Below are 72,089 nucleotides of genomic sequence, written 5' to 3'. Positions count from 1 at the left end.
GGTGTTTGTTGTGACTTTAATGCTGTAAAACATTTCAGTGTGTCCCGCGTCTAGAAGGCATTTTAGCAAACAAAAGTGTTTTGCTGCAGTAACTCAATCAGCTGGTTATTCCTGGCACTATTGCAAGTTCAGTCAATGTCAGGGCACTATGGCTGGCATGGGGTGATTATGCAAATAAAATCCAGAATTACCAAATTGTAATCACAGCACAAACACTATAAGCACCTGATTCATCAATCACTACCTTATTAACTGCTCTGATTAGTATGAGCTGCAACAAAACCCTCTGGGTTTCATCTACATCTAAATATAGTCATAATTTTGGTGGTCCAATATTGGAACCATCAGGTTCACACGATTGCTTCATAAATAAAAGGAAAAGGAAGCATGTCATCTCCTGCAGCATTCGCTAGGTTAGAGATATATCACAAAACAAATAGCCTAAGATACCTGGTTTTATCACTGCCGTTGTTTGGAAGCTTTCCTTTACTATTAAATATATCTGCTGCTACTGTAATCTGGGTGATACGTCCCAGAAAGAAGCTGCTTTTTTGTCTTGGGAATCTTTAGTGGTTCCAAAATGTGAGTGGATGCCAGATTTCTGGGCCTCAGTGAATTCCAGTTGCTCTTCTTCTGCTTTTTTTTCCCCCAGTTTCACAAAGAATTATTTTGCTTGATGCAATCTATTGTAAATCATTGCAAAGCAAAAATGTATCTTTAACAAATACATACATAAAAATATATAGGTATGTACATAAATCTTCCTCATATGCTTTTCTGGGATTTTCAACATGGAATAATTCTTATGAAGTAAGTAATAATTCTTAGTGAAAGAACTGTCTGCCAAGTTACTGCGATATTTTCTGGATTCTGGGATTAGAAGTGGATGTACATACACCGTTCTTGACAAACTCGCTGTGAATAGCTCTCACATATTCCAGACACAAAGTTTTTGATGACTGTGGAAAAATATGTACAAAACCAAGACAAAAAATGCATATCAAACATTTTTTAATTGTTTGTGGATTGAAAAAGATTTCAGGTTACTTCATCTCTTTAAAAATCCAGTAATATTTTATTCATTGACATAGCATTCTCTTTTCCCTGCTAGACAGCTGATGTATGTGATTTGTTTATCTGGGGTAAGTTGGTTTAGCTGAGAATTTTAGAGGGAATCAAAGGGCAAAATGTGTTCTGACACTTAATTTTACAAGTACATTGGTTCTGCCAAATAATTAATTCTTTAAATTCTTCCAAAATGGGAAATCATGCTTTCTGGCCCCTAAGCAGGCTTGTTATTGCTACCAATAGAGTAGGAAAAATAACAGCCTTTTTTTGCAGCTTTCAGTCCATGTGACACCTCTAATTTACAGCATTTGTAAATACTAATGGAATTAATGCCAGGTAAGGTTTCCAAAGGGCCTGGGAATTGGATATGCTTTCAAAAGGCTGTTGACCAAGGATCACAGACTAATCTGTTTAAGGGACATGCCTGGCACACTGTCTTGAAAACTTTCTTTCACCGAAGCAGCGGTGTTGAACTCAGCAGTTTAACATATCTGGGTAAGCACTGGCAGGATTCACCCCTCCTTAAGTTTCTACATTTTTACAGAGCTGTCTGGACATTTAGGAACAAGCTCTAACCATAACCGGCTTATTTACATTGTTCACGCCACTAAAAATATTCAAGAACTTGGGACATTAGCACACCGTTATCTCTTTGTCTGTACATATTGCAGTCCACATAAAAGAGGGATTAACTCTTTACCCCTTCCTTCCCACCTTTTTCTTTCTTTGTTTAAATTATTGTACATTTGCAATTCAGTCTTTTCAGCATCTTTAGATATAAGGAAGGAATTCTTTACTGTGAGGATGCTGAGGCACTGGCACAGGTTGTCCAAAGAAGCTGTGGCTGCCCCATCCCTGGCAGTGTTCAAGGCCAGGTTGGACACAGGGGCTTGGAGCAACCTGCTCTAGTAGAAGGTGTCCTTGCCCATGGCAGGGGGTTGGAATTGGTTGAGCTTTAAGCTCCCTTCCAACACAAACCATTCTATGGTTCTATGATTCGATGATCTTTCTGAATCAAAAGAAATTCAGCTCAAGCCACAGACTTTCTGTAGACCAAAGTTACTAGGCTGAAAGTTAACCAAAGTTACTGTGCTGAAATCAGTCTTAGACATGACCATATCATTTAACAACATTCCCATTGTCTCTCATGGGTGCTTTTTCAGTTAGTACCACATTTAAAGCGTAATAAGAGTTAACAAGATTATCCCAAATCCTGCAAAATCATAAAATGGGGAAAAGTTAGATTGATTTCCAATAGATTTATAGCAATATGATTCCACAAGCTTTAAGACTTATATCATATTAGAATGGCTTAAGTGAGATAAAGAGTTCCTATGAACTTGATTGACTTCTACTTACAGCCTGATGGATTCCCATCTCTTCAGGGCAGTTTCCTTTTCCACAGCAATATGAATTCCTGACAAATGTCCATTGTGTGCCTGCCATGGCCACAATTCTACTCCGCTTGCTGCTGCCACTCATCCAGTATTGTACAGCTAATTATTCCTTCTGAGGGCTGGAATTTCACATGCAGCCTTATTGAACTGGAATTTATTTTTTCCAGGCAATTTTTCCAATCTGTCAAGACAATTTTGGACATCAGTCTTGTCTCCTTGCGTGTTCACATGGATTGCAAATGCCATCGGTCTGTAGAATCTCAAAGTCAGTAAGGAAAACATTGACTGGTACCTGCGCTACAGCAGGCTTATGCTTTTATTTCTTAATACATCATTCTGGTCTCATACTTCTCAAAGAATAGTTATTAATGCTTTGCTATTTTCCAGTCAAATGGCAGTATAATAAATAGTAGCATTATCTAATCCAGTTTCCCAGAATTGCTTAGGAGACTATCTAGTGAAATAACGTCCAGACCTGAAGTCACAATATTTGACATTTATGGTTTTTTTCCTCTCCTTCAGGCCTATTGCTTTGTCAAAAAGAATAAGAAATCTAATTTCTTCAACAGAGCTTGTTATTTAAAAAGAAATGAAAGTGTTTTGGCTGTTATTCATCCCTCACTTGTCTTTTTCATGCTTACAGACCAAGTATTTATTTCAACATTATTCTGAAAACTGAAATAACTCACTGCATCACTTCGCCTTCTTTCCAAAGGTTGGCGTTGTATTAGTCTTTTCCCACCTCCCTTCTCACTCAGTGTGCTCAAAGGTCACTACCTGGCTTTTTCCATCTATCTCCCCACTTACACATGGGTGCGCGTTGTCTAGTCCAGATCATTTGAATCACATATCTGCTATATCTTTTTCTCTCCCATTATAGCCTGACTTCTTTTTTATCAGTAATGCCCATTGTAGAAAACACCTAATCACTTTTGAGATAGCTTTATTTTTATGTCTTTGTCTAACATCTTCCTTTCTCTTGAGATGAGGAGCAACTGTGTCATGGACATTTATTTCACTCTTCTTATCAGATGCATTCTATTACTCTTTGCCTAACTGATTTTTGTCCCTATATATTTGTGCTTGTCTAGTAAACTTGTCCATAGTGCTTTGATGAACTTTCTGATTCCCATATGTTTTGTACCTGTCTCTGAGATCCCTAAAGGTCGGTTTGGCCAAATAAGTTTCTTACAACATTCTTAGGCCATTTTTCATGTTGGAATAGTCTGTATGTCTTCCTTTAACAAAAATTTCATAAAGTATTGCCATAATTTTGCCCTTAAAATAGTTCCCTCCTAGCTCTTAACTACTTCAGTTTGAGGAAATGCATTTTTCTGAGGACCATTATCAATACCTTGCCTTCTTCTCCAGACCCATCCATACAGTTTCTGTCTCATTCAAGCTGTCCTCTATCATCGTCTTCTCATCCTGTTCCTACCTATTCTATTAAAAGTCATAACATCTCCTTTTCTCTTTGGTTGGGGTTTTTTTTAGTTGCCCATCAAAAATTTATGCTTATTACAGTCCAGATTTTTCTGGGTTCTTTATATACCCTGCTGTACTTTTCTTCCCAGACATGTCTGAATCAAAGAACTCCTGTCTCCCATCCATTGGGTACTACAAATAGGTATCACTATGATTAATTCTGTTAATTTTCCATAAATGAATTCAAAGCTGTAAAGTGAATCTTTCACACTGAGAGTTGGAAAATGGTTGTGGCACACGCTGAAGATATAATCAGTGTTTAGCAAAAGAGTAAGTTGTTGCTACACAAGAGACGTTTCTACAAGCATATCAGTTCTGACATCCCTCATGAACACTAAACCCAAATCAAACATCAAATAAAGCCAACTGGTACACACAGCAGGAAAGGCTGCTTTCAGCAGAACTGGGCCATTGCTGGAGTGGGTTTTGGAGTCATTCTCATCCTAGCTTTATAGGAAAGCCAAGGCTGTTCCAATTCCAGCATCAACTCTGATTGTGGTTCTTGGGTACACAGTTTTACATAGCCTGTGGCCAAGCTCCACAGAGAAGAGCTTTTCCCTAGTTTATTGGCTGGATTGTTAATATTCCTTGTGGTTTATTTGTCTGCTTAATTAGTGCTTGAATCTCTTTACATTGTATTTCTTCTACAAGCTGATTTTTCGGTGTTTTAATATCCTCTAGGAAATTTCTTGTAATGCCTCAATTAGAAGCTTTCTCACACTTAGCTTATTTTAATGTAGGGCTCTGCGTTCGACTGACAGAGGAACAATAAAAGGAAAATTGGTTGGATCCTGTTATTCTGATAGGCTTAAAAGGTGAACGTTACTGATTGCATGGATTATCTCTTTGGTTTCTTTCCCATTCTGCATGCTCATCTATATTATGCTCATCGCCTTTCTGTCTGAGCAATTCTTGGTAATGCATTAAGCTATGTGACTTACATTATTTACATGTTCATACTGTTCTCATCTTTCCCCTTCTACTGTGTGCATGGAGTCTTTTCCTGTTTTTTAAACTTATTTACTGAAGACACCATCTGTATTAGACACTGATGTTTAAAACATCAGGATCAAGGAAAAGAAAAACAGTGGTCTTTAACTCAAGAGCCTCAATAACAGCTTTTTGCTGTGAACAAAAAGAGATTAATCCAATTCAAGGAAATTTGCACCAGAAGAGTAAAAGTATTAGATGCAATTTGTTTTTGATGGGTATTGTTGATTTCCATATTTCAGCCCAAACTGTTCTTCATCTCAGAATTCAATCACTAATTTTGTATGATATAATTAACCATAAATGTAAACCTTCTTTTGAAGCTTCCAGTTTACTTTCTGTTAGTGCTGCTGCTTATGGATTTTGCTGAAACCTTGCACCTTTATCAGTATGCCATGCTCATCTCTTCTCCTTGATTTCAATGCATCTAAAAAAAGCAGCTTGAGTGAAGCGTCTACGATGATTCATGGTTGTGAGTGCCAAGAGTTAGAGGCAAGCATATAATGCAAATATACAAAATGAATCAAGTATTGGGTTGGTCAACTTGTTCAACATCATTTGGATGACTGTCCCACAAACCTGAACGTATATCACACCCAGCACAGGCCTTGCCTGGCATGTCCTGCTTTGGCTACACATCCCAATTAAACAAGCATCACTGTGATTTGCTGCTGTGGAGCTAACCTGGTTTCTGGAAACAAGCTCCAATTAAGCAAATATCTCAGCAGTGTAGTTTTTCTTACTAGGAACATGTTGCTTTGAGTACAGTTTTGAAGGATATAGTATTGCTTTGGGAAAGTCAGCACTGCAAAGAATCCACTCAAGCTGTCCAGCAGATACTTGGGAATTAAGTGTATCATATGAGAAGGAAACAACACATTTTCTAATCTCTGCCAACCACATGGAGATCTCTCTCTCTTATGTTTCACGTCCTGAGACGATGACCACAATGAGAATTGACTTAAATCCCACAGACGTTGTTTTTGCTTGCAAATTGGCTTAAGCTCATCTCCTAATCAGGTAGTTGAACCATTTATGTTTCTTGGCTGAATTCCAGTTTGGGTTCATCTGTCATGAAATTGCTCCACTTCATTAACCAGGCTAGTGATCCTGAACCAGCCATTATGGGAAAACACAACACTCAGAGCCAGAAAAGGAAAGATGACCAAGACAGATTTCAGATACAACCCTTTGTCTTAGTCTTGTGACAGATCTTGGAGGCTGCTTCCCAGAAGAACGTTCCAGATCTGCCCCACCTTTTTCAGCTTGGCATATAGAGCCAAACACCCACTGAGACAGTCATAGGATTATGAGTGGCATCAGTATGATGGCAGATCCACCTCTCTTCTTGCTGGTTCTGGCACCCACAGCCTCAGAACACTGACCCCATCACTCTTAGAATCATAGAATCAAATAGATTGGAAAAGACCTTTAAGATCATCAAGTCCAACCATCTCTTGCCCAAGACTGTTCCTTGGGGTAGATCAGGGCATGGATTGGGCAGGTTAGTGAGGTACATCAGCCCTAACTGACATCAAAGGTGTGCCTTTTGTTAGTCATAGAATCATAGAATAGTTAGGATTGGAAAGGACCTTAAGATCATCTAGTTCCAATCCCTGCCATGGGCAGGGACACCTTCCACTAGACCATGTCACCTAAGGCTTTGTCCAACCTGGCCTTGAACACTGCCAGGGATGGGGCAGCCACAGCTTCTCTGGGCAACCTGTGCCAGCTCCTCAGCACCCTCACAGGGAAGAACTTCTTCCTTATATCTAATCTAAACTTTCCCCGTTTAAGTTCGAACCCATCATCCCTTGTCCTATCGCTACAGTCCCTGATGAAGAGTCCCTCTCCAGCATCCTTGTAGCCCCCTTCAGACACTGGAAGCTGCTCTGAGGTCTCCATGCAGCTTCTCTTCTCCAGGCTGAACAGCCCCAACTTTCTCAGCCTGTCTTCACATGGAGATGCTCCAGCCCCTGATCATCCTTGTGACCCCCTTCTGGGCTCGCTCCAACAGCTCCGTGTCCTTCTTATGTTGAGGACACCATAACTGCCCCTACTTTTTGCTTTGAAAGAGACCAGGAATAGTTGGTTCTTATTGACTACCTCCATTCCCCTTGATTTTTTATCCTCCTCTTTAAGCATCTTTTTCCCAAACTGAAGTCTTAACTGTTGCTAACAGGTGACGGATTCATTGCCCTCCTCTGTAGTTCTCCTATATCTTCTTTGAGATAAGGGTACCAAACTTACATGTAGTATTAGAGATGTGGGAAAATCCAAATATTAAGGATTTATGCAGTGCTATAACGTTCTGTGTTTTCTTTTTTATTGTTAACTTTTTGGTGCTTTTTGTTTTCGTCTATTGAGTTTTGGGCTTTTTTATAGAAATCCTAGGTATTTATGGAAGTATCTATCATAATTCCAAGAGCTCTCTGCATTTTTAGTGTGAAAGGAGGTAAATTTGGCAGTCCTTGTAACTGATGCCTTAAGGCATTCCTTCAGCTGAATGTTTCACACTGTTCTTACCACATTCAGCTTCACAATTCCAACATGCTGTAAATTAAAAACCAAACCAGGATTAATTTTACTTCCAGGAATCCAAGGAGGTTTTCTTACTCTGAATCCAGCTAGTTATTTTAAAGAATTAGATGATGCCCATGAACATATTCAAGAAACAATTACATGGACTATGAACACAAAGGTATTTTTTACATTAAATTGTGCCATCAGTTCCCTTCTTTACCAGTTTCGTGTGTTTGAAGTTTCGTTGCATCAGTACAATGAAAAGAAGATGAAACCTGTTGGAAACTCAGGAGACCAGACATCTGTTCTAAGTGTTACCAGAGTCCTGCTGCCTGGCCAGTGCTATGTTGTTGTATCTCTGGTTTCTCTCCAATTATTTCTTGATTCTATTTTCATTGGAAATCGTGGGGGAAGAGGTTAGCACATCTTCTCATGCAGTGGCCTCACACCTCTTTTCCCAGTACGAACATGAAGAATGGACTTGCTGGGAGAAGAAAACAGCATAACAGCAGAGCAGGTAGGTAGTAATACACCTACATATTCTGTGAGTATAAACCACCTATACCCTCACCAGAGTATATAGATGTATTACTCCTCCTCCAACCAGAGGGAGAGGTGAAATCTCTGTGTTTGATATCTAACCAGCTCTTTTTTCCTTCTTTTTGTTCATTTCTTGGAAATTTTGGCTGCATTTTGCTTTAACAGCTAATCTGCAGCCAAGAGGATATTCATCCTCAGATACTCATAATCTGGCAGCTGAGCCACAGCCATCACTGTCAAGGTGCACCCATTGTGCAGGAAAATACAGAATTCCTCGCCAGTACAGCACTGCACCCAGCTATTTCATAACACAGGAAGTGATCAGAGGTGGGTGACTGTTATACAGAGGGATTTTCATACATTGTCATGCTGAAAAATACAGGAATGGGTGTTAAGAGTCTCCTAAAGAAATTCTCTTTCTAGCATTCAACAGGTTATTGGGATTCATGTTAATTTTGCTCACCTTCACCCTCTCTCCTGACCCCTCACTGCTGTGCTAAGGTACTCCCATCACATGGAATTATTTGGATTATTACGTGAAATTATTTGTATTTAGGAAAGCACCCTTAGGTGGTGAGGACCTGAGTTCCGATCTTTGTTGGCTCTAGCAATTGGCTGTTATGTCCTTCTTATATTCTAAGGCAAACATTTGCTTCTCACACTTTCTCCAGGAAATATGGCTTTCAACATGGGGTGAGAAAACAAACTCTAAGACCACCCCTCAGCTTTTGATAACTTCTGGGCTCATTTTTCATGTTCTATTTTCCTTCATCCTTGGAAGCAAAGCAGAGCAGTAGAAAGCATTAATCTCTAACCACAGTAATTTCCTGCATGCCAGAGAACTGCTGTCAAAACCGAAGATTCACTCACTGATGAAACATCTGTATTAGATTACTGCACTTCCCTTTTTGCTCCTGCATCATGGTCTGCAATCAGCCACTGCTCCAAACCAGGAGCGGGGAACAGCTGCACACTTCAAAATTGTTCCAGGCTTCCCCTCTCTAATAGTGTTGCAATGTGACTTCTACAGAAAGGATTTTATGGATGCTTCTTTATCCAAACACTGCACAGCAAACAATAAATCCTGTTTCCTTCCTGGAACAGAGCTGGAAAATATCTGCATTGTGTTCCTACTGGTTTTAAGGTGGCCTCACTAACTTCTCTCTGCCTCACTTTCCAGATTGCTGCCTCTGATCTGTACCATCATCTCCAAGTGACTGCCAAGCTGCTTATAACACACACTTTTCTGGAAATGTATCTTTCTTCTTTTCCTCTCTGTATAGTTATATTCTATCCCCTACTAAAAATAATGATGATAATTTTAATAATGACTGATCTCCCTTGCCCTGATTTAGCTCTTTAGCTGGCTGACGCAAGAAGATTATTCTTTGTCTTCTCCAAAGTAATTTCCATGAGTCTTTGGGAGTCATGTCTTCTGTCTGATTGACTCACTAGATTTCAAGCTCCCTAATAGCCAAGGTCAGAAGGATTGATTTGGGTAGTACCTTCTGGGAGTTTGCTCCTGACTTGCATGTCAGACCTGGATTTCTCTTGAGAGTAATAATGCATTCTAACCCTGTGGATTTATCACCAGAAGAATGCATGACCCTACCAAATGCCCTGAGATATTTATTCTTACACCTGGGATATTGCTGGCATGTTGTGTGACAACCACCCTCTGCCAGAGTCCCCACAAGGACTCTCTGACTTCTAAGGAAATGCTCAAACAGGAAAAAAGGGGGGGAAGTATGTGGGATAGCCCCAAGCAAAGATAGTCTCTGTAAAATAGTGGCTGTTTGCACATTGAACCTTGCCAAGATATCCTCAGGCTGAAGTTCAACTCTCTCAGCCCTTGCAACTTGCGGTCTTGTGGGACAAATGAGCCCAGCTCACCAGGGACCATGGTGCTCCAGGAAATCTAACACTGGAGACAGAATATTTGACTTCTTTCCCTGAAGGCTCTTGGTTAATACCTTTGTTTCTTTGTCTTTAACTGGGGGATAATATGTAACATATTTCTGACATTTATCTCTAACCCCTTCCTTCCAGTTGGGATGTGCAATTTGAAAGACATGTTCAGTAAATGAGGCTTCACTAGAGGGAACAGAGATCTGATCCCACATTTGAGGTTTGGATCTCCCACCCTCCTCCTTCTGGGAGATGAGGAAATAGGGTGTATGCTACAATTACCAGATGGTTTCTTGAGAAGTTTCAGCTTCAGAAATATCCTTGTAAAAAGTTCACCTGACAGTTGTCTAAAGCCCCTTGGAGCAGCATAGAAGAAGAGATTAATACCTCCCTTTACAGCAGCAGGTGTCACAGCTACTGGTCAGATTCCTGAACTTCCATGGGGTTTGGGAACCACATGGAAGATTTTCAAACCCCATGGAAGTTCATTTGCAGAAATGGGCTTGTACCAAGGGGCAAAGCCACCAGTGAAGAAATTTGGGAACTGCAGCTCTGTACCACTTCGCATCTGAAGAGACATCCTGATAGTAGACAACTAGAAAGTCTGATCCAAGCCATCTGATTTAAGCCTAGCAATGTCATCAGATGTGATATATACATACAAACGTGCTGGTTTTTAAGGCAGGTTGTTGTGGTCTCTGGCTTCAAGTGTCTCAAAACAGGACTTGTGCTTTGGTCAAGAAGAATGGGGCCTTGAGGTAAGCCCTGATTTCCTTGTAAAACTGGCTTCTCAGTGTGGAATACAGGGGAAACATCAGGGATGGAATTTGCCACCCTCATTTACCAAATGATGTGACCAGTGACCAAAGCAAGCTGGTAGTGACATGGGATAGTGGTGGGCTTGGCAGTGCTGGGGTAATGGTTGGACTCAGTGATCTTGAAGGTCTTTTCAACCCAGTTGATTCTATGATTCTATATGCTCATGGGCTCCCAAAGCAGTTGCTTTTTCAAGCTCTGGAGTCCCAGGCATGCTTTTATCTGTCACTGCTTGTGTTCCGCCCTGGCTCTGCTTGCTAACAGAAAGGCCTGCCCTGGAAGGCCAAGTTCACTGACTGCAATGACAAAACAGCACAGAATCACTTGGGAATAACTAATAAGAAACTGATTCTGCCATCCAAACAGCCTAGTCATTGCAGTAAGGTCATTCTTTAGCAAAACCTATCTTAGTATTGCTTCTCTGACCTAGTTCACCTCCAAACTAGAGAGCTATCATCAGCAATGTTTTCTCACTTTTACTTGCCAAGACGAAGCTGATATTCCCTTCTGGCCTCTAAATCAGAATCAGTCATGCAGCCACTTTAGAGCCGGGGGAAGAGAGCAAGCCTATACTACATGTGTCGTGGTAAAAGCAAACATCTGGCTAATGCTTTTACATGCTCATTGTTACGCCTATTGCTAAATTCCTAATCCCTTTTAACTTTCTAGGTTGCATGAGATTGTAATATTTGGAACAGCAGCTAGAGACAGTATTCTCCTCTTCTAATTACTTTGGGTATTTATACATGTGCAACCTCTTTATTGGAAACAATATTCCCACACTAGGAAACTGTTGGGTTAACATCACTCATGGGGATACTTCTTGTTGGTTTAACGAGGGGGTTTGCAGAAGCCAAAATGAACCACATGAGGGTTCAAGTGAAAAGACCCAGAAACACACTTCTGGCCTTTCAGGGCTAAGGAGATATCCTACTCCTTCTATCAGTGCTGCCATAGGTTCCTCTTTGCAATGGATTACAATTGATTGAAAGGAAAAAGTGAGGCATACAGAGGAGATGTAACTCTCTCAGACCCTACTCAACCATGCTATAGACCCAAAAAAGGTCTTTAAGGTTTTAAAGCAGAGAGGTGGCCAGGCTCAATCCAGCCTTTTCACACTTCCAGGTATCACACCAGTTCCCAAAACAGCCACATCTAGAGCACAAGCAAAGCCCAGGCTGGCTGGTGTTACATCTCAGCACAACTGGCAAGACAAACCTCTGCCAGGAGGGATTTTGTTTCAGCTGGATGAATGAGAAAGCCAGAAGGTCATCATCTTGGTATATTAGACTAAATTCCTCAGAAGATATAAAACAGAATGGTGCTATTATCTCTGTGGGGGAAAAGGTGCCTGGATTTGTTCCCAGATGGCTGGTAAGTGCCCTTATTTTTACTGGGAGGGGCTAAAGGAACAAGCCCATGTTAAGCATTGCCAGTCACTGTTTGCATTAGAAGCAAGATAAAGAAACCTTGTTGTTTTTTTCCCCCACGCTCTCTTCGCTTTACAAAAAAGAAAGACAAGACACTCATGTGCTTTTATCTAAGTACAAGCGCAACTTCCACTGTATAAAATCTGGACTCTGTAATATGCATGGCATTAAATTGAAAAGGAAACTGAAAAAACACCAAATAGGAGACAAACAAAGCTGGTGACTGAAGATATTAATGCAAGAGAGATCTTCTCCCAGATGAATTTCCACAGTGCATCAATCCTCAGCTCATGGCTGTACCTACACCACGTGTCCTTGCCCACAGGTAGCCAGCATCAAGCACATGTTTTATTGACTCCCACTTCGAGTGGACATGAGGAAGCCAGTCAGGGGGTGAACTTGCGTAATGCCACAGAAATAAGTGACCCCCACATTTATTTCTCATCCTTTCATATTTTTAGTGGCTTATGAAAAAAACAAACCCAAACCTCACACACATTGAACCCAGATCCTTTTAATCTGTCATGAGGGAGCTGCTGAAGTAATTCTGGTTATTTCTAACTGAAGGCAAAGCTGAGGAACAACATCCAGTCTGCAGAGTTTAAATTTAGTCTCATTTTCTTGCATGTATTCATATCTGTTTGCATTAATTTATGCTAAATTTGAGGGTGGAAACGTAGGACATCCTTGTGTTCACTTAAGAAAGTGAACAAGGCACTGAGAGAAATCACAGTGTAACTTAAATTTATAGAAGTAGTGTATATTTGATTGCATTTGTAGTCATATTTATACCATTTATATCTATCATATTTATACTTATATCTATACTTATATCTATACTTATATTTATACCTATACATATATTTACATTTATATTCATACTTATATTAATACTTATTTGTATATGTATATTTATATTTGTTCTTGTATTTATATCAATACTTACATTTATATCTACACTTATATCTATATTTATATTTATAGTTTGATTTAGATTTAGATTTTTAATTTGTTTATGTCTTATGCAAACTGAATTACCAAAAGGTTTTAGGCTGTTGGGCTGTATTGGAATCAAGATTATTACCTTGTTTCTAAAGCACATTCCTGGCCTGGACTAACACACATAGGTCAACTCAACTCTGCCAACTGAGCAGCCCAGCAGGCCACCCAGTGTCACCCTCTGCCCTACGTTCTTCTTTCCTTGTGGCCACACCACTTTTCCCCTCCTCTTCCCCTGTCATCCCCTTTGCCATATTCATGCCCTCATGTCCAGGATGCCACATGGACAGGTTTATAGCAGGCCCAGACTTGGAGGTGCCTTCACATACATTCCCCGTGTGGACACTATGTGATCTTCAAGCCCAAAGACCCTCATGCTCTGCATGATTGCCAGACATATATTATTCTCCTCTTCTTCTAATAACTCTGGGTATTTATAATTGGAAATAATATTGGAAGACTAGGAAACTGCTGGGTTAACATCACTCCTGAAGATACTTCTTGTTGGTTTAATGAGGGGATTTGCAGAAGCCAAACTAAACCATATGGGGGTTCAAGCGAAAAGACACAGAAATGCATTGCCAAAGAGAAGTCTTCAAGCCAAGCTCCCAGGATCCTCTTTGAAGAGCCCTCCCTCCTCCTAGTGCTCCTGACATCTCTATCTGTCTACCCAGCTCCTATATCCCTTGTTCATTTAAAGAGCAGCTGTTGGGACTATGACTTCCTCAACTTTTATGGTTATCTTATGATTGCTAGGCTGTAAAGACACATGACAAATTCTTTGTGGGCCAACACCAAGCTTGGTATCCTTTTCCAAAAGCTGCTTACCAGGACTTTTATTTATGAGCAAAAGAGTCAACCATGAGAAGCGGATCTTCCACATCAGAGGGGCTTTGGTTCAGGGCTCAAACCATACCCACCATTGGAGGCAGCTGATGGTTTCAATTTCTAACTGGTAGTTAAAAACACAGTAATGGCAAATAAAGGCTGATGTTAGGGGGAAGTGAAATCTCTCAAAGAAACCAAACTGCCAACAGAATTACTTTTCTGTGATAACAGAGAAACTCTTTGTTGCAATTTTGACCTTTTGTAGCATTTTTATTTACTTAGTTCTGCTGTGATTTATCTTTCCTGCTATTATTTATTCTATTCTACACATCAATGACTGCTCTTTTTACATCGTCATTAGCAATTGTTCTGCTAATTGCTAAATCTGTTACTGATTTCTCAAGTAATCTGCCTTATGCTTTGTTCATTCCCGCCATGCAAGAAAAGTGTTTTGATCTAAAATGTTCTTGGTATTGAAGTATTTTATTATCTGGCTCTTAACAGAGTTAAAGATAAAAAAAGAACATCCCTGAGGAATGCTTCATTTTGAACACATCAGCATTCCCACTGAAATAATAAACATGTCCATCCAGCCCAATAAACCACACTTATTTGTTTGTTCTATCTACCCATCCCACCTGCGCTGGCTGCCCAGATGTCAGCATGGCACTCAGAGCTCTTTTTGCACATGGAAAATATGGCCTCTTTCCTTGGCTCCTGTCCTCTGTATTAGGCTGTGTCTGAGACTGGGGGGGGGTTGGCTCCTCCTGAATTGCCTGTAGCCCATGCACGTTGATAGGCACCGATTGCTGATGGCCTGAAAGATGCTTTGCCACCTTGTTTTGTGCCAGCCATCCATCTTTCCTTTCCTTTCCTTTCCTTTCCTTTCCTTTCCTTTCCTTTCCTTTCCTTTCCTTTCCTTTCCTTTCCTTTCCTTTCCTTTCCTTTCCTTTCCTTTCCTTTCCTTTCCTTTCCTTTCCTTTCCTTTCCTTTCCTTTCCTTTCCTTTCTTTCCCTTCCCCCCTTTATCCATCAGCTAATATAAGTTATTTCCTCTCCTTATCCTTCTCACCTCATTAATTAAGACATAAACATTCAGTTTAGCCTATTTTTTCCTAGACTTCAAATAAAATTGCAACGATACACCACCACCATTAAAACACACATTCATCATTCATCACACAACAAAGCTCATTTACACCAAAGAAATCACCACACCAAAGTCAAAATAGCATCATCACAACACCAGCAAAGGCTGACAACTTACACACACTTCACCCTTCCTCCTGTAACCATGATGACAAACATTGTTCATCAGGTGTCTTTACTTAAAAAGCCCTGTTTCCATTGCTATATAGCACTGTCCAAGTCCTGGGATAACCTCTGCGCCAAAAGAGTAAAAATAGGGAAGAAAGAGATGTAACACATTAAGAGGGGAAAGAGCTGCACATGCCTCCAGCTCAAGCACGCAGGTTGAATAATAGAATCATGGAATCCCAGGTTGGAAGGGACCTCAAGGATCGTCTGGTCCAACCTTTCTAGGCAAAGTATGACCTAGACTAGATGTCCCAGCACCCTGTCCAGCCCAATCTTAACAGCGTCCAACACTGGGGCATCCATCACTTCCCTGGGTAGATTATTCCAATGGCTGGTTCTTATTGTGAAATATTTTCCTACTGTGTCCAGTTGGAATCTCCCCAAGAGTAACTTGTGCCCATCACGCCTCATCTTCTCCATGTGAAAGCATTGCAAAGTCCCTTGGGCTCACAGATCTCCATGTGTGCTTACTTCAAGCTCTTCAATTCCTCACACAGACCTACCCAAACACTTCTATATTTGGGTTTAAGTGCATTAGTATAAACCTGTTCCTCATTAGTTTCAATTAACCATAATAGCACTGGTTTAGACTGAAACAAGGAGACAGATGGAAAGCAATGAGGTAACTGGATCTTAATGAGTTGATGTTCAACCAGCTGAGCTGTATTGGTAAAATGGGACATGTCTCCTGCCCTGGCTGGGAGGGGAAAGGCATCCATGCAACCTCAGAGGTTTTATGCATGGTTGGGGCAGGTCCATCAGTCCTGAGCAGCATTCAAGGTGGCAGCCTTACCCCCACATACATGAGATGTGTGTATGGGATAGATGAGATGATGATGCCATACCTGCATCCTATGCAAACCCTGAAGCCCACACCAGCTCAACCCTCTCAGAAACATGGACAAGTTGTCTTCAAAGACATCATCAGCAGAGAAAAGCTCACCCAAAGAGGGCAAGATGCAGGGCAGATTCAGTCTTCACCCTAATGGCATTTCCTATCATGTCATTTGGGAAAAACCTTTCTTTTCTGACCAAAAAGGTGGTTAAAATCCTGCTGTACGTGAGAAGCTCAGTCCAGCCTTAACTTTGGAGAAAGGCGCATGTTTTCTTTATCTCTGCATGTCACTGGATAGATCAGATAAGATATATTTATCTAGCCAGCAATCTGCATAGCTGCAAAGATACAGCTACAAAATTCCATGGGTTGAGATCATCCCATGCTGAGTTTAGCATCCCAGTAAGAAACAATACTTCATATTGGGGGTTGACATGTTTTCATCAAAACAGAAGGAAAATGACTGATCTGACCTTGAGTGTTGGGTGTTTGGGCTTTAATTCACATTAACAAAAGAAATTAAAGGGTTTTTTTAAGCAAAACCATCCTTTTGAACTATCCCTTGCACAGTATTTGTTCCTTTTTGCTTGTATTTTCCAGTTGCTCTATTATGTCTATTCCCAGCAGGGTCAAAACCCCAGCTCTAGGAAGGAGGGTGAAATGTAAAGTAAGAGAAAATGCATGAAAGAAATAAGGGGGATAAAAAATGTGCCATTTCCTGCAATGATTGTCAAGAAAAATGAGGCAATAAAGATACTATTATATCTTTTTGTCTGCTCTTATAACCCGTAAATCAACAGATCTCTGACAGAGCAGCAGTTAAATCACTTTACTGTCCACTTGGACTTCCCTTTAAAATCATATTTTGAAGAGAGAAAAGTTGAAAAATTGTGGATAAACACACTCCAAGGAAATATTTCCTGTGTACAGTAGAAAGGAGCCGACGGAGAGCCCCTGTTCAACACTGGGGTCAGTGCCCACTGCAACGTATGGAGGCAGGAGAGCAGGGTCAGCGGGAGAAAATCAGTGTAAACAGGATCTGCTTTTATCAGTGGGAAAACAAAACAACCCTGTTTAAATTAGCCAGAAATCTGTGCCTATATATTTCAACCACAAGCTGCCATTTCCAAGTCTTGCAGCAGGATTAAGTCACAGATGCTGAGCTGCTGATCACACGCTGTGCCTGAATGCAGGACGCTGATTGTCCCTTCTGCTTTTGGGGGGAAGTAGTGAGGGGTAGCCTCTGTTTGCAGCCCCAGCAGAGTGCCTGGGCTCAAGCGGCAGGACGGGAGGACAAGAATTAGCATGGGAAAGATGCTTGCTGGAAGCCTTGGATGCAGGGCGAGAAAGGAGACCTGCTAGCGTTGCGGGGCATCCCTCCTAGCGGGATCATAGGGCTAGGGGCACATGCCAGTCTTGCAAAGCATCCTACTGGTGGGGCGCCGTGTCTGGGGGGGACCTTACAAACTTGCAGGACATCCTCCTCCTGGGATGCTGTATCTGGGGGGGACCTTCCAGTCTTTCAGAGCATCCTCCTGGTGGGATGCTGGGGCTGGGGGGCACCTTCCAGCCTTGAAGGACATTCTTCCTAGTGGGATGCTGTGGCCATGGTCCAGGGCACGGGTGGTCTCCAATGTGAAGGTGAACCCCGCTCCAGCGCAGCGCGAGGACCCCCGGGGAGCAGGGATGGACCGGGACCCACCGGGCAAACCCTGCGCTCTGCTGCCCCCTGGCGGCGGCGATTGGCTCCGTAGCGGTACCCCCAACCTTCCTCCGACGTGTCTGCACCCCAGTACTGCCTAACCCACCCCCACAAGTGGGTGCCTGCCCGTCCTGGGGTCCCTTCTCCCCAGAATGGGTGCCTGTCCCTCAAGTGCATCCCGGTCCCACCCCCCCGTGTGTTCCTGCCCCTCTACCGTGTGCTCCTGCTCACACCAAAGTGGTGCCTGCCCCCACAAGTGGTGCCTGGCCCCCAAGTGCTTCCCTGCTCCTCCCACTATCTCGCTTTACATCTCCCCCCCCCCCCCCCCCCCCCCCCCCCGCCGGGTCTGCGCTGCCGCCGGCTTCACGCTGCCCCGGTCTAGCCTCGTCCCGCAGAGCAGCGCTGCCGCCGCCCCCTCTTCTTCCTCCTCCTCCTCTTCTTCCTCCTCCTCCTCCGGCACCTGACGCGGGGCTCCCGTCCCCCCCCGACCCGTCCCCCTCTCCCTCCCCTCACCGCTCCCGGAGCTCTCCCCGTTGAACGGGCAGAGCAGCGGAGCCGCCGGGCGCTGCCCCCCGGAGCATGCGACGGCAGCGGGGGGGCACGGAGCTCACTGCCCCCCCGGGCGGGCCGGCGGCGGGGCTGAGCGGCGGCAGGAGCCGGCGGAGGGGAGCGGGAGCTGGGCAGGGGTGGGAGGCTCGGAGCAGCGCGTCCCGCTTCCCTCCATCCCTCCATCCCGGCTGCGGGGACCGAGCTTTGCCCCTCCGAGGGTGCTGAGCGAGTCTCGGAGGGGGCTGCGGGGATCATGCCGGGGGAGCTGCGCCTCGGCATCGCTTTCTCCTCGCTCTCCATGGAGCCCGGACGTTTTCTACAATGACTTTCCCTGAGCTGAGCAATGGCAGCTTGAGTGGGAACAGGACGGGACAAGGCAGCCAGAGTGGTGCCAACCGGTCCTGGGGGCTGCAAGGTGAGGAGACCCCCGAGGGCAACGGCACCACGTTGACTTTCGCCTTGGATGTGCAGGCGGTGGGCGTCGGGGTCTTCCTGGCTGTCTTCATCCTCTCAGCCATCGTGGGGAACATCCTCGTCATCCTCTCGGTGGCTTGTAACCGGCACCTGCAGACAGTCACCAACTACTTCATCGTCAACCTGGCCATCGCCGACCTGCTGCTCAGCACCACTGTGTTGCCCTTCTCAGCCACTTTGGAGGTGTTGGGCTTCTGGGTGTTTGGGCGCATCTTCTGCAACATCTGGGCAGCGGTGGATGTGCTGTGCTGCTCCGCCTCTATCATGAGCCTGTGCATCATCTCCGTGGACAGGTATATCGGTGTCAAGTACTCCCTCAAGTACCCCACAATCATGACCGAGAAGAAGGCAGGGGTCATCCTCGTGGTGGTCTGGCTCTCCTCCATGGTCATCTCCATCGGGCCACTTCTGGGATGGAAGGAGCCGCCACCGCCGGATGAGAGCATCTGTAGCATCACGGAAGAGCCGGGCTATGCCCTGTTCTCATCCCTCTTCTCCTTCTACTTGCCCCTCATGGTCATCCTGGTGATGTACTTCAGGATCTATGTGGTGGCCAGGCGGACCACCCGGAGCTTGGAAGCAGGGGTCAAGAAGGAGAGGAATAAATCCATGGAGGTGGTACTGCGCATCCACTGCCGCAGCGTGCTGGAGGAGCCTCTCTCCAGCACCCGGAGCAAGGGGCACAACTTGAGGAGCTCCCTCTCTGTCCGGCTCCTCAAGTTCTCCCGTGAGAAGAAAGCAGCCAAGACTCTCGCCATCGTCGTGGGTGTTTTCATCCTCTGCTGGTTCCCCTTCTTCTTCATCCTGCCCTTTGGTAAGTGATCCTATCCCCCATCCCAGCCTCACTGCCTGTGGCTGAGCCCCTGGGGACCTGCTCAGTGGGACAAACTTTCAGGGCACAACTCATTGCAGGGAGATAACTGATAGGTGAATAAACCAGCAATGAATTAACTCAATTAATTAACACTTATTCAATATTTATTAATCAGAGTCACATAATCAATCAAAGTAAACAGCAAATGAATAAAGTAGCAGCACAATAATTGGTTTAATTAATTCATTCTGCTTTCAGCAACTTAATTAACAAAGTTCAGGCTAAGGAGGAAGCAGCTCTGCTTCAAACAGGCTGTAATTATGACATAGTGGTCTCCAAACAGCTTCACCATCCCTTCTCCCTGCCTCCTTTCATCCCAATTTGAGGAAGGGCACCTGGATCTGCCTCTGGGGTCCCAGGGCTCCCAATTCCATTGGGAACTGGTGAAGCTGTGGCACGTGAGTGAGGTTTGATCCCCTCAAAGAGCATGTCAGAGTCTGAAGCATAAGTCTCACTGGCTTCCCGGGATGCCAATGTTGTGCAGGGACCTGGAGCAGGACCAGGACTTATCTACATCGGTGATGGTCCTGGGTGATCACCCAGGACTGATCCACCTCCTTCAAGAGTTGTGCCCTCACCTCCTGGCCCTGCCATGGTACCCGTGTCACTGGATGCTCATTTGGGATTGTCTGATGGGTTGTGCTCTGAAGTTTTGGCAAGTTGTTTGCTTGAGTAAAAGGATGCAGCTCCCTGTGCGCGGAGGAGGATGAGCAGGCACAGAGCCCACTGGGGAGATGTGATGTCCAAAGCACCATCCCCTTCCAGCACCAGTGCTACCTATGGCCCACGAAGTGCAGGAAAGCCAGCGCACTTCATCCCCACCTCATCCAACAAGAGGCACCCAACTCAGGGGACCTGATTAACCCTCTGGAGTGGAGCAGCTAAACCTAAGAGAGGGGAAAAGAGGCTAAAATAACCTGAATCTTGATGCTGGGCTTTGCACAGAGCTCAGCAAAGCAGAGAGATCCATCACTCCATCTGCTGGGTGGGACCTATGTATCCCGACTTGGTACTTGTGTCCAACTAACTCTGCAGCCAGGGAAACAGGATAGCTAGTTCTGCCCTTCTAATCAGGATTTTTCAAATCCTCTTGCTTGAAGCTGCCTCTCAAGTCAATGGAAACAGCAACATGACCACAGATTTTGCCCTGCTGAGGTTTTGCTCTCCCTTCAGTGTTGCGGTTGTCACCCTGGGGACAGCTAGAGCCCAAGGGTGTTAGACACCTAACCAAGGCCATTCAATCCCCAATAGGATAACACATCAGGATTGGTGGTGTCTTGGGAGCTGAGGTGTCCCGGGGGTGGTGGATGAGGTTTGTGGATGCCTGGTCTCACCATGCTGCTGTCTTGTGCCTCTGTGCTTCAGTTTCTCTCTCAGGATGAGGGTGGCATTTGTGAATTTATCTCAGCTCTCTATAGGGGTGAAATCGCTGCTGTGAAGATTTTTCACTCTCTGTGAGGATGGGAGTTGATGGTATAACTCAGGCAGGGAGCAGTAAGGCTGCAGTGAACTTCTCTCACTACAAGGTGAATTGTCCTGTCTGACTGTGCCTCAGTTTCCCTTTCACTGATCAGGTGCATTGGGGGATTTTTGTAGCCTGAAAATAGTTTGGGATTTGTGGGGCTCAGGGAGATGCCGGTACCTCAAGGCTGAGCTCTGTTGGCAGCCCCAGTCTGATACTCGCCCCTTTGGCCAGGACAGGACCCAGCTCTGAAGCTCATTCACACATTTATACAGCTAATGAAGGTGGGAGTTGGGATCCTATTCCTCTGAGTTATTCCCAGTACTTGGAAATAGAGAACAAACATCAGGTTTTACCATATCTGTTGTCCCATGAAACCCTTGAACCAGCTTCTCCACTGATGTAAATCACCACCCTTGCACTGAAGCTAAAGGAGACACCCTGATTTACACCACCTAAAACTCCAAACCTCTTACTTTAAGCACTTTAAGCATGAAACCATTTGCTTCCTCCAAGCACACAACTTGCCAAGTCCTTTATAAACATGGCTTTGATCTTTACTTCCTGCTGTATTATATGTATAATATAAACAGAGCAAAGGTTCATTTATTTTATGACTATGAAATACGCTGCCGTTGATTTCACCCCCTTTTACTAATTACCATTTCCTATTCAAACCTGAGAATCATTCAATGTTATCTAGGAGAAGAACAGAAACTTCTGCAAGGTCTAATATCTGATTTTAAAACTCAGGAGACAGAGAAATCAACAAAGTTCACTGTAAATCCAAAACCTTATCGTGCTGGAGCCAATTCTCCTTGAAAAGAAGGCGGTAAATGGTTAAGTAGAATGGCTTTTTTATTTGCCTTTTAAACAAACTCAGGTGAAACAATTTGGAGGCGAGTGGAAGTGATATTGATACACATTTTAAATGAAAATTGAACACTCGTGAGGAACACAAATCACTTTCAACTGAAGTAAAACACTGTTTCGATGGCAGTTTATTAAACAATGAGCACTCAGATACATGCCAGAATGAACTGTCACATTAGAATTAAGCAAGTGATCTATTTTCTTATAAAAATACCAAAATGTTTTGACTCTCTTTTTCTATTGCAAGAAGTTGTCAGTGACACTGTTGACTGATGAAACTTTTTAGGGATAAGTAAATTTATCAACTGAAAAGAGACTCGCGGCTCTACTTAGAATTGACTTAGCAATGAGAAGCTTCAGTGCTGGTTCTGTCACTGGTGTATCTGTGGGGCTGCACACATCCCTGCAGAATAGTTTCCACTATGCTGGAAACTATTCTGCAAGGCTGTGTGAAGACTTCAGAGCAGCTTCCAGTATCTGAAGGGGGCCTACAAGGATGCAGGTGAGGGGCTCTTCATCAGGATCTGTAGCATTAGGGCAAGAGGTGATGGGTTTAAACAGAAACAGGGGAAGTTCTGGTTAGATATAAGGAAGAAGTTCTTCCCTGTGAGGGTGCTGAGGCGCTGGCACAGGGTGCCCAGAGAAGTTGTGGCTGCCCCATCCCTGGCAGTGTTCAAGGCCAGGTTGGACACAGGGGCTTGGAGTAACCTGCTCTAGTGGAAGGTGTCCCTGCCAGTGGCAATGGCTTGGAGCTGGGTAAGCTTACATTCCTTTCTAACCCAAACCATTCTGTGATACTGTAATTCTATGATTCTATTAGTTACACAGGAGTAATATTTATCACATCATAGTTGAGAAGCTGCAATAGCCAATAGTTTCAAATAACAGGACCTATGTATGTGACTAATGTTGTCAGCCTTTTATTTGTGCTTAAATGATCTACAAAGATACTTTAAATCAGCTCAAACCCCCCAATACCTCTACAGTCTGTTGATCAGCTGAGTACTTTAGCTCACTCTTGGGTTTGTGAGACATCTTCAAACACAGGATGCCATCACCAGGTGTTTTAACACAATTAATGGTTTCTGTGGCTAATGAGACTCTTTTAGCAGCTGGTTGTCCAACAAGAGATGAAATTCTAATTACACACATAACTCTTGTGTGGGCTGTGTCTTGTGCTGGGTGTGCAGTAGAGCACAACACATTGAGAAAATCGTAAAGTCCTCAGTATACCTACTTCCTATAAAAATGGGAATGGAATGGGCCTTCCATTTCTCAGGGAAAGATCACTTGGCCCCAAACCATTCCTGACCTGTTTTCCAAGACTATTCTTAAAGCATTGCACTGAGGGCCAGTCCGTTGGTTTCCAAGGCAAATGATAACATTGCTTAAGCAGCTCTCAAATGTGATTTCTGCTTCTCCTTTTCCAGTTCAGAGCATCTGCAATAACATTAGGGTTGTGTTGCAGCCTGAAAGAATGTCATTCCTAGGGCATGATAGCAGGGATGCATGTGGTGAGCACGGCATAGGGATATGGGGTCTACTAGGGTAGCACTGTAGGAACAGTCCAGGCACTGGAGACTTGGCTGGGACTCATCTGCACTGATTGTGTCTGTCTAGAGATATTACCATGGAAAAGCAACTTGGGTTTCTTTCCAGGGAGAACATGTTGACTTCCTGCAGAAGGGCACAGGAGCCAATTCCAAGTAAGCACATGGATAACGAGCCTGTGAGTAAATTAAGCAGCTAAAGCATTTGGTGGTGTTGATTCCCTCCTTGTGCCCTAGTGCAGAAGCCACCAGAGCGCAAAACTACAGGGAAACAGTCTATATGTGCTTGGAAATAGCCAGTAAAAATGGTTATTTGGAGCCCAAATGAGCTCATGTGGTTCCCTTCCTACCCATTACCCTGTGCAGAAGGCCAGAGACAGATGGAAGGGCTTAGTAGTTTTTGCTGTGACAAAAGATGCAGCTTTCTGGATGTCAGATAATGATTTGGGCACCCAGGTCTGAACATACGCATTTGCCTGGCAAAAGTAATGCAGTGATTCACTGAAGTGACTGGGAATAGAACCCAGATCTCCCATGACCTATGCAAGGGATTGCTCTGCTTCCAGTCCACCCACCACACCACCAAATAAATCTATTTAAAGCCAAATGTCTGTTTTTATATCATTTTATGTTATCCTGACGCATCTGGAGGCAGCTGCTATAATGGATGTACCACAAATAGGAAACAAATAGATCTTGAAAAACTCAAAACCACTGTGGTTCAGTGGGCAAAATGCTATAAAACCTCTCAACAGGAGTTTTGGAACCAGTACCAAAATGCATCTTATAACATTAAATGCATCTATATTAAGCTGAGCCTAATGGTTTTATTGTATTTGTACACAGAAAACTTTGTCCTGGCTATTCTGGGAAAGAGATCTTAATTAGCTTGATCTATCTCCATTAATTTATATTTGAATAAATATTTGCTCATTAATTCTGTTAGTCTGGTTAATGAGATGTCACAAAGTTTGAGTAGAAGGGTGGGGATGCTATTTGATATGATCATGCAAGGTGATTGTTTAATTTCTTGTTACCAGCTTGTTTCTAAATGGTTTTCGCAACAACAAACAGCATGAACTAGGCACTAGCAACTGTGTCATGTTAGCAAGCAATGGTGTAAAGCATTGTAAAGCAAGCTTCATGATACCTGTAGGGTTTTCACCAGAAGTGTGCTCACTTCAGTGAGTGCATACACTTTTGCTCAAGGCTCTTCAGAAGAAGATTATATTTCCATGAGAAAGCAACATGAATTATCTTCCAATTGATCAATCAGATCATTACAGTGTTGTATTCTAGGTAGGGCTGATAGTACCTGCGTACGTTAGGGCACCCTTCTGGAATAAAGTCCTAGTTCTAGTGCCTAGTGTTATACAGTAGGTAATTTTTTCCATTCTGTGTCTTTGTAACTGGCTGAATTTGTTCTGCCGAATGTGAGACAAAATGAGACAGCCACTGCTGAGAAAGATGAAAGGAAAAAACGTTGTTTGGTTCGTGTAAGAAGTGTTTTGGGGACAGCTTTGAGTTTAAAAAACTCTGACATTTTACCCCTTCATGGGTGGGGATGCTTTATGTCAGGACAGGGCAGGAATTAGACAACGTTGACCCAATATAACCAACTTCTGTGAAGAAAGAACCTTTCTGAGGTGTTACTAAGGATGGGCACTTTAGCAAGACTGAGATTGCTGAGGAAGAGCTTTAAGAGCAATGACCTGATGGTGTCTGATGGTTATTTCTGCTCCTCTTCAATTCCCCGCACTGCTCATTTCCACATTGTTCCCATCTTCTCCAATGTCAAGACAGCTCCTGGCATTGGATGCCAACAGTATATGGTCTTCAGACAATTGCTCTTCAGCTTTCTACATAACCAATACTGAAAAAGAGGTGTTTTGAGGCTGGAGCTCATCTTATCCTAATATTGCTATCTTATAAGCAGTCAGATGATTTGCAGTCCAAAAGCACTAGTGTCTCCTCAGTACCTCTGAGGGAGGCCAAAGATCAGTAGCTCGAAGATGCACAGTACACACCTCAACTAGCTGAGACGAATCTCAGTGTGAAGTCAAACACGGCAACAGTTTTGCCAAAGTCTAAAGGAGTTGGAGCTGAGAGCTTAATGCTTTAAGGATGTGAAGTGCTCCACAACACCAAGGGCTCAGGAATTGGCATTGCTTTGTAGATGAAGTGGTAAAATGGCTCTAAAGCACTTTCTTCTCCTTGGAGAGCTGTGAAAAGTATATCTGTTTGGCCATAACTGAGCTAAGTACCTTCAGACACCCACAAGGAGACAAATCGTTCTGTCATCAGAGCAGAGCTGAGCAGGGTGAGCTTGTGAAGTGCGGAGTCACATACTGACCCATGAGGGGACACTGAATAGCTCAACCAAGCTCAATTGAACGCCACCTCTCCTTGCAACTGGTGTGGCAGGAATACTGAACAGACAAATAGAGCATGATCTTGAAATTAAACTCTTCCAAAAGAAGAAGAGAAACCAAAGTTTTGCAAATGTGATTTTTGCTTTGACCCACTCTATCTTTTGAGTCCTTAACTTTGCAAGTTCTTTAGTGATCACTTCGCTGGTTTATCATATATCATACAGTATAACTTGCTTGCAAGATAATTGTTCAGTAGAAGATAAAGATTCCGTAGAAGCCAGTGTTCACTATAGTGGTAGAGTTAAACAAGACATTTTTTAACACATAACCCAACTGCAAAACAAAGAATGTGAAAATCTCTTAAAACATTTGTCCTCTGTATGAGAAAATACATCTTTGCAATAGCTGAAGCCCAGAATCAGCAGTTGCAAAGGCTGTGGTTTGCACATCAGATTTTCAGCAATCATTTGCCCATGGACACTGGTGGGATCTTGAGTGGTGCCTGCAGCAGTGCCTACTTAATTTAAACTCCTAAATTCAAGTGGCTGATGAGGACAGGGGTTGCCTGGGAAAACAGGGGTTTTCCTTGAAATTTCTTTTTCTACATGAATTCAATTAAGGAAAATACAGTTTTACCCCTGGATATTTTTATATGGAGCATCACTGGATACATATGGACCTTACTGCTTTTCAGATGGTGATCCTCCTATTTGGTCTACATTTCTTTGTACACCTCAGTCTCCCACTTAGCCAAGATAAAAATGCTGGCCTATGTTGCTTCACGGGTTATACAAGCCTCTAGAGAAGTAGTAGTAGGAAAGCAAATGAACTGCAACTCTCAGCAGAATGACATTATCTTTGATAATAGTAAATATTCCAGTGTTTGTTTGGTGTTTGGACAAAATAAGGCTGTAAAGAGCTTCTGGCACACAATGTATGTAGTGAAAAATCCAGTTTTCCAACTAGGAGATGTTTAGACTTTTTTACCAACCCAAGTTGTTTCACCTCCTTATTCTTTTAACGCATAAAATTTCTAAGTCCTGGGGTAAAGATTGGACTTCATGATCTTAAAGGTCTTTTCCAATCTAGCTGATTCTCTGATTCTCTGATTCTATAAGTCCTCCTGAAGTATCTGGCTTTGAGGGTACAAAGCAGGTTTTTTGTCCATCATTCTTTACAAGATAACTTGACTCTTCTTGTGTTGGGTCAATTCTCTGTAGGTTGTGAATCAGCTTTAATCTCTGAGCAGACCTTTTCCCAGGAAAGCGTCTGTACTAACTACACTTTGAAAATGCGGCTTCCTGCTCTGTCTGCGAACAAATTACCTCCTTTCCTTGTCAGGTGATAAAGAGGCAAGGCTAAGTGTGGTGTCATAACCCAGAGATTTTCATTCCCTTTCTCTTGGGTTGTCACCAAGGCAGACCTGTTGCATGCATCAACTCAAAAGAGGATAACCAGTGGGTTATTCTTCTATGTGTTGGCTGTTAAATGGTGGTGCAGGTGTTGGTGACTTGATGATGGGCCATTCCCTAGAGGAAATGGCTGCTGTAAAGTTCAGGGTGTTGTCTTCTGGTTCTTCACAGGAGGTGCTACATCAGGATTATCACTGTATCCACTAGACAAATGCACCCATTCCAAGAAGCAAATCCTGCACTTTGCCCAGCAAAGTAGTGCAGAGTTACTCACATCCACATAGCTCAGGGACAGTCCTCTTTGGAGGAGACTTGCACATCCACATCAACACAGCATCTTCTCTGGATTTCACAAGGTATCTCAATGGCTTTAAGACTTAATGACTATTTTGAGCCATTTCTAAAGCAAAAGGATTTATAGTAATGTACCAGTTGTCGGCAATCTCTCAAAAAAAGATTTAGGTAATCCATGTACCCTATATTTCAGGAGGACCTCACATATGGGGCCCACACATCCAATCAGGTTACCATGTAGCGCTTCTTGGGTGATAAGTCCCTGTGGTCAAGGTCTTCTCTGTGGAGATTCATCTCTCTCTCATCTCTTCAGTTAGATATGAGCGCCCTCATCTCATCCCTCACATATCTTGAATGTGACTGTGGGGTTGGAGACGGACAACTATGGTGGAGCCTCCCATCCATTGTAGCTTGTTTCTGTGCAAGAACTGTAATGGAGGGCAAGGAAAGGAGTTGGAGATCTGAAAGGCACAGTAGGAGATGAGGAGGAAAAGCAGGAGGCTCAGGGTGCACTGAGACTAGGAGGGTGCCAGGAAGGTTGGACTGCCTTCAGCAGCCCTGAGGTGGCAAGAACCTTGAGGTTCCGTGAGGTGACCTCATAATAGAGGGTTTGCTGAGCCCCAAAACAGAACTGTCCCTTCTCTCTCCTAATGCTCAAACTCACAAGAGTGTTTCCAAGGATCAAATGTGTTTTATGATCTTGTTTTCACTTACCCACCTGCTCTTAATTTGGTTGTGGCTGAAGGGGTTTGGGGATTTGGGAGCGAGGGTGGTTCATGAGGAATAGCTTCAGTACTAAAGCTCAGCAGCTGGCTGCTACCACAGGAGATCTGCTTTCCAATTTGGCAGTTAATTGCCATTCTTACTTGCTGTAAATATTTGCTTTAAAATGCCTCTAGGAACAATAACTGATGAGCTTTTCCTTCTGAAGGCTTTTCCTGTATGAGCACTTGCCATTCAGAGAGCTCTCAGCCCTTTGCACCTGTACCTGAGCACACATCCACAAATATTCTCATCTCCTCCTTCCTCCAAAGCAAATTCCAAACACTGCAATGCAAAAATGAAGTCTCTGGTGAGTATTGATTTGTTGCATCAACTGTCATGGTGAGGATCTACCATGACTGGGATGGTGAGGAAACCTGCCTAGGTGGCAGAGGCAGCATTCACATCTCCAGATACAACATGTGTTGAGGACAAACTTATCCCAGTGGTGCCAGCTCCATAATTCACAGGACTAAATAGGAAGAAGGGGACGCACACAAATGTCATCAGGGAGAGAGTCAACTGTTTCAACAGTGTTCATCAGTGGACAAGAGGAAACAGCCTCAAGCTGCGCCAGGGGAGGTTTAGATGGAGATGAGGAACAATTCCTTCCCCAAAGAGTGCTCAGGCATTGGAACAGGCTGCCCAGGGCAGTGCTGGAGTCACCAGCCCTGCAAGTGTTCACACTCCGTGTAGATGAGGCCCTCAGTGCCATGGGTTACTGGTGGCCTTGGCAGTGCTGGGGAACAGTTGGACTTGATCTTAAAGGTCTTTTCCAACCTTGTTAATTCTATGATTCTATGATCATCATTTTTGGGTAGGGAAATTGAGGCACCACTTACATACCTGTGGTCACTTGGTAGCTATCCAGTATTGCTAACACACCAGCTACTTCTGCCTGTCCTGCTTCCTCTATTCTCATGCTGTATAAAACTGTCACGTGGAAAGTCACAGAAGACCATACTTCTCCCTGCGCCTTAAACTATGGGTGCAATTAGCCCAAGGATGGATTTACTGGTGTGGCTGGAACAGGATATGGCTTTTTAGCTATTCCCAATGAATAGCCTTTCTCTAAGAGGGCTCCTTAGCTAATGCATTTGGAGCCTAGCCAGAGAACCACCAGGTCTGGTGGCAGAAAACCAACTGCCAGCTCGCTAAAGACAGGGCATTTCCTCCTCCCAGGAAGTTTCCAACTCATGCTCAGTCATTAAGGACCCTGAGATGAAACTTTTATTTTTACCCCATTCAGTAGTTGAAGAAAAACTAAAACAGAACACCAAAAAACCACACAGGCTTACAAGGGAAGTGGTAGAATCACCATCCCTGAAGTATTCACAAACCATGTAGATGAGGCCCTGAATGACATGGGTTAGAGGTCACCTTGGCAGTGCTGGGGAACAATTGGACTTGATGATCTTAAAGGTCTTTTCCAACTGAAATAATTCTATGATTCTAAAATATTTGCAAGGGATTCCTTTTGAGAAAAATCCCTGCCCCAGACAAGTCCAAGGTGCCCTTCCCATTGCTCACAGTGGGTACATTGGTGGCACTCAGTAAAGGAAGACCTGCAGGAGACAGCAAGTAGGGAATGGCCCCAGCCAGGTGTCTGCAACACAAATCTTATCAAGAAGTGTGCCTGGAACGGTGTGAATATGAGCTGTTTGGTGCTACTTTGGTTCAGGACCTGGGACCAGACGTGTCCTCTTCTGTTTAATGGGATCTATATTTCCCCCAGTGAGTCAAAGGGTAGAACAAATCACAGAGGTTATCTCATCTGGTCTGAATTAAAGAACCCCTGGTTGCATTCCCCTACAATACTGTTGCAACGCAAAGTTGCAGGTGATGAGGAGCCCAAGACAAGAGTCAAGATGCAACTCCTCCAAAATATCATAGAATCATAGAATCATAGAATGGTTTGGGTTGGAAAGGACCTTAAGATCACCTAGTTCCAACCCCCTGCCATGGTGGAAACACAAAATACATAAGGAAGCCCTGCAAGAGATCTCCCATGCAAGGATCAATTTTGCAAACACTATGCTGAAGCTCCATGGTCTTCTGCCATGAAAAAGATCTTTGTGAAAGCATTTAGACAGGAAAAGATAACAGAGAAACTTGTTTAGATGGAAATTCATAGCCTAAAGCCTAAAACTGATGACTCGTAATATAGAAACTATATAAGAGCTCTCACTCTTATAGAGTAAAAAGTATAGTGAGAAACGGGGATATCTTCATGGCATGGTGATCTTTTCTTGCAGCAATGAGCCAAGAGGTGGTTAGGGCAACATGACTGAGAAATGGACAGGAACCCTCAATGCAGCAGGAGGATGATCTGGAGCCAGGCATTTTCAGGACAGGCTGAAGGGAGCAGGTAACAAGCACCTTGGGCTCAGGCCACACCTCATCCCTGGCTGTTATCGAGCTGCAGATTTCCTCAAATCACTGAGAAACAGCCCATGGGTAACAACAGGGATTGTGGAGGGCATTGGTGCCAAAATCCAGGGACTCGGAGCCACTTCTGAGCCTCTAGATCACTAGATGAAGCTGGCAATAGTATTATCTCTTGCCCTAGGTGAGAGCCCTCTTGCCTGAGTCCCAAGGAGGGGACCTGACGTGTATTCCCACCCCAGATGTGTTTTCAATTTGGAAGGTCATGGGGCTCACACAAGCACAACACAACAATGGAGACACCATCAGCAGCTCGCTGACCTACTTTGAGTGCAGAGAGCAGAGGACTTGGGTTCAGAGCAGCTGCCAGCTCTTCAACTTCTGCCTTTCAGGCCAAGTTCTCTAGGAGACGCTTGTCAAACTGCACCAGCAAAGTCTTTCAGCCATGGGCTACTTCTGTTCCCAGGGTCCCTTCCATAGGAATTATCTGGAAATCTGTGAGGATGTGTTGTGAAGTTGAGCTGGCAGGCAGCCACGGGCCTGTCTGCCTCCCTCAATAGAGCACTCAGGCTGGGGGATTGGGGAAACAACACAGAATGAGGGTTTGCTTTCCGTGTATTCCTTGCTGAGAGATGAGCATACAGAAGCAGAGGAAGAGGGAGAAGAGCACAGGGTTTTCCAAATAGTGTATCTTGCCCTTTCTTCTGCCCTGCAATAGCAGAGTTATTTGGGATTAAATCACATTGCGCTTCCCTTCCATTGACACCACATAGTTACAGCACTTCAGGGCTCTCGCAGGCTGGTCTATATGAGATCCTTAATGATGCTCAAGCCCATTAGTCATGTGCTTCAGCCCCTTTTGTGTTAGGTGCTGTACAAACAGTAATGCTATTTCTAACCCAGAGGAGCTCAAAGTAGCGTATCCAGATGGATGTGGGAGGCAGGACTGCACCCAGTGGGATTTGCGTACAGGCAGCCTGCAGCTTTGCCAGCGTTCAAGTAAAGGAAAGGAAATACTGGTGCAGCTATTGGTAGATGGCTTCTGCTATCCTAGGAGAGCAACCAAGGAGAAGAGACCAATTCCCATTGCATCCGAACACCTCCTTGGCCACCACCCTCCCTCCCTGGTCCCCTTCCCTGAACACCTCCTTACCAGTGCTTACCTTTCCATCCATGTCTCTGATAAACAAGGCATGTAACTTTTTCTAGGTTGCAGGTAGACAAAGAGGTTAGGGGTAGGACCAAATTCACAGGTAAAGACATCTATGTATAGTGGTCTACTGGTAGGTGTCTGCGTGTGAGCTGAATATCTAAGTTCCCGTTATTGTCCATGTCTAGAGAGCTAGAAAGCTAACCAGATCTGGACTGCAATTTACTTCCCTAAAACATGCCCAGTGTTGTCCAAAATCCCCTAAAGTAGATGAAGTGAACATGTGGGGTTTTTGGTTGCAAGATGAGACCTAGAGAAACCCTGTGTTTTCCTAGAGGGACATCCAGATACCATCAGGGGACATCCCAGGGCATTTATCTCCAGTGGTATGAGACACAGAGGCAACCTCAATGTCTACTTTTGTGTGACCTGGATTGCATCCTGGTCTGCTTTCCCAAGAAATTAAAAGGAAAACCAGTCACCCTTGAGGAAAATACTTCTGGTAACCTGCCCACACAATCATTTCTTTCTCTGTTGCATAAACTGGAGTGAAGGTTGTGCCCTGAAGCTTGGTATTTTGGTATGCCAATACCTTTCCCTCAGATGCACCCTCCCAAAGGCTAATTCTGAAGCTGTGTCCTGAAAATAAAGATAAAGAGGCCGTTACTGCTTTTTTACATGGGTAATGAGGAGTTAGTCTGGCTTCCTTTACATTGCTGGCAAGCACTAGAAAGAAGACTTAATGCTTCAGTGCAGGAATAGTAGGAAATATATAGAAAAGTCTTTGAAGGAATGGCTTAATCTTTGCTGACTGGCAAGAGATAGAGAAGAAAAGTCATCTAAGTGTTTTTACTGGTCTGACCTGTATGCTTCTCCTCTAGGCTCCACCACTTCGGCACGTTTATCCAGGGAAGTAGGATCCAGCTGGCCAAATAGATGGAAAATACAGAATTACTTGCCAGCCTCTCCATTTGGGACATGCAGTGATAGTAAGACTGTTGGGTAGGGTGATGGTGTTCACAAAGCTTGTCCCATCACAGCTTTAGGTCTTTGCCCACCAGCTAATGCTGAGATGTGAGAACCAACTTGGAAACACACAGTATGACACGTGTGATGTGCAGACTCCTCCTGGGCTTCGATAGCACCCCTTGATGACTGCAGCTGCTCTCCTACAGGATGGATCCATGAACTTCTCCCAAAGGTCAGGGGAATCAGGACGTGGGTGGTTTCATTTTCCTGCTGCAACAACAGGGCAAGGGAAAGTATTTACAGTGAAAACAGAACTTTCCCAGTGTCTGAGGCTGTTTGAGTCAAAGGCAGCAAGGGTAAGGGGCTGAGTGGAGACTGTTTACATTGAAAGTGGCCATCAGTCTGTCAGGATTTATTCCACACATTCGGCTGGAAAAGGTCTGTTCCTTCTCTCTGTGTACTCTTGCTGCACATCCACCAGCATGCACTTAGAGAAACCACAGGTGATTAAATAATTTGCTCCAAAACCAAGCCTTTACAGCTCAAAGCAGAACTGGGTGACTCACAGCAGAATTCAGACAAGCTGTTGGAGAGCAACATAGCCAGAAATGTGATCGCATCTGCCATGCCACCAAGCGTATTGGCAACCCTTCAAGTGCCTTCTTGCTTCATAGCTCTTCATCTTCCTCTTCCTCTCCCTATTTCTCCTCCTATCTGCACCCCTCTGTGGCTCTGGTGTGCAGATACCACAGGCAGACTGCCACTGCAGATCACCATGTTGCATGATGCTGTCCAGAATCACTTGACATTCATGTGTGTGATCCTGTCCAAAATCACTTGACATCCATGTGTGTCCTAGTCCTTGACCCTCTGCTGCCCGTGCAGTTGGGGAGGGTATTCTGGATCTTATTGCATCCAACTCTTAGAAACTTTATTGTTTGTAGTGGGGATATATCCATGCCTCATTTGCTATCATATAGTTTGGTGTCCATATAATTTTCTTCCTTTAGTAGTTATATTCTTTCCTTGGCTTTCACCCTTCTGGCAAACGGGTGGTCAGAGGTCTTCTTCCCCTGTAGCCTCTTTTTGCTGCATTGAACAAGCGAAGATTCATCCCACTTAACGAATTCCCTTTTGCCTTTATCACCCATATGCCTTCACTGGTCCATCCATTTACCCCCCTTTAGAAGATCACTGATGGTTTTGATGCTTTGGGAGACCAATCTTGTACTTTACACTCATGAGGGTGCACCAGACAAAAGGGTGTCTGGGCAAGGAGTCCTTTGTGTAATCCTGATGTCCCTGTTAGCAAAAGTAGTGGCAGATCACACCTCCCACCTGGAGAAGAGATGGAGAAGACAACCACCTGCACTGTGCTAGTGGATGTTCCCTGTGATTGCCACCTATGCAGGTTGGTGTTCTGACTGTTAAGTCAGCACTGGGTTTGGACTCTTCTGAGTCATGACACAGATCTCCAAGGGAGAATGTCTAAAGAAATAAATGAATGCCATGTCCAAGTGCATGCTCAGGATTGTACATAGGGTTTATTTCATAAACCCATCTTCTTTGCTGCCGTTTTGCTCCATAAGGAACTCTCCAAATGACCCCCCTTCCCAAACTCATCTGGAAACAGCTCCCCATGTCACTGGAGGGGGTTTCCATCAGCCAGTGATGAAATGTGGATCAAGAACTACTGCTCCAAGGCCAGACATGAGTCATCCTGCATCTCCAACACCCGCTCATGGTCGCCATAGTGACTGGGTCAAACATCTCTGAAAAATTACCTGGGAAAGTCCATTTTTCTTTCTCCCTATTGATTTCTGGTCACTTCCAAATGCCTGCTCTGACCCTTCTTCTCCAGTCCAGGAGTGACCTGCATATCAAGGATAGCTATTCTAAGATTCTATGATTCTATCATAAAGCAGCTTTCAGGGTACCAAGAAGACTTTATTTCATTCCAAACTGCAATCATCAAGGAGGCAATTCTAGCACATGTATCTGAGAAAGGTGTCACAGTCCATGAGAAATCACTTTGCTTGTGAAGAGAGAGACAGAGGGAGTGGGACAGCCATAGGTGGTATCAGGAGCTGGTTTCCCTACTCTTTTCCCATCAAATACTCCATTGGTAAGGTTCTCAGGTGGACAGGCATTGGAAGGTAGCTTGTGCTGCAATAAAGCAGGGTCTCCTCAATATAGGTGATCATACATTCCACCTCCATCAGCACCCAAGAAAGAAAACACCTTTGCACCAGTCACAGCAGCAAAGGATCTCAAGGTTAGAAGCTCCCCTTGATGAAAAGTTTAGGAACCTCTTTTCTTGTCTTGTTCTTTGTTTATGCTTATCCATTCTATCCCATCCTCTCCCATTTATACTGCCCAAAATGTTCCCTGGAACTCACTTCTCTTTGCAAGCACCACCCAGACCTTTGGGAATGTGGCTTTGCTTTTCTCCCTCCTCCCCTTCTCATAGCAATGGACACGTCTATCTCCTGGTATTAGAAGAAATCCTGTTAATGTGTCTGGCAGGCATCCAGGCAATGGTGTGGGCATTTTTAATAGTTCTGCAAAGTAAAACACTGAATTTAGATGTCCAGTCACCACGAGAGTCATCATTGTTGTCACCGTCATACCTGCACAGATCCGTGTACCCAGAGCTTGTTTCCTTCCTTCACAAGGTTGAATCTTTCCTCATTTAATGGCTGTTGGTCTCCATTCCACTCTGAATGCCTCTTTTAACCAGTTCTGCTGCTGCTAGGCTGATGATTCAGAAAAGATTCAGCACCATCAAGTTTTCCCTTGATTTCATCCTCTCCTAAGTTACCATTATTACATGTTGCTCCATTTCATACCCTACACAAACCAGAAACACTCTGGCAGGTTTTGACATGTAAACTGGAGTTCGGGTTTGCAGATTTTGGCAGGCAGCACGCAAGCTGACATCAGTACTAAGCAGTAGTTGTGCTTCTATTATCCCAAATACTGGTGAGGAGAAAAAGCATCCCACTAGACAGCTGTTTTCATTAAGTTTGGGAATGCCTGCAAAACCCTGCAGAAAAGCAAAAACTGAGCTGTTTATTGTCATTAACAAACAGCAAAAAAACCCACAACCAAACAAGTAACAAAACAACAGAGAATACAAGAATGTGATCATTTGGGAACAAGTAATTATTTGTTATTCCTACTAATAAAGTCTATTTGTACTGCGGGAACATGCCTGTAGGAGCTGGAACTCCCATAGTAAAATGGGAATTCCTCACTCTAAAGGCTTTATTCCCTTGGTTTGGAGAGCTCAGCTATGCAAATTGTTGACCTCTGGGCACCATTAGGCTGTGGGACTATCACAAGTGGTCCACAGCAGAAGAATATCAAGCATTAAAATGTGGATGTTGTCAGTGAAAATCTCTATAATGAGGCTGGTGCATTGCCCAAGGGAGATCCAGAAGGCTGGTAATGGTCCTTTATCGGCAGGTTTAGGAACTAGTGAACGAAGGGAGAGAATTCTTGGGTCAACAAAAGAAAATTCAGCTCTGGTTTTCAAATTGACCCATAGTGTCCTATCTCCTTTAGTGCTTTGTGTAGGTTTGCTTAGGTTTGCAACCTTAAATGTAAGTGAATTTTAATACAAAAAGTACTTTGCGATGCCTGTTCCTCCATGCCCCAAAAGAAAAGTTTTGCTTAGAAAAGTTTTAATATATTGAAACTTTGTTTTTATTTTTCAAATACTCTCTCTCTCATCTCCTTTGGCCAAAATAATTGGATGAGTTTGCCCTAGAAGAAAATCTGTGTTTGTCTCCTCCAGTCTGTCTTCTTTTCAATGAATGGAAGAGGCAACCAATATATTTTCATCCTGATATAATCAGATGTCTTATTTTTCTGGTAGGCTGCAATGAGAATGGTGTCGGGAGAGATATCCTGGTACAGGCTGGAAAGCTCTTGGGAATCTCTGTGTATACAATGATTAAGAAGGTTGGATAATAAAGCAGACGTGTTATTGCAAGGAACAACAATGACGGTTTTTGATGGTAGCTATTTTCGTTTTCCCTTTGCAGAACAATTCCCAGACTGAAATGCACCTTTGTTGCTCTGTATATCCCAAAAGCCATTATAGGGGAGCAAGTGGTCTCTTTGAAAGGAAAGTCACAGACTATTAGCAGTGGCAGAGAGTGAGAAAGGATGTCACCCAGCCCTGAAAAAATAACTACCCTTGAGCTATCCCAGGCAGGAGGAATCAGTTTGGCATTGCTGGTCTGCAAGTTGTCAGTGCACTTGGCCACGGAGGCAGCATCAAGGGCCAGGCAGAAGGTCAGGCCCAGCCATGGGGCCAAATTCTTCCCAATGTTACCTCAAAATCCCTCTCTGGAGCTCTGGGCAGAGATGGGATCACCCACACCTCCTCATTCTGGAGACATTTGGGATGCCTGTTGCACAGGAGATGAGGAGCGAGGGCAAATTTGTGACCATGGAGTTTCCCAGGCTAAGTACCAAAGGAGACATGACAGCCTGCAGAGCCAGCCCATAAATTCGACTGTTTCCTCTCTCTTGAAGGGAACATCCATGGATTTCTGTGTGCCAGGACATCAAAGAGGGAATTATAAACAGCTGTCTTATGCAGCTAATTGATACCAGTCCTCCTTAGTCCTCTGGGAGGTCTCTGAGGGAACAAGCCAAGGGAGGTTGAAAGAAATGAACAAAAGAGCATGAATATCCCAGGGTGTGAGGAGGGCAGAGACCACCTTCACCACAGGGTCTCCTCCAGGGAGCAATGTTCCAGCTGGTCCAATGATCCCCCTTCCCTGCGGACAGAGTCCGTCAGTGGAATCTGGACTGATTTGTCACCCAGCACCCAGAGGAATCTCTCGTGTCACCCAATTCCTTCCTTTTCTTGTCTAAATAGCCTAATGCAAGGGTAGGACAGGATGTCAGTATGAAGGGTTTGAGAGAAGCCCTGCAGAGAAGGGCTTGGGGGTACTGGTGGGTGGAAAATTGGACATGATCCATCAGTGTACAATGGCAGCCCAGAAAGCCAACTGTGTCCTGGGCTACATCAAAAGCAGCGTGAGCAGAAGGTCGAGGCAGGGGATTGTCCCTTGCACAAGAAAGACATTGACCTGTTAGAGTGGGTCCAGAGGAGGAATGCAAAGGTGGTCAGAGGGATGTAACACCTTGGTGATGGAGAATGGCTGAGAGAGTTGGGGATGTTCAGCCTTGAGAAGAGAATGCTCCAAAAGACCTTACTGCAGTCTTTCAATATATAAAGCAGGCTTTTAAGAAAGATGAAGAGAGACTTTTTCCAAAGGTCTGCATTTGCAGGACAAGGGAGAATGGCTTTAACCTGGCAGAGAGGAGATTGAGATGAGCTCTTAGGCAGAGGCTCTTCCCTGTGAGGGTGCTGAGGCACTGGCACAGGGTGCCCAGAGAAGCTGTGGCTGCCCCATCCCTGGCAGTGTTCAAGGCCAGGTTGGACATAAGGGCTTGGAGCAACCTGCCCTAGTGGACTGTGTCCTTGCCCGTGGCAGGGGGTTGGAACTGGATGAGCTTTAAGGTCTCTTCCCATCCAAACCATGCTATCATTCTGTGATGCTATGTCACCCCAGTGACTGGGAGTCATCTGGAAACTGTGGCTTAGAGGGGCAGCCATGATCCCTTGGCTGTCTCCTCCACAGCTTCAGCGTAGGATATTCTGCATCTCAGTAGAACACCTTTGTGCTTTGATTTTGTAGAGAATCAAAAATTACCTATTAGAGAGCCCAAATGGCAAATCCCCCCCTAGGCCAATCTGAAATCCAGTGTCCATTTGTCAAGGCATGTTTTGATCTTCTCCAGTAACCGGAAGGGCTTTCTTCAAACAGTGAAATTATCAGAGTAGAATAATTTTGTCCTTCATTCTCATCAGAGATCAAAAGAAGAAGAGTCTTTATTTCATATTGTTTGCATTATGTCTCTATTCCAAATCAGCAGCTTACCTTTGTGCCCTGTCCAGCATGGAAGTGTTGGTTTTTACAGCAGTGAGGAGTGCAGGGCTGAAATGTCTAATGACATCCATGCTGCTGCAAAGCACAGTGTCCTGCAGACCTGTACGTATTTAACCTGAAAATGGCTATTCCAAATACAAAACTGACATTTTAACTGCCTGCCGGTGATTGATTGGCATCTTTCACATTAAATGGCTGGGAAATGGTGTGTTACAGAAGTGAAGAAGTGAAGAAGGTGTGAGAAACAAGAAAAAGAAACCATTAGGCAGAGGTTAAAATGGGGATGGAAAAAAGATCCATCTGTGCAACTTCTCCCCTTCTCCTTCATTTATGGAGTTATTCCAGAAGGCTCTGTGCTCTCCAGTGCCAATTCAGAGTCAGCAGCAAGCGCAAATGAGTCACATTTGACCATCTTGTAGTACTTGGTGCATGGATTCAGCCTCTTGCACATCTGCAAAGCACTTGCCATTCTCCTGGGTGCAGTGGCCCAAAGTTAAGTGAAACATTGAAGCAGATGCTGAACTCACGAGATTCCCAAGTGGCAGGTCTGGATACTGGCCAGCAAAGGAGGATTTCATTGGAAAATGCCAGTTGGAAAACCAAGTGGAAATGTCCCAGATTTAACAACCTGTACTTCAATCACTATTCATGGCTCCAGGGCAGCCCATTCATGCCAAGTTTCCATGGTTTTCTTACCATGCAACTAGCAGAGTGAAAGCCTTGGCAGCTCTGTTCTAACCCCAGGTTGACTCCTGGATCCAACACAAGTAACCTGGAAGCCCTGAGAACCCTGGCTCCAGAAAGGGTTTTCTCATGCTTCAAGGCTTCCTGCTACAAGTATGTTGATTCAGGGGGCTTTAAGGCACTCCAGATTCCCAGATTCATAAATTCTAAGGACCACAGGACTTCCATTGCCTGATCTCCTGTGTTGCTCAGCCCAGGGAGTGTTGTTGGCCAAGGACTTTGCATCTTTGGTGCCCTGTGGCTGGGGAGGCTTGAGAAGGGGAATAGGGGGACACTGCCCTACAGTGGAGATCCGTCTTGTGGTGGCTGATGTTTGGCATTGTTGTCTCCATGGATTAACAAGTGTTTCCATATCAGTTTTCCAGGGATTCATTCCTTTTAGACATCAAGGGCAGTGAGGTTCTTAGAATTATTATTATTTTTTTTAATTTATAGTTCCTTGGAAATTTTTAGTGGTTGTTTTATTATATTCTGTTTCTTTGAAAGAAAGCAAATATCAAACACTGAAATTTCCTAGAAACCAGGCATCTGGATTTCCAGATAGCTCTGTTCCCAAGCACACTCTGCAAGAACTGAGTCTTAACATTTCCATCCTGTCACATTAAAACCATGGGGATTTGGGGGTTGGAAGTAGATGATCTTAAGGTCCTTTCCAACCCTAACTATGCTATGATTCTATGATTTGCATCACTGGCTTTGTAGAAATACAGATAGTTAGGGCTGGAAATTGTCTTAAGAGATGATCTATTCCATCCCTTGACCTCAGGTTAGAGAAAATGGATCTGGCCTGTAGAATGAGTATGTAGTAAAGTATTTCCATTAGCTGAGAATTTCTGGTTGCCCTGGTGCTATGAACCTGGTCCCAGTGTGCAAGTCTGGTTTTGCTCTTTCATGTAATTCAGGCAGTATCTGCATCACTATAAATATGTTCTGTGTGGGTTATCATTGAGGAAAAGCTTTACCACCAACAGCAGTGCAAGTATACACTGTGTAACATAAATTGACCCTAAATCCAACTCCTGATTAATACCTTTGCAAAGCTTGCCACCTCTTTCCTGAGTGTCCCAGTCCTGTAATGGTCTTTCTTTATCCTAGAACTACCCTGCACACAACATACACATCAGCACCCTTTCCCTGAAGCTGAGCTGATTGTCTTGCAGTGTGAATTGGCCATGAGTATGGTTTACCAGCAGATGTTTCCAAGTAGGATAACTTTCAAAGGAGTACAGGTTATCTCATGTGGAGGTTAAATGCATGAAACCATGGTATCTGTTAGTCAGAAGTAACCATTTCTCTCTAAAACAGGTTAGATACAGAGCCTGATTTGAGTCTATTTTTTTGGTACAGCTGGTGAATATTGTCACTTGTTAAAAATTCAGTGTCATTCGTGTGATGCTGGAATTTTGCCACCCTTAACCATGGCTTTGCCATGCTTTGCTTCTTTTAGGGACTTACTTAGAAAATATTCCAAACTTCTGACCAGACACTTGGAACCCAGTGGGAGAGATGGACACAAACACCATGCTCTTTGCTTTTGCACAGAAAACAGTTGGCCATGGTTTTAGTAGTGGTTGGACTACATACCTCCAGAGATCCCTTCCAAACTCACTTATTCTGTGTCTCTAAAATCAGACCGAACTGGAAAGCCGTGTAAGTTATGAAAGTTGTAATTGATCTAGTTTACTATTCTTCATTTATTCCACTCTCAGCCTTTCATTCCAGTATGTTAGGCCTGTATCATGAGGTAGTTGATGCCCACCTCTTACAATTTCAGTGAAGTAAGCTGCATCTGTACCAGTAAAATAAATGCCTGGGAAGTTCCCAGATGCTGAAGCTAGCTGGGAGATGACAGCCTTTATCTCTGCTAGTGAACTCTGTTTGTTAGCCTTCAAAACAAGGTGGCTGCGTGCAAGCTGCCTGTTGGGAATGGACCTTGGGAGGTTCATCACCCGTATCATGACTTGTGCTGTTTGCACAGACCAAAGTAGTTCCTTTTGTCTGTTCTAGTGGTGGGGATGTTCATGGGCAAGCTTCAAATTCCTAACGAATATGCAACCAGGGCAAATTGGCTGGCATACCAACGCTCCAGAAGACAGGCAAAAATGTACAGGCATTCACATAGGAGCTAGCTATCTAAACTCTCATTACCATGCAAGGTGGTATGGGATGTCATGCTGTTTCCATTAAATATGTACTAGGATGTCCCAGCTAGCCTCCAATTTCTGCTCCAGAAAGCAGCAGATCTCCTGTAGGTCCTGTGTCGCAGTAGCCAGTCCTGTGTGCAAGTTTTGGGTGTCCTGTGTCACGCCAAGCAGCACAAGGCACCTCCGCATGGGCATCACCACTGAGCCTTTCACTCACATGCACTAACTGAATTAGGGTGTCAATTTGTGAGATGAATCTTACCCTTGAAGAACCCTGATAATCTGGGTCCCAGCTGTTCTGGGTCACTGAAACCATCTCTTTCATGCTTCCTCTCTGTCATTCAGTGGATCTCCTTCTTTTTAAACAGTTTGTTTCAGTTCAACCATGAAGATTAACACAGTCTAGTACTGTGCAAATACTTTGTCCATTCCCTCTATATCGTTGTCGTTATTTGTCCCAACAGCTCCACTTTCAAGTGAGCTTTAACTTCATGCGTGTACTTAGGTAAACATTGTGCAGGTCTCTTGCTTCTCCTGCTCTTGGCTATAGTATCCATCACTTCCAGAGGTAACTGGGATCCACAGACCCTATCATTTGTTTTAAATGGATGTGCCACTATCAAGGAAGGACTCTGACATTCCCATTTTATTACTGAAGCAGGAGTCAGACATGTCAGTCCCTTCATTTGTCCATGTTCTTCCCTAAGCATGGAGTAAAGGCATATGTGCTGAAGAGCTTGCTGCTTTGCAGAAAAGAGTTGAATACAGCACCTCACCACACGTTTCCAACTGGGGAATTCCACAGACTTCAAGGGGCTGCGAAAAACAGGTTGCAGAGGAGTGGTGTAGATTCTGATCTTTGTCTCCTTCATGTTTTCTTTGCTGGCACAAAGGGGATGAAACCTAGCTAAACTCAGGAAGAATGACCTGACTGCCCTAATGGGGCAACCTTCCTTCTGCCTAGTAAGCCTATAGTGACACTTGGGGTTGCTCTGAGCTGTGGTTCAGGTCTGTGAGAACTCTTCGTAGGGAAGAAGTCTGGAGAAACAGCAAAGTTTTGGGGACTGTGCTTTTTCAGAAGCAACCTGAGCAACAAAACAGTTTGAAACATCTGTTATCAGCTGACCTTTTCTCTTCAAGGGGGTTATGGAAGTACATGGGAGCCTCTAACTCACTTTCTGCAATCTATTTATGTTTGCTGTTGATATTGACTCTTCCACTACCAGTGCACCTCAGTCCACTCCTGGTTATCTATTTCTGCATCAATACAGCATCTATCACAAGACGTTTTGTGCAGATACCTGTCAGCAAATCCAAAATGAGTTTGCTTCGATCCAGGATCAAGTCCATGCCTGGCAAGAGGCTCCTTTTCTGCTCAGACACGGACTTAATAGTATTAGTAATGACAGTATATTGATGTTTCGCAGTTACTTCTAAGAGGTATTAAACAGATTATCAGACTGGGGCAAGCACAGCTGAGCTAATCTGAGCTTTCAAACTTGGAGGACAGTAAGAAAAAAGAATTTTCTTTTTTTTTTTAAGATAACCCTAGAAATTAGACCCCATGTTGTGTGCAGTTTTGGAACCAAGTAAGCCCTCCTTTCATGGAAAATTCATCTATGGAGTGGAGTGATTTGGGCCTTTGAAGTGTAATGGGAAGATCCAAAACCACTCAGAGGTGCCAGGGAAGGTCTCCTCAGACTTCCAAGGTTGAAGGCAGAAGTACCAAGCCTCATACACTCTCTGTGTTTTGGGTCCCATATACAGGAACAGCAGCCCAAACACCTATTCCTTCATGCGCATACCCCAGTACACACACATACATCCAGATTGTAAAAGATTGCTTCAGTTAGAAAAGCAAGGGGATTTTTAATAGCAAAGCAGTTTTCTGGCTACAAACAGTAATTACTGCCCCATTCCCTGCTTATCTTGTATCACACACTCTGGAAGACAGAGGCATATGCTGAAAAGACCGGCGGATCCAAGTGGTGCTACACGGCCTGATGTGTAATTGGGAGATAGTATCCATCGGCATAGTCAGCTGGAAGAGCTGGGATCAGGGGACTTCTCTGCTTTCCTCTGGAGACAAATGCCAGAAGATCACTCTGTGTGTCATCAGGCTTAGCCCAACAGAGAGCTCGACATCCAAGGTACAATTGGAATTAACTGTATTTATTAAGGCACTCATCACTAGTGATTGCTTGGCAGGCAGTAGAGACACAAGGCCAGGCCAGGCTCTATAATGACTCTTAGAGCTGCAGCTGGGTGCTCAGCATAACAGACTGCTCATCCCAAAAAAGGGATACAGCATTAAGGGAGTGATCTGAAGTGCTGGCTGGATCTGGAGAACGGACTCCTGGAAAGGAGGAGTGTTGAGACATGGATGTGAGTTTTCACAGTCTCATGTAAGCTGCATTTCCAGCCATCCAGGACAAGTCCAGGACTGCAGCTCCAGCTGGAGATTTACCATCAAAGAAACGTGGCAAATTAATCAGAGATTATTATTATTAGTAGTAGTAGTATTGCTACTATTGCTATTACTATTGCTATTACTATTGCTGTTATTATCTTAATAACCATTACATTTTGGAAAGTGGACCAGCTTTCGCTGTCCACTCTGACCTTGAAGAGCAGTCAGGTTTTGAAAGTACCATCCCTCAAGGATTTCCCTCAGCACCCTGCATTGAGAGGTCCAGGTGACATTCACCCAACTGGGTCACTGAGGAGAGCAGCCTCTTCTCCTCTGGGCCAGCAGGGACCTCTCAAAGACAGAAGCAAGGTGGTCATTACTGAAGGCTCATACCTGCAGGTAAAGGTGTAATAAAGGTATAAAGGATAAAATACTATCCCAGATGGTTCTGTGCTGCAGTGATGGGATTTGAGATCTTTTTAAGTCTTTTATTTGAGATCTTTGCGTATTTATTTAATTTGAGATCTCTTTAAGAGTAAGTCCATATCTCCAATAACGTATCTGATACCCGGCATCAAAGAACTCAGATAAGGTGAAAAAAGCCACAGTAATGACCTCCTTTTGCACAGATCTACATAGGCAGGCATGCGAGGGACAGATGCACTCACCCTAAGAGACATTTGAAGACAGTTTTCTTGCTCTCTTCTAGACCTATCTTCCTGGAACTGGGGCACCCTCCTTGAAGGAAACATAAGAGCAGCTTATCACTCTTGCCATCCCATTCTATGGGATCTTGCCATGCCATCCCATCGCTTGCTTTTGTCCCTGTGGCTTATCTTGAAGACTTAGGCTGTTTTCTGGCATGGCTAAATCTATTTCTAGGGCTCTCAGCAGATGTCTACATCACTTGTTATGGGTGGCAGGGCATGGCAAAAGAAAAGGCCACGGGCAGCCTGCATTTAACGGGATAGCTAAGGAAACAAAGTGAAAACCTAGGCAAAAAGCCAAAGAAATAAGGTCAAAATGACTTAGGGAGAGGAATCAGTAGAGAGAATGGAGAAACAAGGAAGTAACTTGTCCACCACCAAGAGCAGAAGCAATGCCGGGTGATGGGAATGCCGGGACACAAAGCCTCCCAACTCCTCGTGCTCCTCGGATGCCAGTGCCACTGAGCAACCAGTAGATTTTGCCAAGTGTTTGCAGGCAGGGCTGCCCTGGGCTTGATTGTCCTCATTTGGGCATGGCCAGCAACGAGCATGTGTCCTTTGGCACATATCCCTGTGAGAGTAAGACACAACTGCAGAGGGGAAAGCACAGGAGTCACTGGCAGAGACTGTTTGCTCTCTCCAAAATGGGACAGGCAATACTTTGATGGGGGCCTCCAACAAAAGGCTCCACAGAAAAAAGCATTGATGTAGGAAGGAGGAGGGAGATACTATTTTTTAATAAGCTATTTTGGTTGTTTAAGGGTGTTTTCTTCTCTTGATTATACTTTTTTCCACTGGGCAGAGTGGGGAAAGCTCACAGATCAGGAGAAATGGTTGTTATTAGAAAAGCTCTTTTTTCATGGAGTTTTACATAAATCATAGAATCCTAGAATGGTTTGGATTGAAGGGAGCTTAAAGCTCATCCAGTTCCAACCCCCTGCCACAGGCAAGGACACAGTCCACTAGAGCAGGTTGCTCCAAGCCCCTGTGTCCAACCTGGCCTTGAACACTGCCAGGGATGGGGCAGCCACAGCTTCTCTGGGCACCCTGTGCCAGCGCCTCAGCACCCTCACAGGGAAGAACTTCTGCCCAAGAGCTCATCTCAATCTCCCCTCTGGCGGGTTAAAGCCATTCCCCTTGTCCTGTCACTACAGTCCCTGATGAAGAGTCTCTCTCTGGCATCCAGTAAATAACATATCAAATAAGTACATCTATCTGCTCTTCCAGCTCCTTTGGGAGTCCTTAGAACCACTCCTAAGTGGGCTGTGAGCCCCACAAATACAAGGCAGATCAGGTAGGCACCAAAGAGCACAGCACAAGGACACGCCAAGCTGCTCCCACCAGCTATCCCCAGAGCTGCAAAGCACTATTGGCATGTCACACATTGATTTCTTCAGCAGCACAAAAATTGCTGCATTAATGCTCCTGGGACCTGAATGATTGTTCACATCTGGCTCAGGTCTCTGCTTGTGGCATCCACAGGTCCTTGGAGATCATGCCACCAGTGCCAGCAAGTTGCTTTGAGAGGAAGGGCCCAGAAAGCACTCTGTGGTGCTTATTTCTTCCCAGCTTTGTTTGCTGTGGGTAATTACTAGTGCACCAAAGTATATTAGGTCTGGGTGTGAGAGTGCGGAGAGACTTAACTGGTCTCAAATACCAACACTGTAGCTCACTGTAATTAATTAAATGTTGACATGATCCCCAACAAGCAAAACCTTCATTATACTCAATTAAACCCCTTGACACAGATGCTTGACTCATTGTCAGTCCCTCTAATTAAGACCAAATGCATAGAAATGTAGACATCACAGCTTACGTGTGTAAAACCCAGGGAAATATAGCAGTGAATAAAGGTCCACTGCTATTCCTAGTTAGAGCAGTTTCTGGGACAGATCAGCTGTTTCCCAAACAGTTCTTGCATTTATTATGTCTTGCATTTATCATTTACCTCTGTGGCATGATGATTTTTACAACTCTTCTGTATTGAAGACCTACCACATTTTGAATGGAGTTTGCTCATCATAGCTGCAGTTTGCAAGGCAAGAATAAACTACTCTGTGTGTTGTGATTTACACAGGATTATAACCCTAAGCACCTTATTCATTAATTTCTTCAACTCCCCCATTACTCAAAACCAGTTTTCTCCTTAGAAAGACACTCAGCATTAATTCAGGACTGCAAATAATGGAGAAATAACGTCCCTAGTTATCTTTGCTATTAAAAATGAAGCTTTCTTTCCAGGATAAATTTATCTAGCTATAGCTTCAAGCCATTAAATTTTTCTACCTTTCTTGGCTAGATAAAAGATATGTTTGCTATCAGAAACAGCTTCCCCTGTATTTCACCACAATGAATGAGCAAGTTGCTTCAATTTCTCCCAGATAATGCCAATAGATCAAGATCCTTTAATCTCATGCTCTATAAAGTCAAGTTTCCCAGTCCTTTATGTTGTCTCCTAGAGCTCCTCACAGCGCTTCCTGTCTCCTTGGCTTCTTTTCTGCAATGTGGGCACCAAAATAGAACGTGATTTTCCATATGAGCAACCTTCATTTTTCAGTCTTCCTTGGTCTAGTTCATCTGTTTCTGTTCTTGGCTTTTTTATGGTCTGAGCTTGTGTTGTTACTACCTAGCTAGATCATGGATGCCTTTTTGCCAAGAGCCTTGACAGCCTTTCTGTGAGGGAGGTAGCTGTAAGAGCAATTAATCAGCTGTAACTGGAAGGAAAGATAGATACTCCTGTAATGAACCATTTCACCAGAATGTTCCCATATGCTACTGTTCAGGGTAGGCACGAATACTGATCCAGAACTGCCAGTATTGCTAATGTATGCAATACTGGGATTGATACTGGACACCCTCATGTTCAGAAGATATTTTCATGCTTAATGCCCACGAGTTTAATGAGAATTCAATGTGTAACTACCTTTAAAATCTGTTCCTTGACATTTAAGTGATGGATCATCAGATGGTTTGTCTTCAGCCAATATTACAAGATGTCTGTCTCCAGTTGCAAGCAAATTGATAGCCTTGAAGAAGCATATCACTGGCATCTGAGACAGATGGTCTCAGTTGCCAGGGAAATTGCTCTTTTCGATGTTTTGAATATCTGGAGGCAATTTGTAGGGGATCTGCATTGTAGGGAAGCTGGGTCCTGTCTCACAGCAAATGTAGCAACTCTTTACTCAGCCATAGGTCCATTGCACAAGACTAAATACGTCTGATTGAAGACCTACTGACTGAGACATCATGGGAACCTATTGGGAGTCCTCCATTGGACCCCCAGACTCCCTTTCTTTAGACAACACTGCGAGTGGAAGTGCACAAGCAAAGCAAGTTATATATATATAATGCATATAGATATAGATGTAGATATATAGATGTAGATGTAGATATAGTTATAGATACACTTATAGATATAGAGATATAGATATATATTAGCTATATAGATATATATAGAGATATAGAGATATAGAAATATATATATAGATATATAGATATAGATGTCACAGGTTTTTGTTCCCTTGATATGAGGACCCGTTGAAGTTTCCTAAAAGGGAGCTGGCAAATCAGAAACTAGTTGGTGACGATAGAAGAAGAGGACATAACAATTACCTGGGGTGACACCTGCCTTGACAGGGCTTGTACACAAAAGCAGCACTTTCCCTAAGAAGGGGCAGAAAGTCTGCTTAGGGCAATTTCCCTGGAACAAGAAGTGAATATGCAAAATCAGCATATCCAAAAGTCAATTAGGATTCAAGGCCACATCAAGACAGGGAGTACACCCCAGATCCCATGTCTATTTCTTCTGAGCAGTGAATGAAGAGCACAGGAGGCAAAAAGGCTTGTTTACCTAACGAAAAGGCGAGAGAGAGGCAGGCAGATGTCTCATGGGAGGTACTCGAATTGCCAGGAAAATTGAATGCTAATTTCCATCCTTTCCCTTCAGGATCAGAGATTAAAAAAGAAATAGAAATAGGGCAGAGATGGAGCAGTCAGCATGTCAGTGGAGAATGAGGCTCATCACCATAATGAGGCACTTTGAGACACTCATCTCTTCTCAGCAGAGATCCCATTGCCCTGTGCAGGCATTTAAACCAGGCAATGCAGCAAGTTTCTTGTATTTTCTCTCCTGAAATATCTCCTTAAAACTCCATGTAGCTGTAAAGCTTATACAAAACCACCATGATATGATGGTTAGTCTGCTGCTATGTTTCTTGATGCTTTGCAGCATTGTTTTCATGCTTGTCTCAGGCTCAGCTCTACGGCTAAGGCAACCAGGCATCCAATTTTGCTTCTTGTGTCATTTTACTTTCTATTCATCCATGACATCAAGGTGGATTGCTATTGGTAGTCTGGGGTTTCTGGGCTTGTCACCCCTTCCCATTGACAGGTCCTTACACCATTGTGCATAGTTATATCATGCTGCTGGAGGCTGCTCTAGTCTGGGCATCACAAGCTCTCTTCAATCTTGATGTGGTGCTACCCTCTCCTATCCATGCTGCCAGATGTGTTGCTGCAGATGATAAATTGTGGGGTACAAGACTTGCGCGTGCTGCAGGAATGCAAGGAACCCCTGCTCAGCATTAGGGAACAAACACCACTTTGGGAACTGGTCTTTGTTTGCACAGCATGAAGCACGAGGAGTTTCCCCCATCACATTAGTGCAGGCAAATAAAAGGGGTTAGTGTCAACTTGTTAGCCAAATGCCTGGTGTTGCCACAGCTGAACACTCCCAAACAGAGACCTGCATGCAGGTAAAATGCTTGGCTCTGCTACCACTACACGATATCCAGGCCAAAGTCATGACAAGGTCCATGTTAATAGTCTGGATGTCAAAATCTGGTCCCTTATCCTGTCCCTTATCCTGTATCCACAGAGATATGGCTTAAGAGCATCACTGCTGAATAACCAGGTAAGAGATGTACAGCTGGTCATATCAGACAGATGGTATGACCTTTCCCATGGAGACGAGACTAAGAAGGACTAAGGAGGGTCCTTCGCAGTCAACCAATGCGTCAATAAGCAGGAGACTTTATCCCTTCAAGTTAAGGGCTTCAGGAACTGTTGGGAGCAATGAGGATGTTGTTATCTCACCATTCCTGTTATATTTTTGGAACCCTGTTACGCTGACCCATTGTTTTCTGAGAGGGGGGAAAACATCTCTTTTTGAATTGCAGTGTTTTTAGAGCTTGGTAATCAGCTGCAAGCTGGCTTTCAGGGCTGGGGAGAGGCACAGCAACTCTTTGCTATCTCCCCTGAATAATTCCAGGTTGGGGGAGAAGAAGGAAATACTATTTTTTTTGAAGTTTCCCTTCTTGTCATAGAAAAAAAAAAAAAAGCCAGAAAAAGAATGTGAGTGATGAGAAACTGCAAATTTTTCCATGCAAGCTAAAGCCAGAAGGGCTGTGCCTTGGAGCTGGATGCGGAAACAGGTCAGGCGTTGGAGGATTTTCCCCTCCAAGCTTGAAAAGAAACAAGAAGTTAGCTGGCTGGTCTTGAATAACCTCTCCTGATCCTGCAAAGCCAGTCCTGAATTCTTCATCAGAGCTGCAAATATCAACCTCCCCCATCCTTTCTTCTCCACCCTTTCCTCCGCAACATCGCAGCACCCCAGCCTGGTGGTGTGGCTCTCTGGAGGATGCTGTTCAGCACCCTTAACAGCCAGGAGGGGAGGCATGGGCTGCCAGCGCTTGTGGTGCCAGGCTCCATGGCCAGTGACGTCGTGTCTGACCAATTCTGATATAAACAGAATGTCCTTGGGACCGGCACGGTGGAAACGCACTGAGGAAGCTCCCACACCTCCCCTTGATAGCGTGTTTTCCAGACACTGGCCTCCTGCCACTAGCAAGTTCTACAGATTCTGGGCCACCAGTACTGCCAGCAATCAGCTTAACTAAACCTTCCACTGTAACATCGTTCTAGTTCAATAGTGTTATCTCTGCTTGGATCCTGGTGATGCTCAACCACCCAAGGTGAGTTCTTCTCACCCCACGCTGTAAATTAAAGCCAGGACTCACACATTTAACTTTGGGGGAGAGTTTTTTCCTCATTTGAGTTGGGCCCAATGAAAAATTGCCTTTTTCCTTTGTGCAGCTTGGATCTGGCCTCACTGTACATAAAATGCCATGTGTTCCCAGCAGGATTCAGCCCTTTCAAGGCCTACCCTGCAGCCAAATCTGATCTACATATTTACGAGCTTGTAAACAGGACGGGGTGGGTGAGTTCACATTCTTAGAAAACCAAGTGCAGAGAAAAGAACTTCTGAGTTGGAAAAACAAAGAATAGTCTTGGGTCCGACCCAGCAAACACAGTGGTTTTTCCAAGTCTTGGGTGACTTGCTTGAGAATCATTCCCCTCCACTCCTTTTCTACAGGATTTCCCAAGCTTGCTCTTTAGTTGGAAAAAATACACATTCGCAATGCTTCTGAACAGATTGGAGGAGACAGCTTGATAGAAAGGGACATTTTACTTTGGAGGTGAGTTGAAAGCAGGCTTCTGTTTGAAGTAGCCAGAGAGGAACAGCGATTACTTGCAAAGGAAGGCTTAAGGAAGCTGTTAAAAGGAGTAGCACAGAAGAAGTCAGTTGGAGTGTTCACCACCAAGTGCCATTGTTTCTGCCAATAAATGCAGAGAACCAGGAGCTAGAACAGTGGTCTCCAGATCTTGATGGTCCGTTGGTAAATAGTATATGGAAATCCAAAGTATAAGGGACCCAGCCAGTCTGCAAGAAAATGATGAGGATTAACAGGTTTTGGTTCAGAAAAGTTGGAGAACCACTGGTCTAAACCCTGTGCTATGTCCATTTGGTATTTATAGATAGAGAAGCAGAGAGCTTTTTATGGCCGAAGAAACATTTTTGCTAGCTTGCAAAAAATGCTTTGACGACATTCCATGAAATATATGTGCCAAAGGAGTTATCACAGGGCTAAGTCGCAGCAGTTCTACGAACTTACTCAGCTTACTTGCAAGTTTGTCATTGCTTCTCTTGTAATACTTTGGGTTTTCTCAAGTAGATTATTGTGGTGAATCTTCAACTGACCCTCCAAAGTCCCTTTTAGCACCTTTCTTCCTTGGTTATTGGGGTTTATTCTTAGTTCAGTATGTATTTAACTAAGTTCTCTGCCCTCTATATACAATATTTTCATCTCTCTAAACAATAATGCTGCTGCTGCTGAAGTTCTTATTGAGTTTTTGAAGTAGTCCATGAAAGGAACATTAACAAAGAAGGTCATGCAATGTTTCCTAACATTAATTAGATGTTACATTAATCTAACATCTATTGGGAACCTCTCCCAATGTTTGTCCCTTCCACAGTCTGCAACTTCCATCCAACTGGGAACATTGATTCTTCCCTCTGTTTATCCCAGGCTTTGAAAGCTAAATCCTGTCAGATGGTTTCAGAGTATATCAGGATAGTGTCTGAGCTGGTTGGTCAGCCATTGGTGTGTCTGGGCAGAAGATGGAAACTCAGATTCACTGCCTTAACAATGGAAGCTGGTTAGGACTCCAACCAGCCCAAAGTAGAAATTGCCCCATAACCCACGGACCTGCTTTTATAGGGGGCTTTGGACAGACAGGGATGTGAAGGCTATATTCCTAACCAACCCTACATTGAATTTTGCCTCTATTCCTGAGAAAACCCATGTAAGAATTTACATTCTTTACTAATCCTGTAGCCCATCATGAAGGGAACAGAAACCTGCAGCAGGCACTGGTGATAGTGATGTCCTGTGTTTCTGGGTGGCTTGTGCTTGTGTCTTCTAAAAAGGGGTACTTGAGGCAATTCTTTGTGTCACAGAGTGAGGAGAGGAAGACTTTTGATTGTAGTGGGGGTGATCCATTGCCCTCCCAATTCAACTGCCACAAGACTCCAAAGCAATGAGTTAATAGTAGCCGATCTTCCTTGCTTCTCTGTGCTTAAAAACATGAGATTAAAGGTGGTTTTGGCTCCAACACTGACTTGGCACAGCACAGGTTTCCTTGGGAGATGGATATGTCAAAGCCCGAGGTAGTTTGTCATCATATGAGTAGTATGAGATTCATTTTGCTGAGCTGGGTTTGTACTAGATTAAAAGCCACACATCCAGGGTTTAATTCAGTAGCCCAAACACCAGTCTCTATTGCCATATGAATGACTCCAGGGTCTCTGAAGCACCTGAAGAGATCTGGCTGATATGAGACAGTTTAGAGAGGACCCACACCCTTTTGAAACATTAGCAGTAGATCAAGATACACTGGGATGTCTAAGGTGGCTCTAGCCTCTCACGTTTAACCGACCAAGTCACATCAGTGAGACAGGAAGACAAGCATCAGGAAGATAAGGACATAGCCTTCTACTGCAAAGAGTTACCATCAACCAAAAGGGACCATTTTGCAAGCCAGCAGTTAAGGACGAGGCCAAGAAATTATTCAGTTTGGTGCCATACTGGTAAGTTCACACAGGACTTGAATAAGCAACATAGAATCCCAGACTGGTTTGGGTTGAAGGGAGCTTAAAGCTCATCCAGTTCCAACCCCCTGCCATGGGCAGGGACACCTTCCACTAGAGCAGGTTGCTCCAAGCCCCTGTGTCCAACCTGGCCTTGAACACTGCCAGGGATGGGGCAGCCACAGCTTCTCTGGGCACCCTGTGCCAGCACCTCAGCACCCTCACAGGGAAGAACTGCCTAAGATTTGATCTAAATCTACCCTGTTTAAGTTTAAACCCATCACCCCTTGTCCTATCGCTACAGTCACTGATGAAGAGTCTCTTTCCAGCATCCCTGTAGCCCCCTTCAGATACTGGAAGGCTCTATAAGGTCTCCACGCACCCTTCTCTTCTCCAAAACATCTTTGCTTACTACTATTTACAGTAAGCAAAACATCTTTGCTTACTATTATTTACAACCTTATGCCTATGGCTGGATTTTTGCCCATGAGACATTCTACCTATGGCTTAGTCCTGCTGCAGATGGCAGCTAGCCAGCTTGCCCATAAATGCTTCCCTTCCCTGAAAGCTGGTCAAGCTGGCTGTGTTACCCAGAAGTGTGCCTGAGGTGCCGTCATACAGAGAAGACTCCCAGGCTCAGATGCAGCAGGGCCTTCATGCTCAGGAAGCCATGGGAATGCTCCTCTCTGACTGACATACTGCTTTGTCCATTGCCCTGGAGGGAACCTAGCAACCCCACAAGGCCATTGTGTTCATCCCGACCCTGAGCCAGATGGAAAATTTCTTTTCACAGACTGCTTCAAGCATGTTTCCTCTGTTGAACCATCCAGGAAAGAATCTCTCTGTGGTCTCTGCCGTGCTCACTCTAACATCAGCACATGGATTCCAGTCTTCTTCCTGCTCAGACAGCAAGACCAGAGCTCTTGACATTGCGATTCAGTTACCATGACTTTTTCCTTCTCTCAGGAGACTCTTTAATTCTTCATTAGCATCTGGCAAATAAGAACCTTCCTGATATCTCCCTTTGGATTTGCCAGATTGGCTGATCTTCCAGGCTTATTTTTTTATTATTATTATTATTTTCCTATTTTTATTTATGTCATTTTGCTGAGTCTCATGATTTAAAGATTTGTTTTAAAATCCCCTTTGGGGCTGAAGTCAAGCTATTATCCGTGAATCATTCAGGAATAGGCAGTTGGATACACATATATCTTTCCCAAGCATAAGTAACACTGCAAAAATATTACCTTTAGGGGAATTTGTATTAAAAGCCAAATGAAAAAAACGTACATCTTAATTTTGTGACTCCAAAGCCCATCTTCTTACTGACGCTGATGTGTTCAGCATTTTCTGTGGCACTGAATCTACTGTCCAGCCCTTCTTCTTCGAGGATGAACCAAGCAGCTAAAAAGGCAGCTCCTGGGTAGGGCAGTGTTGAGGTGAGATAATGGATAGCTTGGTTTGAGGGCATGATGAGGGCAATGTCTAACACCAAGCTTGGAGGTCCCAGGTACTCTATTCAGTCCCCTTTCAACACTGAGCCATGCTCTTTACCACAGGTCAAGAAAAACACTCATGATGAAGAGCTCATCAGGTGACCCACAATTAATGGTCAGTGGTATCCAGGACAGAGCCCAATTCCTGGCTTCACTACAAGCATGAGAAAGCTGAAGGGCCAACATTGCCTTCCACAATGTAAAAAGGAGATATGTGGTCCTGCTCTTCACCTCATGAAAGAATTGCCTTAATCATCTTCAAAGCTTTGTTATTTGAACCCATGTAAAAGAGTAGCCAGGGTAGTTGTAGTCTGTGCCCTGGACAAGCTGTGGCACCCTCTCAGCAAGATCTCATAGCTTAGATCCTGGGAAGCAGCATGCCTCTCATGACTCCTCAGCAGGCCAGCAGATGGGCTTCTCAGTGCCCATACAGAGAGTCACCCACCACCAGCACTCATTGTCCCTTTTGGTGGTATCTACTGTGTGCTGCTGGGACAGTTTCTCCTTGTAGACCTTACTCATGGGTGTCTACAGCTTTTAAAGCTTCATATCTGGTTTTGGTTGTAAAGCTGGAGGATAGAGACTGAAGTGGAATTCTGCTTTTACAGGTCATCAGGGTTCAAGATGCCTCTTTCTCTGTGGTGTTCACCACAGGAGCACTGTTGAAGTAAATCTGTTCTTGGCCCTTCTACAGACCCAGAGCTTTATATACCTATACATCAGCCCCTCTGCAGTAGCAGGCCACAATCCTTTAATTATTCCTTTATCTTGAGCACATCTTTCTTCTTTATAGATCTCTAATGAAAGATATTCAGTATATTCAGGGCAATGAAGCTTTGCGCATAGTGCTACCATGAGACAGTCAGGTCCTTGGAAGGAGAACGCAATAAATGTAATGATCTTCTGGGGATTTACCACTGCTGCTTTCAGCAGTGTGTCACCAGGTCAGTGCCCTCCTAAGAAACCTGGCATATTGAACCTTCTATGGGTCCCCTCGCCTACCTGTAATAGTATCACATAAGCACATTCCCAGTGGTACCCAGCAAATGAGTTTAGCTACGGCTTGCTCAGGAACCAAGCTAACTGCTAGGCGTTAGTTATACTGCTAAAACAACAACAACAACAAGGAAATAGAAAACAAAAGAGTCAGTTTATGGTCACAATCCCTCAGAGCAAGAGCTGTAGAGCAGACTGGAGCAGACGAAGTTCTTCATGGCACCTGGCCCGAAGCCTTTCTTGGGGCCCATGCAGTTCCCCAGTGGTCCTACAACATAATTATTCTCTAGTGGAGTTGTGAATCTCTGGAAGAGGAGGAGGTGCTGTGTGGCAGCCCACCAGAGTGGATCTCCACTCAGAAACACATGGTTTGCATTGCATGCCCTGTGATGTGACATGAGGGCATATGGAGGTAATTAAGGGTGATGGGACAATGCTGGAGGACTGCATAGTCAGGTCTTTAAGGCTTTTTGGGAATGGTCTATGGAGTGAACTGTTCCCTGGACCAAATTTATCTGGAGAAGTCTAAGTAGACCATGCTAAACAAATTAGCACTGTGCACAATTCAAGACTTGAAATTACTTATTAGCTTTCTGCTAGGTGTTAGTGTAGATGTACCTGTGTGGCTTTTCACTATGTCACCCATCACCACTGTAGGAGGCTCACTGATGAAACTCTTCCAGTGATGGAAGTCTTATCCTGCATAGGAAAGAAACTGATGCATAAGAAGTTTGGCAACTCCAATTGCAAGAGGAATTAGAGATGTGTGCAAGGCTACGGGAATATGATGTCATTGGTATCACAGAAACATGGTGGGATGGCTCCTATGACTGGAATGTCGGAATGGAAGGTTACAGGCTGTTTAGAAAAGACAGGCCAGGCAGACGGGGAGGGGGCGTTGCTATCTATGTCAGTGATAGGCTAGAGAGTATGGAACTCTGTCTGGGGATGGGTGATGAGGTAACAGAGTGTTTGTGGGTCAGGATCAAAGGGAAAACAGCAACAGGGGACATTACGGTGGGGATCTGTTACAGGCCGCCTGATCAAGAGGACTCTGTGGATGAAGCGCTCTACAGACAGATAGGAGCAGCCTCACGCTCGCAGGCCCTGGTCCTCATGGGGGACTTCAACCATCCTGACATCTGTTGGAGGGATGGTACGGCCTGGCACAAGCAATCCAGGAGGTTCCTCAATTGTGTGGAAGACAACTTCCTCTTTCAAGCAGTAGAGGAGCCGACGAGGAGAGGTGCCATGCTGGACCTTGTGCTCACCAACAGGGAGGGACTGGTTGGAAATGTAACGCTCCAGGGCAGCCTTGGCTCTAGTGATCACGAGATGGTTGAGTTTGAGATCCTCAGGACAGTGAGAAGAGCGTGCAGCAAGCTCACTGCCCTGGACTTCAAGAAAGCAGACTTTGGCCTCTTCAGGAACCTCCTTAGTAAGGTTTCATGGGATACAGTCCTAGAGGGCAGGGGGGCCCAAGACTGCTGGTCGGTATTCAAGGATCACCTGCTACGTGCTCAAGAGTGTTGCATCCCGACTAGAAGAAAGTGCAGCAGGAGGGCCAGGAGACCTCCATGGATGGACAAGGAGCTGCTGAGGAAACTTAGAGGGAAAAAAGAAGCTTATAGAAGGTGGAAGCAAGGACAGGCGGCCTGGGGAGAATACAGGAGCATTGCCCGAGAAGCTAGGGACCAGGTTAGGAAAGCTAAGGCCCAGCTAGAATTAAGTTTGGCAAGGGATGTAAAAGATAACAGGAAAGGATTCTATAGATACGTAGCAAATAAAAGACAGGCTAGGGACAATGTAGGCCCTCTCCAGAAGCTATCAGGAGAACTGGCTACCATGGGTTTGGAGAAGGCTGAGGTTCTTAATGACTTCTTTGCCTCAGTCTTCACCAGCAAATGCTCTGACCACACAACCCAAGTCTTGGAAAGCAAATGCAGGGACTGTGAGAACGAAGACCTTAGGCCCACTGTAGGAGAGGATCGGGTTCGAGACCATCTTAAGAACCTGAACGTGCACAAGTCCATGGGACCTGATGAAATCCATCCACGGGTCCTGAAGGAGCTGGCGAATGAAGTTGCTAAGCCACTGTCCATCATATTCAAAAAATCCTGGCAGTCAGGTGAAGTTCCCGATGACTGGAAGAAGGGTAATATAACCCCCATTTTCAAGAAGGGGAAGGTGGAAGACCCGGGGAACTACAGACCAGTCAGTCTCACCTCTGTGCCTGGCAAAATCTTGGAACAGTTTCTCCTGGAAAACATGCTAAGGCACATGAAAAACAACGAGGTGGTTGGTGACAGCCAACATGGCTTCACTAAGGGGAAATCCTGCCTGACCAATTTGGTGGCCTTCTATGATGGAGCCACGGAACTGATGGACAGCGGCAGAGCAGTTGATGTCATCTACCTGGACTTGTGCAAAGCATTCGACACTGTCCCACATGACATCCTTGTCTCTAAATTGGAGAGACATCAATTTGATAGATGGACCACTCGGTGGATAAAAAACTAGCTCGATGGCCGCACGCAAAGAGTTGTGGTAAATGGCTCGATGTCCAGTTGGAAACCTGTAACGAGTGGTGTCCCTCAGGGATCGGTGTTGGGACCGGTCCTGTTCAACATCTTTGTCGGTGACATGGACAGTGGGATTGAGTGCGCCCTCAGCAAGTTTGCCGACGACACCAAGCTGTGTGGTTCGGTTGATACGCTGGAGGGAAGGGATGCCATCCAGAGGGACCTTGACACGCTTGTGAGGTGGGCCGATGCCAACCTTATGAAGTTTAACCAAGGCAAGTGCAAGGTCCTACACCTGGGTCGGGGCAACTCCAGGCACTGCTACAGACTGGGCAGAGAAGAGATTCAGAGCAGCCCTGCAGAAAAGGACTTGGGGGTGTTGGTTGACGAGAAGCTTAACATGAGCCGGCAGTGTGCGCTTGCAGCCCAGAAAGCCAACCGTATCCTGGGCTGCATCAAAAGAAGCGTGACCAGCAGGTCGAAGGAGGTGATCCTGCCCCTCTACTCTGCTCTTGTGAGACCCCACTTGGAGTACTGCGTACAGTTCTAGTGTCCTCAACATAAAAAGGACATGGAGCTGTTGGAGCGAGTCCAGAGGAGGGCCACGAGGATGATAAGAGGGCTGGAGCACCTCCCATATGAAGACAGGCTGAGAAAGTTGGGGCTGTTCAGCCTGGAGAAGAGAAGGCTGCGTGGTGACCTCATAGCAGCCTTCCAGTATCTGAAGGGGGTCTACAAGGATGCTGAGGAGGGACTCTTCATCAGGGACTGTAGTGGTAGGACAAGGGGTAATGGGTTCAAACTTAAACAGAGGAAGTTTAGATTAGATATAAGGAAGAAGTTCTTTACAGTGAGGGTGGTGAAGCACTGGAATGGGTTGCCCAGGGAGGTTGTGGATGCTCCATCCCTGGCGGTGTTCAAGGCCAGGTTGGACAGAGCCTTGAGCCACATGGTTTAGGGCAAGGTGTCCCTGCCCATGGCAGGGGGGTTGGAACTAGATGATCTTAAGGTCCTTTCCAACCCTTACGATTCTATGATTCTATGATTCCTCTTAAGAGATGAGGAGACCAACGACATTAAGGGTGAAATCCATCAAGAGTAATTTTGTTTGCCCATGATGTGGTTGCCCATAAGCCTGGAGTCTGAGACCTGCTGAGATACCCAAATTCACTTAGGTGATTCACAAAATACCCACAATTTTCAGGATATTTGATGCCTCAGAAACATCCGTACGGCAATGACTCCCATCAGTAGTCCAGATTCATGGAATTGCTTTGAGAATAGCTCCAACGTGAATTTTAAGGGGAATGAAGGGCAAGGGAATGAAGAGCAATTTCAGTCTAGTCCTGCTGATGTGCTGCAATTTAGAGGACAGCTTTGGAGACATCACCAGGACCATATTGCCTAGAGTTTAGGGGACAGGTTTGGGGACCATGAATTAGACCAGTAAATGACCAAAACAAGGCTCTACTGCATTATACTTCTCTGCTGACAAGCAAACTGCACTCAGACCTCAGTTTTGAGATCCTGCTTGAGAGTGTTGGTGTTTTTCAGAGCCCTTCATCCCCTCCCAGGATGGTCTCTCTTGCCTTTGCAGCCACCCCACCATAACTCAGGCTGCCCTCCCTCCCCATGGGGACCCTGTACTCCAGATACGCACACTCTACCATGGGATTTGGCATGGCCAGGGAAAGCCTCTCCAACCATTAACTTGGGACAATGCAACACTGCTGGGAAGCGTTAGTCAGGGGAGGGGTCATTTCTACCTGGTTTTGGACAGATCAGGGTGCAGAAGTTGGAGTAAGCCAACTAATAGGACAAGGAGTAATGGCTTTAAATTAAACAGGAGAGATTTAGGTTAGATATAAGGAAGAAACTCTTCCCTGTGAGGGTGCTGAGGCGCTGGCACAGGGTGCCCAGAGAAGCTGTGGCTGCCCCATCCCTGGCAGTGTTCAAGGCCAGGTTGGACACAGGGGCTTGGAGCAACCTGCTCTAGTGGAAGGTGTCCATGCCCGTGGCAGGGGGTTGGAACTGGATGAGCTTGAGGTCCTTCCCAACCCAAACCATTCTATAATTCTCTGATTAAGTAGGCATGCTGTGCACACTGAGGCACGCAGGCAGCTCACTGCAGCTTTCATTGGCATGATGGAAGCTGTCACTTATCTGTGACACTGTTTATGCAGTCAGCTGGAAGGCTCACAAGCCTGAGGAATTCCACCCGATATCCCAATGCCATCATCCCCCAGAGAAAACGCCAGAGTCACTGTGAACATGCTGTCCTCCTCCCCACGCCAAGCAGCTCTTGGATCCGTCCTGGGAGGGCAGTGAACTCCCTCATCGCTCCAAGACACGCCACCAGCTCCAAGGAGGTGTTAACCCTCTAGGGACCGTGATATGTCTGCAGATGTCCAGTGAATGTGGTCATAGAATCATAGAATGGTTTGGGTTGGAAAGGACCTTAAGATCATCTAGTTCCAACCCCCTGCCACGGGCTCACCTCACTCTAGACCGTGTCACCCAAGACTCTGTCCACCCTGGGCTTGAACACTGCCAGGGATGGAGCAGGTCAACAGTAGATGGAGAAGAAGGTCGGGAAAGATTGGTCAGAAGCTCAGACTCCCAGTCCCACGCATAGACAGAAATCCTTGCGGATGTTCAGCCCATCCTCCTGTAGCTTGGCAGCTGCATCAGGGAGGTTGTCCATCATGGGAGCCTGGGAAGGAGTTGGCAAGGAAGGATGCAAGCTGGATAATGACCATAAAGTGGCAACTTATGATTACTTTGGACCAGATTTAATTAATTTACTTTGTGAGAATCAGAAGAAAAGAGGGAAGAGAATGACTCTTTCTTTGGCCAGGAAAGCCCACAGTGAGCTACAGTACGTCCTACGTCAGTGTTTTTCCTATACCAGCTGCAATTCTCTTAACTTGCTGCTCTGATACATCCTGAGGGAGTCCTGAGACCCCTCCTGACCTTTGAGGCTACATTCATGAGAAGTTTCTGTGATGGAAAACCCACCACATGCCTAATCCTGCATATGGATTTCTGCAGCTTCCTCACTCAAGAACAGAATGGTTTGCACCTTGGGTAGATTTTCTTGTTTTCCATGAGTTTTGCCAATCATTTTCTAGCATCAACAGCCTCCTGTTGCAGGGACATCCCCAGCTGAGCAACAGGCTGTGAGACGAGACCTGTCTCCTTTTCTTTGCTTTTAACCTACCGCCTGCTAATCTCCGTCTCCTGTGATGCTGCTTGCAGTGGAAAAGCAGTGAATAATAGATTTCAATACAGATTCAAACTTAAACAGGGGAAGTTCAGGTTAGATATAAGAGAGAAGTTCTTCCCTGTGAGGGTGGTGAGGCCCTGGAACAGGTTGTCCAGAGAAACTGTGATTGCCCCATCCCTGTCAGTGTTCAAGGCCAGGTTGGACGGAGTCTTGGATGACATGGTTTAGTGTGAGGTGTCCCTGCCCATGGCAGGGGGGTTGGAACTAGATGATCTTAAGGTCCTTTCTGACCCTAACTATTCTATGATTCTATGATTTTTATTTACCTTCTCCATGACATTCCACCAACACTTGCAAGGTCCAACTCTCCATAAGCTATTTTTGTCCAGGGATTGACATCCTGATTGATATGAGCTATCCTGATAAGGAAAAAGGGTTCCCGATACAAAGCCCATCCCAAGCAACAGCAAAGCCCCTTGTCAGTATGAACAATCCTGCTGGTCCTCACATTTCCCATATTCATGGTGGGACAGCATTGGGGCATGACTTTGACACGTTTTTTTTCCCACCTGCTGTCACGTCTGCAGCATTTTTGTGCCGTGGTCTCTTTGGTACACGCTCTAAAGCAAAGACCTTTTAAAACAAGGATGCCCTTGCCAACTGCAGCAGAAAGCAGGCCTCATCACAGATTCTGGCTGCGTACTGGGAGCCAAGGCCAGAATTTAGCTTGGACTGGGTCCATTTTCATTTGTGCATTTGTCTTTTCTTCTTGTTTTGCTTTATTTTTCTGAGCGCTGAATACTGGGACCAGCAACTCTCCAAACAATCCAAGTGATATCACCTTCGAGTGAGTCATGGGGAGGGCAGGGTGGAGAAGTGCAGGCAAGGAAAGATCATGAGATTGTGCTAAGTCAAACAAGCTAAAAAATAAATGGGATATGTGTTTGGATATGTGGAGGGAAGATTGCATCATCTACCAGCCAACGCAGGGTGCCACAGTGGTGGGGACCATTTCCATGGCTTCAGAGATGTATACCTGGATGGTTTTGTCCCAGATGTGAGTAAAGTGATATTAACTAGGGGAAAAAATGCATATAAACACATATGTCCTGTGCACACACACGGTAAGGTCAGCAAATAAATCACTCTTGTTTTCACTTCAGAGCACATACTTTATCGGCTCAACTTTGGCACCACCAAGAAAATGATATTTAATCTTCAGCTCATGTTTGGTCTGAGTCCAGTCTCTTTGCACAGTGCAGGATGGCTTTCCCTGAGCTCATCTGCAGCTTTCTTAATTTCTTAATGATTCTGAAGGTAATTCTCTTGGATTGCAACAGGACCTGCAGCTGATGCTCAGACCCAGCTCTGTCAATAGGATTCAGGCTTTGAAAGATGTGGAATGACCTTTTATAAACTCATGAAAGCTATAAAGACTCCAAATAGACTTTCAAGCCCCCAGCAGTATTTGAATCACAGAATCATAGAATAGTTTGGGTTGGAAAGGACCTTAAGATCATGTAGTTCCAACCTCCTGCCATGTGCAGGGTCACCACACACTAAACCATGTCATTTATTAGAAGACAAAGTCCTCAGCAGGATCTCATAAGCCAACATGGAGCCATCTCAACAAGGCAGTAGAGAATATAAGGGATGAGGCTCTGCATCCCATCCTACATGGAAGCATCCTACACTGAGATACAACCAGGATCCTCCATCCACCAGGAGAGCAAGCACCACTGGGTAGGCAGTCAGGGTGGAGAAGGGTCACCTCAAAGGTTTGTCCCTATTGTCCCTATTCCCCAAGCTGTCTCTGTGTTTCACATGTGGATTTGCTTAGGTTGGATGGAGACTTCCTTGCTGGGAGCTCTACACCCAGAAGCAGCAGTCCTGTTCAAGCAGAACAAAGGCAAGCCAAGTCTCTGTTGTCTTCTCCCTGTGAGGGCTCTGGAGTTTCAGATGCTCCAGTCGTGGCAAGGAGCTGCTGGATTCCAGCACACATACTGCATGTATTGTCAGTGCTCACCACACTAAGACCACCCCATGGGTGGGTGTCCTCAAGGTGCGTGTCACCACCTCCTCCTTTGGAAAGCACACCAAGCTTTGCCATGAAGTGTTGAGCTGGATGCCCAAGAGAGGTGTCCAGAGGGCTGATTTTGAGTGAGTAGGAAGAGCTCCTCTTTGAAACAAGACCACGTTTCAGAAATCTCTATTGTGTCACAGTCCTACAATACTTGCTCTTCCCATTCTTTGATACTGCCCTGTTCTGGCTTTGATGCTTTTGGGACCAGATCATCAAAAAGTGCTCTTACACTGGGATATCTAGTGCTGGTGCATCACTCTCTGCTCCTATACCTGAGGTTTTACTCACATTTTCTATTTCTGGACCTTGGACTCATCCAGCTCAGCCTGAGCTCTTCAAGTGCCTATTACTCCACACACGCATCCTAACAATACATATGCTGCTATATAGTAACTGTTAAAAAGCCCAGTCCAAAACTCTTCCTCTCACAAAATGCTGTCACACAGTTGTGTATGTGAAATCAAGAGCTATTTTCTTCCATTATTTACTCATTCCCTAAATAAATCCCTTCAAATCTTCCTTACGTGCAGCCTCCCAGTGCCTATCTATGAGAGTCTTATGCTCCAGCATGTGCAAAGTTAGCAGCCAAGGACCTGTTCTGGGGACCCCCTGCCTAGTTCTGTTCATTCCAGCGTGATCAAATAGGAAAACTATGGATGCACTCAGTACACGTCTCTTCCAAGGGGCACGCTTATTTGCATGGTAATTAAGATGGCAATGAGCCCCTTGTCTTCAGATGTACTCAAGGTTCTAGCCAGTGAAAAACAGCCAAAGTTGAACTTCAGAGAATTGATAGAGTTGGATTTTTCTTCTTTTCAATTTGTATCTTTTATCTGGACAAAGCTTGTAGTACAGAAACTTCGCTGAGCTTCTGAAGACTGGATATGTTATTATTTTAGCAACCACCAGGCTGTTTAAGCAAGCACCAATCTTTTAAGTAGCCCGGCTTAAGCAGTAATTACTGGTCTCATTTCTAAAGGGACCTTTCTTTTATTTGCTTTGTTACCATAGCTTTTTGTTTTCTTTCTCTTGCTCTGAAAGTTGAAAAAATGCTACATAAATCTGCAGCTCCTCTGAGAACCCAGTGTATGCTGCAAGCAGGGTTCACAGCAACGCTGTGAAAGAGGTTATGGTGATTAACCCTCTTCTCCAGTGGGGAAACTGAGGCATGAAACCACTCCCTGACAAGGGAATGAAAAGGATTACATGTTTAATGAAGTCCTTCACCTGTTTTGGCCCCAAACAATCACACTGAACTATGGCAGGGCCAAGCTGGGACAATGCAATGTCAGGGCTGAGAGACAGGGATCGCCTTGCAGAGAGCACAGGGTCCCCAGGCAGGATGGAAAGGGGGGAGTCAGATCCATCCACTATTGCCAAGACCTGAGATAGAATCACAGAATGGTTTGTGTTGGAAGGGACCTTAAAGCTCATCCAGTTCCAACCCCCTGCTACAGGCAGCACACCTTCCACTAGAGCAGGTTGCTCCAAGCCCTGTCCAGCCTGGCCTTTAACACTGCCAGGGATGGGGCATTCATTTTCCTTGGGCAGCCTGTTCCAGTGCCTCACCACCCTCTCAAAGGAGAGGTGGAGGAGAGGAATTGATTCCAGGCTTGGAAAGCCACCACTGGTCCTCACTGACCAGAGCATCGGAGAGTTACTGTAGATCCAGGCTGGTGGGCTGAAGACAACATGAGAAAGTGGGAAGGCTCAAAGCCATGTTTGGATGGGGAGCAAAGGAGATGCTACATGCAATACAAAGGAGGATTGTCCCCAGCACCACTGGGGTGTTTAAAAGCTCCTGGTTAAACACTCAGGGGTGGTGGTTTTGCTGTAGTTAGAACTGGATGTGGTGATTCAAGCAGCCCAGCACTGACCTATAAAGCTGTCACTGTCCCAGAAGGAATAAAACACAACCAAGGTGGTATCATTGCCTCTACAAAACCTAACCCTGGTGCTATTGCTCTGGTCAAAACCACAGGCTATACCACCAGAGGCTGCTTATTTGACTGCAAATTCCATTCATTTCCATGAAGGCCCCAGGTCTTGCCAGCACAGAGACATCAGTCCTGCTTATTGTCTTTATCCAGTGCTTCCTCAGCACATATAGACACCCAGCGTGTACTCCAGCTCTAAGACTTGGATTGGCCTTCAGCATGCTGCATGGCTTCGTCTATGCTTTCCCTGCCTAACCATCAGTAAATACTGATATCTGTCTATCTTCTCCCATGTCCCCGTGATGGAGTAGCCCACATACCTAATGTTGAGTCTGTCTGCAATTTGGCCACTTTTTAAGGATGGTGTAAGAAAGCTTTGCTGGAACCAGTGCTCTGGATTTCCTGGATGATGTTTTCCTCCAGCAGTCAGCTTGGAGAGCTTTTATGCAGTGTCAGGCCCAAATTTCTTGTTCCTGGCACCTGTTCTACTGTTTTGACACCAGGCTTTTGAGCACAGGGCAAATAATAATGCTATCCAGAGCTAATGTTATTTACTAAAATACAAATTAACACTTGGTCACATGGCGGCATGATTTGTCATCCAGCTAAAATTACAAGAAATTACGGCTGAGTCAGAAAGTTATTTCAGATGTAGTGGGGAATGCTGAGAGTGATGGGGCCATGCGGGAGCAACACTGACATCTTCTGGCTGCAGGAAACGCCTCCGGCTTTTCCACCAAGAAAAAACCACCAGGAACCTCCAATACAAAAGCGTAGAGTTGGGGTGGACAACAGAGTTTACACGGAGTGGTGGAAATTGTCTGAGCCCACATTAAGAGTCCACATTACATCACTATGGAATTTAAACAGAGGGTGTGTGGCATTGATGACCCAAAATACATATAGGAGGTGAAGAGGTGTTGCTCTTCTGTCAGTGTGGGTGACAGGGTTGTATCTACCCTTTTGCATTGCAGGGTGAACTGTGCAGTGCAAAACATAGGAAAAGCAGGTACCAAGAATCGATCCATGCAAAAAAGCCAAGCAACAATTTTCTCTGTCTGATCTGGAATGGGACCTGTTGGCTTTGTGCTGATAAACACAAAGGAGGCATGGGGACCATTGAACCTATTCCCCGAAGTGATGCCTTCATCCCCTGCTCTATGGTCTCAGAAAGCATCCTGGGCCATAGGTATGAAAGATACCTCTCGGGTGCAAGCCTTCTGCATCAATTCAGAGCTGGATGGCTGAAACCACAGTGATGCAAACAGCTTTGGCCATAGGCTTGTTGGGTCCTCCACCAGGACCTCTCCTAGAGAGTGGATCCCCTTCAAAACACAATGTGTGCTGGACTGGGGAGGCAGGTGGCTGGGTGGTTACCTGGAGAGAGGTGTGAGAGAAGTCCTCCATCCCCACCACCCATACTTGTGTAGCTTCTGCAACAATTACCAGCCTCCCTCCAAGCTGCATGTGATTGCCACAATGGCTCACAGCTGTGTTTGAGGGTGCTGGATCTATTGCTAAGAGCCCTTTTACAGTGGGAACTAGGAAGCTCCTGCCAAAGACATAGTATTATCCACCCTTATCACTTTAGGGCTGATGCCTTGCAGTCCTGCAGTGGCCAGCTCTTCACTGTGATTGTAACAGCATTGCTAGCCAAAGACCTAATGGCAGAACCACATCTTTTCCAGAGGTCTCTCTTCTTCCAGACTGTTCTAACCATACTCTATGCTGCCATCCCCTTCCCCTTCCTCTAACCATGTTTCTTTTAATCTCTTCCAAGGTTCTTTCTTCCCATCTCTGAAGCCCTCTGAAGTCGTCTTCAAGGTCATCTTCTGGCTGGGATACTTCAATAGCTGCGTGAACCCCATCATCTACCCGTGCTCCAGCAAAGAGTTCAAGCGAGCTTTCATCAGGCTGCTCAAGTGCCAATGCCACCGCAGAAGAAGGCCCATATGGCGTGTATATGACCACCACTGGCGAGGGGCCTCCATGAGCAGCTCAGTGCAAGACTCTGAGACAGACCTGAGGCCCAGGATTAACACCCTGAACAGCTCGTTCCTATTTAACTCCTCCTTGCAGGAGAGACCCAGTAAGAGGCGAACACTCAGCTTCAAGGGCTGGAAAATGCTCACTCCTTTCCAGAAACCAGCATCCACCCAACTGAAGGAGAAGATGAACAGCCTTTCTAACAAAATCCGGGGTGGCTCCAGCAAAGGAGGGATGACAGCCACCTACAAAACAGAGGTGGAGTCTGTCTCCATCGGGATCCCTCATGACTTCACGGAAACTATTGACTACCAAACCTATGACTTAACAGACTGCTGCGGGCTGAGAGAAACAGATATTTGAACCCACTGGGACAGCTCTTGATGGTTTCTTTAGAGGTATCTAGCAGGAAAGTGAAGGGATACCTGTGGGTCTGTCAGGCAGACTGGAAGCAGCAATCAGGTATAAAATGCAGTTGCCCAAAGGTTGTCAAAGCACCCCCCACGCAGAGGTCGGCCTCTTCTGTGGGATCATGGGTTCCTCAAATAAGAGCCAGTGGCACATCCCATTTTAATGAGCCACAGCGTGAGAGGAAGATGTGGGGTGGATATGGCCTTAGGACAAGAGCTGTTTCCTCCAGTGAATGGTTATCTTTGATTCTGGAAGAAGCTGTGCTATTAAGGGAAACCAGGATGTCTCCTTTGCCTTAAAAATACCACCATCAAATCTAATGGAAAGCTCGAACCCCTACAGATGCCAACCCTGCCTTAGTACATGTACTCACGTTCCCATCCAGAGGCAGCATCCAGAAAGAACTCTGCCAAGCAGTAGCTGGCAGCTCATCCTTTAGATAATGGGTTGGGAGCGTGTAGGTCTACAGGGTTGGATAAGACCTCCAGGAGAGGCCTTTGCTTTGGGGGGTGAGCAGACTGTGGTATTCCCAAGCAGGGTAGGGGCATCCTGACTCTCTGCCATCATGTGCAGTGACCACAGCTTTGTCCCTTCCATGTAACCTGGTTTTAGGCCAGAGGAGCAGTCCAGTTGTGTACACTGATGTCAATGGGTGTGCAGGTCTCTCTTCTGTAATTCCAACCTGTGATGCATTTCTCATTTCACTTTCCAGTGAAACACTTGTAACCCATCTTGCTCTAGTGCACATCACTCTGTGATACAGAGAGAAAGCAGCTCCTTTTGGTGTTGGCCATCCCCAACCTTTTCTGTCCCCTTCTTGCTCTTGTTGTTGTCCCTCTAAGACAACACAGAATAAAGATGTATCCCAGGGGCTTCACTCAGGTCTGTAGTCAACCTGCTCTGTGGCTCAGGAAAGGCGGGATGGCTCAGTTTGAGCCCTCTACTGCCCATCTAAAATGGAGCTGATGTGCACTTGGAGCTCCCTCATGTAGGTTGATCTTCTCCCCCAGCAGGGTCATGCCCATGTCTCTTCGCTAAAGTGACTTCCCATATACCTGATACATCAAAGCCTTTGGTGGTTGTCAACAATGGCCCTTGGTTATGTCTTTTAGCATGGGCAAACGCAGTGTCAATAAGGAGAACTTTTGCCCTGCTCACAACCCCAGAGTGAGAGTTCTCCTTAGGAGGACACCATGGCCTTCTCCAGGGATCTCAGGGAGGTTGGTGCCATGACAGGCCCACCTCAGCCAGGCTCACACAAACAGTGTTTGCAACTCAGAAGATCACCTAAAACCTACTTGACCATGTATCGCAAGCACTGGTTTTATCAAATGTCAGACTAGCAATGAGTGATCATCAGATTAAGCTGTGAGCAGAGGCAGGAGACACGTAGGTGATGGAGGCAAAGTCTGGATCTGAGGTGCAATGTCTCAAGCCAAGTGACTCTAGAGCAGAACATGAAGTTGAGGAGTGGAAACATGAAACTGAATGTGTCCTGGGTGGAAACTCATCCACATTAGCACTTTCTCCAAACCCCATTAGGAATCTTTCCTGCATGTGCCTACAGCACATCTAGCTAAAGGTGGCTATCAAAGCAAGATGAAAGGCTCCTAGGCACAGCACAGAGAATGTCACATTTCTTTTTCTGTTCAATTGCTTTAAAGGAAATCAAATCAGAGGAAAAGTCAGTCTGTGGTTTCTTACTTTTATGTACAGTGCATACTGAGACATGACACCTGGGGCTGGCCCTATCTCAACACCCTTAACACCCTTCCGCCCTTTCCTCAAGGCAAGACTCCAAACTGGACAAATTACTGCACAAAGACCTGCAGATTTTGTCCAAATATCTTCCTCCCAGCAGCAAATCCCATCAAGGCACATGGGCAGCATTGCACTCACACTGAACCCAGACTCCTTACTGCCTGTATATTGCCCAGTGTCTGCAGAGGTTGCCAGCTTGAGAGGTTCAACCCTATAAAAGCAAGGGACTGATGCCCCGTGGGGAACCTCCATGGGGAAATGCATCTTATTTGTCCTTGTTTTTTTGACCTTCAAGGGAAGTGAGACCCTACAGAGGTGATGGAGTGACACAGAAGGCCATTTTGCAGTGTAAGGGCTGCAGATGCTGATGGTTTCCTGGGCTTTTTTGGGATCTTGGTGCGAAAGCACACTGCTGGCACTGGGGATGTAGTAGAGAAGGCATTGGGGAGAGAGCAGAGATGTCTGGAAAGTCAAAGTGAAAGCATTACTTCTGCCTTCCTTTCAGGATGCATGTGCACACATGCCAATATCAGAGGGACTAAATGCACCTAGACCTGCATTTTAGGACCCTGTTCTGGTGACAGTGCTTTGCAGGTCTAACGCAGGCAAGCGCATAATGAAAGCATTTTGGGGACACAGTTTAGGATGAGCTGATACAGATAGTATCAGACTTGAAAGTCTATTCAAGGGGGAAGATGAACATTTGCCATTAAATGCTCTCTGATGCTCAGGAGTCGATTTAGCTGGTGTCTCTCCATAGCCAGATGTCCACAGCACATGGTAACATCTGCATCCATGGCCATAAAGATACACATACATACTTTACTATATTTATACATATGTGTCACCTCCAAAATAGCACATTCTCCTATAGATGGGCAGACATCCTACAAATGGAGACCTTGCAGGGGCTTTTAGCAATCGCTGGCAAGCAGTTCATTCCCATGAATGACTTAACATTATTGCTTCCACTTACAGCCTCCAGCCCATTGAAAGCAACCACAAGGGAAATAAAGATTAGCCTGGAGGTTTACTGCCTCTCCATCCCAATTCTTTACAGACCTACGAGGGAGAAAATGAGGATAAAGGCTATTTAAGCACACATGCATATACACATAAAAATGCCCAAACTGGCTTATTTACTTACTGCATTTGATCTGGCACTGAGGTATACCCTGGAAGGTGCTGTAGGATAGTCTTGAGCTCTGCTGTGCTGCATTCAGGCAAAATACTTGTTTCTCACCTTAGGTAGAACCCCCTTTCATTTAGCATCTTGCATCAGAAGAAGCGATGCCAGGACTGGATTCTGAGGCTGTTCATGCAGAGCTTCATTTAGAGTAGACAGGATTGCCTTTGCTGGTAGGGGAGGAAGGACAATGTTGCATGAAGGATGACCTGAGTATCTAAAATTGTACATTTCGCTCTGATTCCCTTTATCTCCAAACTCTCCAAGTTCGGAAAAATGGGCTCAGACCTTCAGGAGGTGAATCTGGTCTGATCCCACTGACTTCTCTGGACCCACAATGGTGCGACCAGCTGAGGGTATGGCCCCATTTCTCCAGATCTGCCAAGCAGGCCATTTCCCAAAGCCCCCATACCTTGGTTATCCAGCAGCCCTCACCTCATTGCACTGGCTTTGTATCACTAATATCATCATCAGACCTTGCTTCAGCAAACCGAGTGATGAGGATGGTGAACAGGAACTTTTATGTCAGTAGACTCTTGAGAGTCCTACTTCAGGGGGAAGGAAGGTCCCTGTCAGCCTGAGCTGGACTGCAGTTGGGTTGCATTCCTATTGTTTACAGTGTGTATATAAGTGTACATTTTCTTTAGCAGACATTGGGATTTTTTATGTCTAGATTTTTATTTTTCATCCCCAGATGTATTTATTAGCCGGAGTCTTTCTGTTTTGTGATTCAAGTCCTGTCAGATTGATGTAAGCTCTATGAAACAGAATGCACATATTTTTGTTTGTTTGTACCAAATACATGCACAAACCTGTCTAAAACCTTGCTGTGAGTTGTGACTGTGTCTGATTTTTACAACAAGGGTTGTAGGGGATGAGGGAGGGAGGGAGAGAAACCTGCTAATTATCCACTATTGGTTTTTCTTAAGACTTTTCTTACAGTCTTTTATGTAATTTCACCAGGACAATCATTCCCACTTGCAAGAATTTATGGTAAGAATACAACAGAAGAGGACGATCTCAGCTTTATGCTGCACAGGGGTGAAGGGATGAAGCCACAACTTATCCCAGATGCTCCATGGAGCAGGAGGAATCTGGATGCAGCCATGAGCCATGG

The 72,089-nt window shown here is 45.0% G+C and overlaps 1 protein-coding gene across 1 annotated transcript; it reads left to right on the top strand.

Annotated features, from left to right (window-relative positions):
- The first annotated feature begins 18,536 nt into the window (after positions 1 to 18,536).
- ADRA1D (adrenoceptor alpha 1D) lies at positions 18,537 to 71,794 on the top strand. The gene is made up of 2 exons (XM_030492715.1): positions 18,537 to 19,674; positions 67,409 to 71,794. The coding sequence occupies exons 1-2, from the start codon at positions 18,708 to 18,710 to the stop codon at positions 67,975 to 67,977; spliced, it is 1,536 nt and encodes a 511-aa protein (XP_030348575.1). The 5' UTR covers positions 18,537 to 18,707; the 3' UTR covers positions 67,978 to 71,794.
- Positions 71,795 to 72,089: the final 295 nt, after the last annotated feature.

This window comes from Strigops habroptila, chromosome 7 (assembly GCF_004027225.2).
Source record: "Strigops habroptila isolate Jane chromosome 7, bStrHab1.2.pri, whole genome shotgun sequence".
In the NCBI taxonomy this organism is placed as follows: Eukaryota; Metazoa; Chordata; class Aves; order Psittaciformes; family Psittacidae; genus Strigops; species Strigops habroptila.
Note: the sequence above shows the minus strand (reverse complement) of the source record. Positions and strands in the feature narration are given on the sequence as shown.

Excerpts from the sequence above, each read along its gene's own strand:
- ADRA1D (XM_030492715.1), top strand. The coding sequence starts at position 18,708 with ATGACTTTCCCTGAGCTGAGCAATGGCAGCTTGAGTGGGAACAGGACG. Across the intron at positions 19,675-67,408 it reads CTTCTTCATCCTGCCCTTTG|GTTCTTTCTTCCCATCTCTG; the intron begins GTAAGTGATCCT and ends ATCTCTTCCAAG.